Below are 72,089 nucleotides of genomic sequence, written 5' to 3'. Positions count from 1 at the left end.
CGCCAGGCCTACTTACCAACTCCCATCATGTAGTTCAATATTAGGCGAAAGCCGACATTATGCGCGGAAGTTATTCCGAGAAAACATGGATTCATCAAACATTCTCTCGAGCCGACTGCCCTTATCAAGCCTGTGGATATACGATATTAAAATTTAAAATGGTTTCGGTATGCACGGGGAAAGATTGAGTCTCAGTTACGGTGCAAGTGCCTCAATGACATGCGCAAACTAAATGTCCATACTTTATTATGGTTGGTATTTATGGAGCCATTCGAAAGCTCAGGACATTTTAATATGCCTCGGCGCAAAAAGATATAGGGATATATTTTCAGTAATAACGTTTAATTTTCAGAACTGGTTGAATACATGAATAAGTGTTATCATAAGTCATAAACGTTAAAAAACAATAAAAAAAAAAATAATAAACTGAAATTTTTGACTGAAAGAGGATATATATACATATATATATATATATATATATATATATATATATATATATATATATATATATATATATATATATATATATATATATACCCCTTCTGGCAAGCCAATCCTAACATTTATCAAGATAATAATAAAATAAATCGTAAAGTGTATTTTCTTCCCTTAATGCTAGTACACAATTTGCATATATCAACTGAATCTAGAACCTCTGAAGAAAATTATTGAAGTAATCAAAACATATTTCCATTTATTGGACGAACGAATTGGTTTTAATTCATAAATCATACAACAGAGCACACCATCTATTAAGTTAACATGAAAAGACAATGTAAAATTAGAAATTTAGAAATATATTACATATTTGATAATGGGAATTCAGCATAATCCTTGGTTGATTTTATTTCAGTGAACACCTTCTCAAGGCTTTCTCCATCAATAGGATTATCATTAAGTGTGATTCCGTATTATCGAGTCCATTCATAGAAATGTTTGAAGCGTGCATATTGATATTTCAGCATTTACAGGCTGAGGTTTGAAAAGAATATTAACAGTGACTACATTTCAGTAAAAAGAATATTTCCATTCGTGACACGATTAATGAAATGCGGATATTAATATGATCAGGATATTCAAAAGTTCTTTTGATATTATAGAGATCGCCATCATAAGAAGCATTAGAAGAGAATTTGTGGTTAGTTTATTTAACACAATTTTCAGAAAGTTCTGACATTCTCTATGGTTCTGTTTTCCACACTTCGGAAGTGAGCTCTGCGTGGACCTTTATTGCAACATAGTAATCAGAATGACAACCTGCTCATTTGGGGCGTTTATTGGCAATTTCTAAGTCATAATGAGATCGGGTTAATATGGACCCTTTCAGTTTCATCTAAGTTGAGTCTTTTGGGCATCAGGCTATCTTTAAATACCGCAGGAGGAAGACAAAAAGGATGTTATCCCTTTTACACTGTTGAATGAATTCTGCACGTCGAAGGCTTCGTTAATACTAAATATGTTCTACCCTCTCGTAGATGAGTCCTACCCTCCCATACAAAACCAGCCTATGGGAAATAAATCCACTTTTACTATTTTTCCTAAATACGTATGATAGGTGTGGGAAAATTTTATGCATATTTGTTTTACTATGTTCAATATTAATAATCCCTGCAGTCTCTGAGGATTATTTATTATCTAAATTAAGAAAAGCAAACTTTTCGTGGGACATAATATGTACTGCGGATTGGCAGAAAATATTTTAAAATTAATATTGAATACATTTTTTATTCAACAACGGCATTAACTATTTATGCCTTGTTTCTATCAACCAGTGTTCAAGAAAATCAGGAAGCGTACTCTTAGTTTCGAAAATCAATTTCAGTTACCCTTAGCTGCACGCAAGTCATACAAATAAATAGGCTATCACCACAGTATTAATGGCATTTCGAGTTGGACACATAATTCAACCAGCGCGAGATATTAATTGAATTTTAGTACATCAATTCACGTACAATATCTATGGTGCTCAGGATTTAAAAAAAAACAGCAAATTAATAACGAATCCTTTGATTATCGACAACCTTTCCGGGTCTTCTGTGGCGGCCATTCAATTAGATGAGTCCAAGGAGAAACCATTTCCTCACGTGAACGCCGTTCGGATCGCTGATTATACCTCCCCAAGTACCCACCTGCCCCATGCCCCCCTCTCTTCATTCCGACTACATATAGTGCAAACGGTGTTGGGGAGGGGGCACGTGCCGTCCCAAACGACTTACTCCATAAATTTCAATTTTACCGAACGCCAGCGAAGTAAAATTATTCCGCCCACTCGCCATGCGACCACCCGACCCAACTTCGCATCCCGACGGGCCGTTCCCTGCACCCGTCCCGTACCTTCCAAACTATCGCACCCCGACCACATCGTCTCCCCTTGTCTATCCATCCGAAAAACAGCCCCCCTCCCCGGCCTTGCCAACGCGCCATCACACCACGAGGGCGAACCGGCCCCCTTCAAATGAGCAGCTGAAGCCCGTACCCATGATGGAAGCGAGGGAAGCATGCCATCATGCCCAGAACTGCATTCTCCTTACACAGCACACACGCGAGCCTCGTGCTCCGAGCCCCACATCCAATCCCCCGTTCCATTCCTCCACCCCATGGACTGCCCCGGCACATGCCGGAGAGTCACCCTCCGTCCGCTTGGATCCCTTCTCCGATCTCCCTTTCAGCGCGCTCGGACTTCAACCTCTCCCTCACCCTACCTCCCCTACGCCCCCGCCTCCCCGGCGTGTCTTCTCCCGCTCTGCCATGCGCTCTTATTCCGCTATTCCCAGTTTAGTACCTCCCTCTCACTCTCTCTCTATACTGCGTGGACTCCCCTCTTTTTTACACTCATCCGGCCGAGCGTTGTCCATCCGGCATTTTCTTCACTCGCCGCTATTTATGAACTGGTTTACGACCGGTTGGCAAAAAAATTAAAGGAAAAAAATATAAAAAGGAATTGAAGAATATGGGCGTGGCGCAGACTTCGGGAGTATGCGACATAATGTGTGCGGAGCTTATTTTAGTCTGCCGTTTGCAGACGATAAAACCTTCATGTCTGAAGGGGCAGCAATACTTGGTGGATTCCAGGCGTTTGTTTCAAGCAACTCTAGTGTGGTGCGTCTGTAATCTTGATTAGATGCAATTTAAAATCAAATGGTCATAGTGCTGTTGAGCAGCGTTCGTACGTTTCTAAGTTGAAACAAGGAATACTCACTCATGGGGAAACAAATGTTAATGTTTGGTTTAGTTGTCTATCTTTTGAGTTTTTGTTGGCGCACTAAATTAGCAAATTCCGATATACCCTTCAATCAAATTCGATTGATTCGATCTGCGCAGAAGAAGAAATATCAAAAATAATCAGATATTCTTCACGGAAAGAAAACCCTAAGTTCAATTACACTACTCTTTTTTATAATGGAAAACTAACCAGGAGCAGAAGAGCATTTGCAGTAATGACTGAATGTAACTGGAGGTCTGAATAAATGTAAATATAATTCAAAGGACCTGAGGCCATAAAAGGAAATTAACTTCATACGAACGATTGACATATTATCGTACAATTTTGTAGATAGCCAAGTGATTACCGTATAAATTTTTCCAAACGACATATTTAATATAGCTATATTGTAGAAGTAGGGATCGCAAAATTTTACAAGCATGGTATCTAAAGCACTCTCCCAATGTCATCGTCATTTGAAGACACTCGGTCAACATGGTTAATTTAGTATTCATGGAAAACAATAACATATTGTGATTAATTTTTCCCCGTAATTATTAGGTATGCAATGAAAATGCCTACCCAAATAACACCGTGTTAGTCAAATTTTCAATAATACCGTGCTATTTAATCACTTAGGTAATTAAATCATACACCAGTCCAAATACTCTTTGACCACCGAGCCATTTTTTCAAGTTTGCGGACCAAAAATACTCCGAGGGGGCTAAATCTGGCGAAGAGGGTGCATGCGGTAGCAATTCAAACTTTAATTCATGAATTTTTGCCATTGCAATGACGGAGTTGTGAGCTTGCTCACTGCCTTGATGAAACCACACTTTCTTCTTTGCCAAATGCGGCCACTTTTGCTTGATTCCTTCGCTCAAACGTCGCAACAAGCTGGCATAATACTCGCCGTTGATAGTTTTTCCTTTTTCAATATGTTCAATGAAAATTATCCCCCGTGCATCCAAAAAACCGACGCCATGACCTGGCCTGCAGATGAAATGGTCTTCGCCTTCTTTGGAGGCGGTTCTCCCTTTTGATTTCATTGTTTTCATTATTCTTTTGTCTCGGGTGTGAAGTAATGGACCCATGTTTCATCCATGGTTATGAAGCGGTGCTAAATTTCTGCTTTGTTGTTGTGAAACTTTGCTAAACAGTCAATTAAAACATCTTTACGGCACTGGTTTTGCTCGAGTGTGAGAAAACGCGGCACCCATCTTGCAGACAGTTTCTCAGGTCCAAATTTTCAGCTGCTATACGATATACCGCACTTTTTGAAATACCTGCTGTCTGCTAGCTCGCGCACTTTCAGTTGACGATCGTCCAGTACCAATTTGTGGATTTTCTTCGCCGTTTCTGGAGTCGTCACCTCATTTGGGTCGAGCAATACGATGCTCGTCTTGACAGCTCGCACGGCCTCGTTTAAACTCTGCCCCCCAATATTTCACTGTTGTAAACGAAGGAGCAGACTTACGCAGAATAGAATCCAGTTCAGCTTTAATATTGGTTGGGCTGAGGCCTTTCAAATTAAAAAAAAGTATTGTATAACATAACGATGACCAATTTTTTCATTTTCACAAATTTTACTGAAAACGTTCACTTTTGAAGGCTGCCAAACAAATACTGAAGAACAACAAAGCGTCTTAAAACTTGAACAATACGCTTTGGAGATTGCGCAATTTCTTATACAGTGATATTTTTCAAATAGCTACCGCCATCTCTAGGTCCTGCTGGGTACTTATGGGACCACCCTCGTACACAGTGGAACAATGGTAAAACACCAGTTGATGAGGATTTGCCAAGTTGTTACTGAAACTTAAATGTATTACCTACATTGTTTCCAACTAATTGTGAGTACTGGTAAATAATATCAAATTTATCAAATGGAAAATCAGAAGGTATAGAGGAAATATAGTAGAGATACTTTAGCTTTGTCATGATATGGAAGAGCCTTTTCACTGACGGAACACACTTACTTGGAATGTATTTATTGTTATGCCGATATAAACATAATATGGGAATGTATCAGTCAAGACTTAGAAAATCATTCACAGCTGCTGGTATTTTATCATTATTTGATCATGCTATGTAATATACATCGACCAGAGAACTAAAACATTATTTATGTTTACTTATGGGTACTTATGGGACCACCCTCGTACTATCCAGGAATATTGTTTTTGAAACAATTTATTGCGCCATGATTAAGTTCATTCTGTTTTGCGGAGACGTTTTTACACTCTAATCAGATTGGTCCTAATGATATATTTATCCAATGTCTGTTAAATTCAATGATTTAAAACTCACAAAATCAAAGAAAACCTATTGGTGACATAGGATAAGAAACTAGCACCCCTATGCCTCTAAAAGCAAATACTTAAAAACTAAGGGTTTAATTCGGGGTGACTGCTGAATAACAATCTTAGGATTGACTAATGTGGATACAATAAATAAGTAATTGTAAAACAATTTTGAATTCAGGTTACAAACGTAATTACAATGTATATAAATCATTCATACCTGGCACAAGAGGATACAACCTCGCTGAGGTCACATGCGAATTTGACCGGAGCAAACAAGTAGGAAAACTTGGCGTAATTGACAGACTAACTCAACACAAACGAGGAAAATGCGGACCATGAATTAGCTTCAAAATGCCCTCTCTCACCTTTTTGACTCCAACTACGATCAGTAGTAGTAACGAACTCATACTCAGCTTTCGCATTCACTATTTTCGCCTTAATACGCCGTATATTAATTTTAAGCCTTTAAATGATCGGGTAACTGTAATAGACTTGAAATGGTTAATTTTAAAGGCGATGAACTTTAAATTACAACCAAAGATCCTTTGATTAAAGGACATAGTTCTACCTCTTTTAATCTTAAATTAATGGGGAATATTGCATATCAGATGCAACCATGGAAATCGTAAATACGAATGAACGGAAAATAACGTCCAGCTAAAGCAGAAGGGTATTAAAACCTTTCCTGTTTCTATCCCCACACTTTTAACTGACATCCAGTATTTATTTCATTCCTCTCTCTGTTTTGAATTTTCATGCTTTGACTGATAAAACATCACCTGGCTCTGTCAAATATTTTGGCGAAGGACGAAAATTCCACTAAGCACACCAACTGAAATGCTTCAGTCGACATTATTTCTCGCTCTATGATTTCAAACGGAGACAAACTTCCAACGAGCAATGGTTGAAGATCATGGACGCCAAAAATACGACGTGGATTCTTCCAAGTATTGTCCTCAAATGTAGAGAATTTTCCTCTCAGTTTCGCGCCGAGATTTATTATATCAGTTTTGGCAAAATAACCTTGGATTTTCCCGTCATTTCGTTGCAATGAAGTACCAAGAATTTGAGCCTGCTCATGTCCGTAAATTATAAAAAAAACGGTTTAAACGCGTTGAGAGAATGAATAGGAGCCGAGTCATCAAAGAGATTTATGAAAGAAGAGAAAATACATGGTTTCAGGGTAAGAAGTGGAAAGAGAAAATCATAATGAAGAGACTCCCAAGACGAGGAATATTAGAAGCCTCTGGGAGAGAAGAGCACGCAATGAAAGTTTTTGTGAATGCAGTAGTGATTGAAGTGTATACGATGACAAGGCAGTTTGAATGAAATTATTATAATGGAGTAAGTTTCATGCAATAATTCAATCCCATGCTTTCTGTCTCTGCCGACTCCAGAAGGGAGCGTCCTGAAAGGATCGCATGACTTTAAAAAAAATTCCTACAACGAGGAGCACAAAATGCCATGTGACACCGCGGATAAGAGGCAAGAAGGGTCTAATTCCCGCCTAAATAAAGCCTTTTTAATCAGTGTGTCCCTTCTCCAAGGTCCTCCCGCCCGGTCTCCAAAGTCCGTTCCTCTGGACCTTCCGCGGCCCCTCCTCCCCCTCGCACTCCTTCCCTATAAACCTTTCCATTGTCTCCTCCCCCCTCCTCTGATTACACTACCAGACGAGGATACCCGCCCATCCCCCTAGAGGACTTCCTCTCCTCCAGCTTCCCTTCCCTTTCTCTTCCCCCATACCCTTCCCCGAAACCTTTCTCCCTCCATCCCCATTCCCCTCTTCAACCTCCCGCTGCGCACACGTTCTAGCATTAGGCACTTCGCTGTCCTTCCCAATTTCACTCGGGAGAGGCCGCAAAAAGGGAAAGTGAAAGGACTGAAAGAGGATGGGTAGACGAAGAAGGTGGGGGAAAGGGGGTGGTGTTTAAGGAAAGGGTGGAGGTGGCGAGGCGGCAAAAGGGAGGAGAGTGAGGGATGAGACGGCAGCTAGTCCCACGATGGGTGGGAGTGGTGAATAAATGGATGGGGGAAGGAGGGAGGGAGGAATACATGGGAGAGAGAGAGAGAGGACGAGGGAAAGGGGATTGCGGGAGAATAAGGGGAGGAAGTGAAGGGGGAGGCGTGACTCATCCCAGGCGAAATTCAGAGCCCACCAGCCTCATTCAACTTAAAAGATTTGCCTGAACGTATGCAAATTTGGAGTGAGGATCGCTTCACATGAGGCAAAGCGCACAGCAAGCAACGAGAAAAGTGTTTAAGCAGGAGAGAAAAGCATGGGAATGGTATGGAGAAACTTACTGCGTTTCTGGAGGAAATTTTGAGGGGGAGTTCAATGGCCTTCAATGATAGTTTTCGCATTCGTGGAGCATGCCACGTATGTGCGAGGGTATTGAATTAAGTTTTGAGCAGTGAGCACTATCAATGACAAAACATTGAAAGCCAGTTCACTATTGATACACTTTTTATGATTATCGGGGTATTTATAGCAGTCATTTGAAAAGAATAATATCGGGGTTTGGTCATACAGGTGAATCCAAATACTGGTTAAATAGAATCTGATGTTTCCGCGGCGTTTATCCTCAATGGCTAATGTTTTCGGATTTCCCAACGCGTCAGGGGACACCCTAACGCGAAGGAAAGTCTAAAAGCCTTAACAATTATTAGAAACTGTTTTTATCAAAATAAAAGTGCAGCTTTTATTTATCACAAATGTTGACATTGAACGAATACATCGTGCATTAACACTAGACCCAAAAATGATGTAACATATCATTACTGTCACAAAATTTAATAATACTACAGTTTTTAAGAGTAGGAAGACTAATAAAAAAGTTACATTTTTTTCTATTGAGATTTTTTCTATCAGAGTTGTTGCAATATATACAATTCCATCAACAGAAGTTTCTCCATGCAATACATTTGGGTACGCGACTACATTCCCCGTATTATGAAAACAAAACAAGTTGTTTCAACGGGTAGGCATGTTCGCTTGCCGCAGCGAATATCTGCCGATTCCAGAATGTTAATTATAACCAATGAGTAGCTCAAATAGTCGGCATGATTTGGAACACCTGAAGAAAGCGCGCAAGCACAGATAGGTTTCGGGGCAGTGATCAGGAGGGACCGATGAGGGCAGGAGGAGGGAATGTGGTGAGAGACGCGTGGTTAGGGGAGATAGGTACGGGGGAAGACGATAGTTTGGTGCAATTCCTCGAAAACACGAGTAGTAATCATACGAGTCTTTGTAGGCCGACTCATTGAACTTCCAGTATCTCGCTGCCATTGTTCCTCTGTTTTCTTGATTTAAAAATTTTCAAATTTGCTCAATTAAAACATATTTACATTAATATTTATTTCACAAAGCACACCTGATAAATAATATTCACATTTATTTATTCAGGGTAAAATTATGGCAAGTTTGACGAATAATGGATGCCTGAAAAAAATGTACATCTATTGCACCCCTTACGCATTTGACATAAAATTAATGCCTACACTGCATAAAGTTTATCTGATACTATTATATATTACCTGTATTATCCAAAATACTACGGCACTATGCAAAACGAAGGAAAATATTTCATAGCTATGCACCTACTCTGTCAAGCGTTCTGTTCAAATTCAAAAGTGAGTTCTAAATAAAGATGACAAAGACCTAATACTGAGTCGTATGCCCATAATTTAAGCAGAAAAATGCCATAAAATGACGTGCACATTAAATATTTTATGGAGAAAATATTAAAGGTCCTCAGAAACCACGCTTGACAGCCTTGATCGGAAGAAAAAGTTAAAATCCCAACGGCTAACTAATGACGAAAGGTGAGATGTTTTACCACTTTTAACGATACAAATATATACAAATGATATAAAAATATGATATTAACATTCAACATCTTCACAAATCTTGAGAACTATGCCTAAAAATAAGAAATTGCTGCCGATGGATGGTGTCGCTTTTCCTACGAATGGGTTTTTAATTCTCTAATCCTTCTTCGTCTTGTTATATGGCAATACCACTGGTGAGGGCGGGAAGGGGATAGGTTGTTTTGCTGCGTAGGAAAATTTAGGCCTAGCTTACGAACCCTGGGAAGTGAAACGTAATGTAAGAATGCGGGACAGTTAACGTAAGAATCAAGCAATTTGCACGGGAACGCTTCCCAACATAATCAGACTTAATTAGATGCCTAAGTGACCGAGACAAGTCGCGGGCTCCCTTTTATGGCCTCAGGATGTAATCCTCGCTAATGGTCCTCCTCCCACTCTGCACCCTCCGCTCGCTCCCGAGGCAATGCAATTGGTGCTTTGCCGAAGGCACGTCAACGGTTAAATTAGCATGCTTTGGTCAAGAAGCAGTGGAAGGACGGAAAGGGGAAGTGGACTAGTAAAATATGTGTAAGAGGAGGGGGAACGTTTCCCCGAAAGCAGAAAGCTTCAGCAAAATGCGCCTGTTCTAGGGCTCGGTCGTTAAGGAAGACCTAGGGAGACGCTCCAAGCACCCACCAGGATGAGCGGAGGAAAAAATTTTCCAGCTCTTGTATGTGGCCTCCTCAACTTATAACAATATCCCATCATCAGTACAACACTTAAAACTTCCAACAATTAATTTTACTCGTAAAATAACTAAAGTCGGATGAATCTGACTACTTTAAGATAAATATAAGTTTATGGTATGGCTGTACAGTACTATCATCAGCACATGTTTTACATAACTAAAAATATTCTTATTTAAAACACTCAGGAATAAAGTTGAACTAAATATTTTCGATTTGGAACTATCGAATGCCAACAAACATGTAAACTAGGGCTAATATTTATGTGGAAGTCAATGATTCTAATTTCATTATCCAAATTAAGCGTACGTTGCGATGAATTGAACTTTCGGATTGAAACTTCCTCTCCGATTAACTGCATGCTGAGCGTGAATAAGGAAGAATATTAATACCATGCTAATACTAACTTTGCAGATTCAACTAGAATTTGCATTCTTTTTGCGTTGCCTTGCAACCACATCATGGTCGCGCAAAATAAAAATTCAAGTGAACAATGCAAATTTAGTTTTCATTCATCTTCGCCTAACATGAAAAACTTTCATCTGGTAATGTCTGAGACAATATCTAAGATTAATTGCATGCCACTAATTGATCCAAGGGGAGCTAAAAGTGATTTTAGTGAATGCTTAGAGATTCTTGTCAATTACGATGCTTGTTATAAAATTAAAATTAATACCATACTAATTAAAATGAGCAAAATTTTGAAGTCATTTTAGCTGCAAATGAATACTGAATATTGACAATGACGAACAAACGTTGAAGCAGAACAGTATATGTTTATGATTATTTTTTCCTGAAGTACCATGTATTACATTTAAATTTATTCTTGGGTTTTACCACATATTTAATAAATTTTTTACGAAAATCAGCATTATGAAAAATTATCCGAAAATAGGCTTGTGGTCGAGTCGATACTAGGTTTAAGTAGTTCGGTACTCATAATTCCGTGGTCTACGAATTGTCTATTTCTCGGTGATCACACGAGTAATGTAAACAACTACAGATATTGAGCCATAAGATAAATTTCAAGAAAATACAATTGCATCTAAGTGGAACCGTAAAGAAAAAAACCCCAAAGGAAAACTATTATACTGAGTGTGCACTTAAAATTCCAAAGCGTCCATTTGAAACAACTAAACTAATTCATTTCATAAGGAAACTGCTTCATTCAACAGATTAAGACGACATATAGTGGAAGTTCGTCATTATGAGAAAACAAGTTGGCACTTTTTCACAAGTTTATTAGTAACGTGCTACGCGTTTCGTTTCACAGAAACATCATCGGGTCTTACACCTGATGATGGTTCTGTGAACCGAAACGCGTAGTACGTTAGTAATAAACTAGTGGAACAGTGCACAGCTGTGTTCTCATGAAACTCTGCTAATTACTCCAACGTTTATCATTGGAGCTGAAGCTATTGAGCTATTATGTTCTCACTAAGTAGGCGTTTCTCTCAGAAAGAAATTTTGGTAAACTATCTTGAGTACAAATGTAAGTCCTAAGACAACTTGCTTCTGCGTTGCATCGAATGAAACTGTAGACAATTTGTAACAGGCAAGATATTATTATCAACATTATGAAAATTTTTCAAAATATGTGAATTTTTTAATCAACGGCCACGACAGCAATGAGCTTCAGCAAAACCAAACCTACAACGACATTAAGCAAATCAGAATTGGACAAGTAAAATATGTGTACCTTAAATCAGCAAAATTAAATTAGCGAGTAATGTATGCTTAGCTGCTTTAATTTCAGAGTCGATCTCCGACTAAAATCAACTCCAGTTAAAATAGGTCAGATTTAACTTTTCCAGTTAATCATCTAAATATTCAAACAAAAATATTTTACGCCCGCTAAAACTAATCTAAAAATTTTATAAAATTCTCAAATGAAAAATCATAATAGAAAATTGATACAGTCACAATCCACTAAGTAAAACAAAAGTGCCCTGACGACATTGAATTCTCTTACTTTTCTCTCACCTTATTACTAACCTAAACTAATGTACACGAGAATCGCCTTTCGTTTGAAGAGTTACTTGGTCACGTATTAACCTTTATTTAACGTTTCTTTTTAGATAAAATGAATTCAGAAGGACTAAAATTTTAAGTCAAATGAAATAAGATCCCTGTGTTAAAAAATTAATATTTTTAACACAGGGATCAACATTTTGCGTGGTACTACCATTGTGAAACGGTATTCCTTGCTTCTGTCAGTTCATTCAGCTTCGTCCGACGGTGGTACGTATATCGCCAAGTTTTCTCCACTCTACTCGATTTTCACTTCAGATGACAAAGACATCATTTAGGCAGAGCCATAGAGCGACCCGATATTGCGTTTCCGCTGCGCCAAAAGTGGAGCCAGAGGGGGTGACAGGTCAAGGAGATGGGCGGAGTTGGGGGAGGGTGAGGTGCGTGGACGGTGCTTTTGATGCGCCGCCGGGCCGAGACGGGCGCCGGACGGAGAGACATCGCGCGCACGAAACAAGGTGGATGGGAGGGGTAAATTCAGAGAAAAGGAGGAAAAAAATCAAGATTGCTCCACTTGTTCCCACAAAGGACAAACGAACCTAAATGGCGCGTTTTGTGCCCCCGGATTTTTGGACACCTGGTTGTTCAGGGAGGGTGAGGAGGGAGGTAGGGGGGAGGGCGTGAGGGGGGTAGGTGGACGGGGATAAAGCAGGATAGACATTGACTTCTAGGAGGACTTTGGGTAGGGAAGCGAGAGCCTGAGGCCGGGAGGAAGAGGAAGGTTTAGGGTGGAGGGAACCGGGGACACAGAGAGAGAGACGACGGAGAGAGAGGACTGAGAGGGAGGTAGTTGGGGGAGGACGTAAAGAGAGGAGGATGAAGCAGACATTCAGAGTTTTCAGGAAGGGAGAGCGCGGAGGAATTGGCGAGGAGATCAAAAGAGTGGGTTGGGACGGGTAGAGGACGGGAGGGGGATAAAGGAAATTTAAGAGGGTCGTGGATTAGACAGCGGAAGATAAAAAGGTTTCGGGTTTTCGAGGAAGAGGACAGAGTAGGAGGGGGGTGGGAGCTAGATTGAGGTAAATTGCAAGACTCGGGTGAGTAAGGAGAGGGGTGGGGAGAGTGCGGGAAAGAGACAGGGGAAGGGGTGGTAGATGCCGTGAGGACGCTAAGGCCAAAGAAGAGAGACCTTTAGGAGAGGGCTGATGTGGGGAGGGGGTCGGGGTAGCGAATGCGTGCTCGAAACGAAGAGGGCGTAAAGGAAGGAAGTTTCCGGCTCGGGAGGCAATGAGAGAGAGAGAGAAGGGGAGGGGGGAGATGTTTTTCTTTCCTCCCCAATGCCTGGCTCGCCACACGTTTTCCCGCCATTTATTACATGGCAGTGCGCAAACTGCATGTGTATACAACGTACCCGGAAAGTGAGTACATTGCTACTTCGGGTTTACGTATACTTGAGGTGGTTGGTTTTTAAGTCAAAGACCACATTCTTTCCTTGGGATTCCTGATTCCTCCACTATTACAATTTGGGAAAGTAGGTCTTCACAGTTATATTACGACAAATACTAGTTTTTATATTAAATTCATTCGAGGCGTCTCTTGACCATAACTGACCTTGGTATTATTTATATTGAGACAAAATATTGAAACATATATGGGATATGAATCGGGTCATATCCTGTTGGAATCGTAGCACAAATTTGCTGCAATTAGATCGTGATAAGTATATCATTGTTTTATTATATTCTTAAGCTTTTCAAAGTTTGATAAGGCTCTAACTAAATATTGCTTCACTGAATAACTAAAAATGGCATTTTTCACGAAAAACAATCAGGTGTGACGTGATAGCATTGTCCCATGATGATAGAAACAGAGAAAAAAACATTTGCAATCTGCCACTTTTTGGTTTCTCCAAGTCGGACTAGTTTCGGTGTACTACAACATTTTTTAGTAGAGCTTTCGTTTTACATTTCCATATATATATATATATATATATATATATATATATATATATATATATATATATATACACACACACACACACACACATATGTTTCTGGAAAAATAAGAAGGGGCAAGAAGACAGACGGACCAATCAGAATGAATGGGATAGGGGTGCTGGAAAACCCCTGTAATTCCTAACAGGAGTGTTAGAAAAAATTTGCAAGTGTTAAACTCTGTTTTTATTTTTTGGTATTTTATTACAAAACTTATCACACTACTACCAATTTTGACGCAGATATGACATCATCAGGTTCATAATTAATTCGCCTTTACCTCAAAACCGGTAGTGTGCAATAAATTTATGAGAAAAATTACAAAGTTTAATCAATAAGTGATCATGAATTTTCCCAAAATTGAGCCTGAAACCATGGAATTAAACAAGTATTACTTATTTATTTATCTATGATGAATTCAGAGTTTTCCACGGACTAAATACATTGACATAACAATCACAAGGATTTAACAAGTGATATGGGAACCATTATTCATGTCCGAATAGATATACAGGTATACTAAAGAACTATAAATAGCAAACTAATGAAGATGACAATATGATAGTAAATTTCTTTGATAAAAGTTATTTACTTGTTTTAGCCAACGTCAAAAATGAAAACAAAAGGCAATCTTCCTATTTTCGTGATCACCCCTATTATACATTTTGCTCTGTGAACATTGGCAGCTGTCGTTCCTATATTCGGTAATGAGAACTATGTGCTCCGCTTAGTTGAAGCGATTCAAATTTTTTTCCAAAAAGAACGTCTATTAAATAACAAATTTGAGGCTTTTGATAATATTCAGCCTTTCCTATAATCCTGGAAAAATGGGGTTATTTACCAGGTTATTTGGAGCGGCTATAGAGTGCATACATCGAGGCTTAGAATAAAGTTCGCCCAAATCCGTTGTTTATCCCCAAGTTCTGAGATGCACAATAATATTCCAGCTTGATGACATATATTATCCTACGGACTCCATCGATATCCTTCTTTTATAACCACAGTGAAGAAAGCATATCTCCCATCCTTGGGACCAAGTTGGACGTCCACATGAACAGGCATATTCTACTTCGTTAATCGGATGACCGAAAATAAAACTATTTTCGTCAAGTCGCGCAGTTTGTTTAAGTAGAGGAATAATGTGCGGAATGCAAAGAGGAGATGACACTGACTTCACCGCCTATTCAATATTCTCCTTTAGTGGAGCACTTTGTCTTACTTAGAAAATTATATTTACATATGACAGCCCAAAGGGGTGGGTCAATTGCTACGTTTATTTCCAAGGGTTAGAAGGGGAGGGCGGAGGAGGAGAAGGGGTGATGACGGAAGCGAAGCACAGTTGGTCTTTGGGCTCCAAGCGAAAAAACTAGAGCTTACTTTATATGAAAATGGATATTTATTCCAATGACATGAAGTACTACATTTAAATGAAATAGCCCAACGGATAAAGTATATTACTTTTACGCTAAATTAAAAAAAGGAAATTTACTGGGGCACGACTAACGGCAATTGGGTGCTCATTTATCAGGATCATGCAATTTAATTAGTTGTTAGGGTATTACGTATTTTAGAGCATTATTTTTTTGATACGACTCAAAAAAGTTAGTTTAAAAAATGGTATTAAAATAGAAAACCAAATCACATTTATGAGTAATAATTGAACATTTAAAAGAATGTTGACTGAAAAAAATTATATAGAGTATATTTAGAGTATTTTATGCACAAAATAGAGCAGAAGTTTAGCAGAAGATCTTGTAAACCTAATTCCTAGCGGTGGGTGAATTTGAACTATAAGCATATTGCTGAAAGAAATCGTTTAATATATATATATATATATATATATATATATATATATATATACTCACAAAAACACATACGTATATGGTAATTGTGTGGGTCGCGGTAGTCTAGGGATAGAGCGATGGACTGCTAACCGGAGGGCCCGGACACCGACAGCTCCACCTATGTGAGTTTTCGGGTACTAGATCTTCCTGGGAAACCATAACCAGCACCAGGAAAGTAACTGCCGTTCCTACCCTGATGTGTGAATTTCACACGCCGTCGGGCTAAGTACTGAGTAAACTGTACCATCACCTACCAAATCGACCTTGAGGTTGATTACTTTGTTTGTGGTTTTTAAAAAATAATAATATAATAATACCATTAATTTATGAATGAAAAAAGTATTAAAATAAACAAAATGACTCTAGTGAAAAAAATGAAAGAGCCGGCATTGTCAGGTTCTCCTGGAGTGCTTTGGTGAATTCTGTTAACTTCTTCTGCCAAAGGAGTTTTGTCGGGGTTAGCACGTGGTAACTTGGAGAGTGAGAGGGCGGGCAGGCGGGCAAAAATTGGGAAGGAATGCTGAGACTGCAGGGAAAAGAAAAGGAAGGAAATATTGTGCGGCGTTGGGGGCTGGGAGTACGGGGAAAATTAAGAGGCTAAATGAAGAAAGGGCCTGAATAAGTGGCGGCCTGAGCGTTAAATCACACATATTTTTCTTCCCTAACACCCCTCACGATTTCATGTACCACTTGTCATACTTTTTCAAACCCACTGACATTACGCTAAATATAAATCCTTGCGCCCCCTGTAATTTGAAAAAGAATTGAATGAGTACTCTAAACTGTACTGATGGTTATCACACACGCGATGGATTACGAAAACAACTTTTCTTATCGTCAACTGTCACGTTTATCGAGCAAATTTGGGAGGTTTCCTCCAGAACCTGTACTTCCTTGAACCCCTCTCTCTCTCTTTATTTCACAGTCATACCCAACTTTCTTATTGGAGCATGACGTTACATTACTGTCCTTTAAGTGCACGGAATATGACTGTGCAATAAACAGTGCATCGTATCGAGTTGATTATATTCAGCTCAATTTCACCTTGACCAAAAGAATATTATGATGAACTAATAATTTAACTATTTTAAGAGGTAGACTTTTCTTGGATTAGGCTCATTAATTAGCTTAGTTTAGCGATACATCCATTACATTTATTATTAATTTAATTAATTGATTAATAAGGAACGTTATTAGGATGGGAAACCGATGAAAATTCGAAAGGATTTGGAAACATTAAATCAAAAATAACAATAAAACTCCACCAATTCATAAATATTCATAACGATATACGATAATGTTAATTTCTGGAATCTATTCAATAATAGTTTCACTCGATATGTAAGGTATAAATCACAGCAATTAATTAATAGCGAAAGGTTGCCAATATTTTTGACAAATGTTGTCTTACTACTGTATATGATTTTCTATACCTGAGGTCCCTCTTGTGAATGAACTGTCAACAAAATTTTAAATTAAATGCTAAATAACGGATATTGATAACGACTTTCTCAGGGGGAATGTTACCTTCAAAGAGGGTCAAAGGCCGTGGTATTGTGAAATATCCCTGACAGGACTAATGTCGCGTGATTTTGTTTCGCGTGATTAATGGGGTGCAATATCTTTTACGACAGGTGAACGCAAGATGCCAATATAACGACTTCCGTTTAAAATAATTTCCCTAGATTACGATGTTATCCTCAAATCCATTATGCATTTTGAAAAAAAAATATTTTTAAGTTCGACGCGCAATCAGCATGGAGCGTGAAATCTCGATTTTATCATGAGAAATATTCCACCTGTGAATCATTTGCTCGCGTCCATAAATTTCCCGTATTCGAATGGTTCTTACTGGTGATAGCTCGAGCATCCATGGTTTAATCGGAGTGATTATCAGAAAATATTAACTTAAGAGGCACCAACTGAATTTGAAATTGATAATTACAAATGAAAAGGCTTGTAATACGCGGAAAATTATGCTGGTTGGAATCACGAAAGAGAAGTTAACCACACTTGAACAAAGTAGACAAAAATATTTGCATTTCAACGTTAAAAATGCATAGGAATTTAATGAAAAATGAAATAGTCTCGTTCTGTCGATTTTGATTGGAAAACTAGCAAATTTAAAAGGGATAACGTACATTGCTTTCGTCATGAAATTTGACAAGTGTGCTTACACTGTACGCAAAATGGTAGCAATAAATACATTACCTGTCATGCGAGACAACAAATTGCATACTTACGAAGTTTTCATGCTAAAAAGTAAATCGTCCCTTTAAGAGCTTATTAAAAGAGTCTAGTTTTCTCTTCCGTGATAATACCCCTTATCATGCATTTATCAAGCTATGCTGAGTTATAAACGAATTTCCCTTTACTCGTAGAAAAATGTGATTTCCAGTGTCTTTAGAAAAAAGCATTTCCTTCTCTCAAGAAAAAGACAATACCAAAACTCTTCTTCAGACCGAGATGATTATGTTCGACATAAATGACTAACTTCATAATTCAAATGGATTTGAAATGAATAGAGGAGAGTCCGATTATTTTTGCTTTCTTAAAATCTAGTTTCTAACGTTAATTTGGTTTTCAACTTGCACAAATAGAATCGAAATCATATAGCAACTCATTTCTTTCCTGTCACATTATTCTGCATCAATATGAGCCACTAGGGCCACATTTATTTGAACTGTTTCTTCACTAAATTTTTTCTTACATGCCTATCACACTATCACTTTTACTACTTCTTACATTTACATGTTGGAATGGTAATAATAATAATTCGCATTTTCATTGATCCTGCAAAATAACACAATAGTAAGTACCTTCACAGAATCATTTTCCTTTAAATAAAAAAAAATTGCTGAAGATCAGATCAAACCATCAAGTAGAGTGCCTCTTGCCTTGTACAAGTCAAGAATTCCTTAGAATTTCAATAAATAAATTTAGAACTTGCCGGAGCTGAAGGAAGACAAGGCAAATAAAGAAAAACGAAAATTAGGAGATTTCTCTTAAGAGATCAAAATAGCCAAGGGCATCACGTTGACCACAAATTTCTCTCTTTTCCTGCGGCGTGTATTTCGAGTCTGCCTAGAACGCGTGGGAAGTCGGGCCAAATAAAAAAAAAAGAAAACTGTGCGGTGATCACTCAGCGCCTCCGCATAAAGCGTGGTGAAGCAAGAAAGGAGGAAACTTGAAGGGAGAAGGAGTGACGCTCAAGGGCTGAACAAATTGCCGGGTTATAAACGCGCACCGGACCTCGTGCACCAGAGGACGATGACGCCGTCGATGGAGGGAGGAGAACGAAGAACGGAAAAGCGATAAGAAGAGAAAGGGAGAGAGTGGGAGGGAGAGAGAGGGAAGTAAAGGTAGAAAAAATTGGCGGTCGTGGACGAGGGAAGGGGTGGCGTTTCTCGGGAGTTCTGGAGGGAAGGGAATGACGAGGGGGCGGGGGAGGGAGGAGGGTTTGGTGTGGCTCGGATTCGCGCTGAATCATCGGTGCAGTGGAGAGATGAGCTTCCACTGCAAAAGGAGGTTTGGGTTCTCCACATCCCACCCCCATTTCCACCCTACCCTTCAACCTCCCCCCACAACCATCCTCCCACCACCCTGCGACCCCCCACCCCTCTCCATCCGGCAGATAGAGGCGCACCCATGAGGGTGTGAGGGTGGGACATGGAGGCGAGAAGGGGCCTGCCGGTGGGGGTGTGTGGGTCTGCGAGGGGTTGGGAATGAATGGGGGTTGGGAGGAGGAAAGAATAAAAGAAGAGGGAACGGGAGGAGGGGTTTGCAGAGAGACGGCGGGGGTAGGATAAGGAAACGCTTGGTGGAGGGGGGGGGTTGGGGTAAGATGAGGAGATGGAAGATTGGAGAGGATTTCGGTTTGGGAGAGGTCGGAGTGAGGAAGGAAAAAAAATGGGTGGACCTGGTTCTGCGTTCGACCAAGAGAGCGGAGGAAGGGGGATTGGGAGAAAGGGAGAGGAAGGGGCAGGGGAGTGGTGTTGGAATTTAAGCCCAAGGGTAGCGTTGAGGGGCAGGAGGAGACGGGTAAGGAAGTGGCGGAGTTACACGAGAGAGAGGGAGATGAATCGGGGACCTTGATGGGGCGGGAGGGGAAGGTTAAGGACATGAGAAGAGGGAGAAAGAGGGGTAAATGAAGGGTACGGAATCCTAGGGGGGGTGGGGAAAGGAGGATAAGGATGGCTGGCGTCGTCGGAGGGGACGGAAGGAAGCGGAGTGCGGTGGAGGAATGGGGTAAGAGGGAGAGTGAAAAAGTGGAAAGCGATGAGGCGGATGAGTATTCTGAGGAACGACGTCGTCTTAATTCGGTGCTGGCTAACGTCCATTTTTCTTCCATCCAACACTCCCCGGCTGGGATTATTTGTACGGAGGCCCCTGACTGGCAAATGGAGCGGCTCAACGTTAACTTCTCGAGAACGAAACTCACGATTCCCCTTTCTTACTTCACCTTCAAAACTGTGTTAATACCGGCCCAATGAGGTTAAATCGGATATGCTATTTCACATTTGGCTTATAGCACATCAAACGACGAGAAGTAACACAAGTAACTACCCTTGTGAAATAAAAAATAGCTATTCTTGTGCGAACCTAACTCTTTGTCATGGGATGAATCTGTCGTGGTTTCTTGATACTTCAACAGCTTACTACTTCATCCTTCTAATTACGAGCGCAGTCCAATAAATCCTTGGATTTTCATTCCGAAATTTATCATGATTAAATAACCAGAAAGGTGATATTCCATTTGTCAAGTGAAATCAGATAGTAGGAGCCACATCTCATTAATTTTTCTGGAAATTTCAATACAGAAGGGAATGGAAAAGGACATTTCGTATAGTTATAATCAAATCAAAACTGTGAACAAATAACGTTCATATCAAGTTCGCGTCAGACCAAATGAGACAAAGTATTAAAATTGTGCAGAATGATACACGGTAGTATATTCGTATTATGTTTTTTGGCTCCATGACTCGATAATAATAAATATTATTATCAATTAAAGTGTTACTTGACGGCGTGTACTACGATAGTTTACACTCAACCGTCATATTAAAAAGAAACAAAAAACAAAGTAACCAACTTTGGTTACATAAGGGACGGTGGAGTCCACCTAGTACGAGTACTAAGCGCGACGGCGTTTTATATTTACTCATAAGCTGGGTAACATAGGATGGAGCAGTTCCTTTCCCTGCACCACCCTTGGTTTTCCAAGTGGATCTACCACTTGAAAGAACGAACAACTTGGATGAAGCCGAGGGTACCCATAGGCGTCACTGGGATTGAACCCGGGCCCTACTTTCAGTTGCTTATCTCGCTACCCACAGGCCTACCAAGCTCTATTTCCACCTTGTCATATAAAATACGAAGGACTCAAGGACTACTTAGTCCTAAAAGAAAAGTCGTAAAAACATTTCTGACTTAAATAAAGAAAAGTCAAAATTGAGGTTGGAAGTAAGGCGAATAATATTAGCTTTGCGTAGGAGGATTTATGAATGAAATGACTTAGATTTTATCATTCTTATTTTATTATGAGCCAGACTACATTTAAAATATATTTTGAAAATATTATGACCGAATTTCTGAAGAAAAAACCTGAATTAATATACATTTACCCATTTTGTTGCATTATTTATTATTTAACATAACTTCATATTGCATAGAAAAAAGGTGACACAGATTAGCGGACAATTTTAATACGGTAATTTATTCGTTAATTCAGCGTAGTAGGGTAAAATAAATGCACGTTAAGATCATATTTTATTATTAAACTAAAGACATTCAACTAGTTTTCATAGTGGTCTCGGTTCGATGTTCCTGAGGAAAAAATAGACCAAGGACTCTATTTTTGTAAACCTAAAGTACTGCCCTGTAGCCGGTGAAGTAAGGGACCTATGGAACCGTTTTCGTTGATTAAATAATGAAATGTATTGATTGATAAAAATTTGGAGATTACATTTTGGTAAGTGCTGATCGAGTGATGACTTTATTCAGCATAAAATTCTCCTGTTAGCATCATGGCTAATTTACAATGGAGGGAGCGATATGTTTCTTTTAAATATCAAGCTCAAGCATATTTCATGTATTTGAAGGCAAGTTACGTAATGGCGACTGAGAACCCCTGACAAATAAAACCATGAAATTTAAAAAAATAATTCGAATATTTGCTCCATATCATCGTATCTGTATCGGAGTTGATTCGATCAATAATAATCAGAGTTACATTTAAATTATTCTCGTTTTGTCTCCGTCTCGCAAATAATTTCGGTAAGTTAATTTTTTTAAAAAGAAAGTACATACCTTACAAAGTTCCCACTTGAATTTAAACAAGGACCTGCCTAATTGCACGATATACCATCTACTATTTACCCAGCATAAAATTGTGACTTTCATAAAACGTTCGAAGCCTCGAATACTGAATTTAAAATAAAGTCATGATTCTCTCGGGATCAGCAAAATGACCATAATATTTGCATATCGTTGAAATCAAATTAAATGAGTATACAAAGAAATTTATTTGTTTAACCTGAAACTCAGAAAAGTTTTTACGTACAATCATTTGGTCCGACGATGACTGAAAAATTGTCGTTAAAGTTTTTTTCTTTCAGAAATTCTTTTATCGAGTCGAGATTCCTGCTAGGGAGATCCGTTCCACTTCTCGTAAAACTACCCGGTGCTCACATTCTTAAAACCGTTCTCAGGGCCTAACCTGAAGCGACCAATCAGTATCATGGGTGCATTTTTTTTTGTGTCTCATGAAAACGTCTCCGGGTCCCCCATCTTACGCGGCCGGAGGCGAAAGAGCGCACCGAGATGGAGGAAATTAAACTTGCGTGGCAATAATACTCGATGAGAATTCCATATCATCGCCCTCTTCTCGGTTGAGGAAGACCATTTGCGGAAGAAGGCGGATGTGGAGGAAAAAGAGGGGTGGCCTAGCCCCAATGGGGGCGTCGGGGCATCTGGGAGGCGTTCCAATTGCACGTACACGATGTACACAGAGGGAGGCGGGTCGGTTAGGGGGAGGATTCCTCCCCCCCCCCTTTGGGGGAAGAGGGCGGGAAAGGGGGTCGCAGGAGCGAAGAGCGTGCCACGGGGCAGTTAGCCATGCCCCCCATCCATTCACCCTTGCGGGCACTCGCACACACCCCCTGCATACGTTCCAGGGCGAATCATTTCCGTGGTATTTCGCCCCCATCATTGCCAATTGTGATTCCCCTTTAATATGCCCGACTCTCATCCAGCTGGCTCCCTCACTTCCCTTACCCGATTGTCCCCGCGAGGGATCGGCCTCCTTGCGGGGGAAGACCCAAGGAGGGCAACGTCCCCGCCTCGTCCCTCTCCGCCGATAACCTTTTCTGGCCAATCACCGTGCTGCTCTCGAGTATTTAGGTTTTTGAGAGTAAGGAGTCGGAGGGGTTTGGGTGGGAGGGCAGAGGGGTAGGGAAGATGGAAGGATTTGAAGAAGGCATTTGTGCGGGATGGATGGCAAGCTAACATGGAACCGTCCCTAAATAAAGAGTAACCTCAAGCATGTGTTTTACCCCCATTTGACTCGAATGCGGATGTCCTCCCTTGCGGCAATTCATTGAATAGCGTGGCTTAAAATAGCAATTCATTTATGTCAATGTTTAAGAAAATGAGCCCCTCTGATGAAAGTAGGATCCCCGACGGGAACGCAAAAACAAGCGCTGATTTCGACAATGCACAGCAATTTCGACCGCGCAGCAATTTCGAATTTAGTTTTGAATATAGAAATTCGCTTCTTTCCGTCCCGCTATAATTCTTGATGATTTCGTGACGGCACTCAACCGAGTAGCGTAGTGAACGTTTTCTGTGGATTTGAATGAAATTATTATCGAATAGATTGGCTCACTTTTAGAAAACGTCACGCATGTGGGTACGACGAATATCTTGTGCTGATCTTTGATCAAAATTTCCCGCAAAGTTACTAGATGGCTACAAAGACTTTATCTACATGAGGTTAGTACATGACGCGTGAAACATTTCGTGATGTATTTCCAATGTATCGAAGGCTGATCAATCAGCAAATGGCCTAATTTAATAAAACGTTTGGCAGAGAGGGAAATTTATCATATATTTACATTTCCTTACGTGGGGTTAATAAGGGGACATCTTTCGTTTATTACGGAATATTTAAGCCCCTGTGTACGACGAAATACTTTTAATTATCTTTGATGATAAAAGAGGCCCAATGCACATGGCATATGGTGAGTAGCAAGTGCACATGACAGAAGGTGAGCCGATACACTTCCTATACCATATGCTTATTCGCTGTATTCGAAATAGGTTAGTCTCCAGGCCGGGTGGGTCCCCAATTAGTATGCTGCTGCAGAATTATTTAAATATTTATTAATTATTTACATGAGTAACTAAGCGTTTGTTTCATTTTAATATATGAGTTCTATCATGGCCATATTAAAAAAATAATTATCTTTAAATTTTGTGACTTTTAAAGTAAAATACGTGATTTAGCTCTCGCGTTATCGCAGTGTACTACGCTGTCGTCAAAACTAAGAGAGTGTTTTTAGGAGAGGGTTCCCATTTAACATAAATAGTAATATCGATATTTATGTAAGAGTTGGGGAGAGAGGAAATAATTTAAATGAAATGTGAATTTTCACGAAAGGGATGGAGGGGTGACAAAGTCCGAGAATGGGATTACGTTAACTTAAGAATATTCCCAAGCAACGGACTAAGTGAAGAGCAAATCTCCTTTGCGCCGAGTTTAGACTATCACCGAAGGCGATCCCTATACTCCTTTCTTCTATTAATCCATCATTGTAGTATATCGGTCCATAAACTCGTCAGCCACGAGTATCCCACAATACATAATGCCCCTGATTTATAGCGAGGGCTAACTAACTGACTATTAGGTTGGGTAAATAACTGAAAATTCAAAATTTAAACACGGCCGAAACTCGTAGAATATAATCACCAAATCAATTATTAAATATTCAAATCATCCAAAGTTGACAGCAAATATTTGTTATTGACGGGATTTGAAAATCAAACGAAGAATAATTTGTGCTAATACTAGCAGCATTTAGTAAGGGAGTATATGCTAATAAATGACACTGGAGTATATTATCTTGAGAAAAAACAACTTAAATACACATCATTGGAGTAGATTCCATAGGGACACCCTTATTTCTTTTAAGATTATTTGGGGTAATATAAATTAAACAATAATGGACCAAGACGTGTCTCAAACAATTTCACTATCTCACTCTGTCAGTGTGGTTAAATCTGACTACTAGTTCGATAGAGGGGTCTCACTGACTCACTCGGCATCAGGCGTCAACTAAATCATTACGTAAAAAATCAAAATACCTCTAATGCAAAGTTAATTTGCCTAATAAGGATAAGCAGGAGAGAGTATCCCCTTTTACGTAAGGTAAACTTTCCAAATTTCATTAAAACTCCTGTACAGACTTAGTATTCCGTGGTGAAAAAACCACAAATTGAAAAAAATACGCTTACAATTTACTGAAGCTGCAGTGAAAATTAATGGGAGGGATTCGTTTCCCAAGATGACATCAACGAGGGAATGGGAAGAAAGACATCTAGGGGCGGTGCCCCACCCCTCGGGAGGGCGAGCAACCAAAGGAGACCACAATCCAAGCGGGGCCGATGCACCCCGGCAACAAATCCCTACTCGTCACTCGGGCGGTTTGACCACATGACCACCGTAGCCGCGCAACCATCCCGCCCCCTGCGTTCCCCCTAGACTGACACAAACAAGAAAAAATATTTCGGGGTCGCGGTTCAAAGCCGAGGTAATCGCGCTGGGGTGAGTGGAACCGACTTCATGCTTCTAGGACTATTTACACCCCGGCGGAACACTACCAACCACCCCACCCACGACCCATTTTCTTTCATCGAACGGACATTCTACAGCCATTGCATAAGGGGGCCTCGCGTCGACGGGATAACGAAGCCCAGACCGCGTCGCTGGCCACCCCCTGACGAGGATGAGCGTGGAGCAAAGTGATGGGAAGCACGATCGGTCCATTTCCCTACGCGTACGACAGCGAAGGAGGGATGTGGAGAGAGGGAGAGAGAGAGAGAGACAGAGAGAATAGGCCGACGTGAGAGTTTCTGCAATGAGGTCCCCTCCCTTAGCATGGAGAGCTGTGGGAGAGAGAGTGGGAGGGGAGGATGAGAAGGGAGAGAGAGATGGAGAGCTGGTGCAAGTTGTTTTGTGAGGGCGCTGGAGAGTTGGCCGTCTTATCGCATACACAGACACAACCGCCTACCACCTCACCGCTTCGCCGCCTCGCTTCCTCCGCACCAGTCCCTGCGGAGTCCCCAAATCACCTTGGTCGTCAACGCTCTCCTGGAAACGCATTGGTGAACCAATCTAACAACAACTTCACCGTCTCAAAGGGAAGGAGCACTTTCTCGCATTCCGTGGATCTTATCATTCCACCCCACAACTCTAAGGAATGCCTTTCTCCACCTTTCCCACGTGTTCCGGACTGCCGACGCCCTAACTGTTAGGTGGCGGGATTTGAGTGTTGATGTTGAAAGTTCAAGTGGTGCCATCAAAAATGAGTGAATTAAGGTGCTCGACCTTTCTGACTAACTTACTGAATTGTAACGGCATTCATTTTTCCAAAAATAATCAATACAAATTGGTAAAGCATTGATTCTGAAGAAATAAAATATTGGGACCAGCGGATAACTCGAAGGTTGGAGGAACCAGATGAAATAAGCCATGGCACAAATATGTGAGTGACCATCGTTCACTCCACCGAAAGAAAATCACAAATAATCATATCGACTTCGTGACATGAGAAATTTGTCATCAAAATCCAGATCTTACACAAATATATGATGGCAAAAAATTAGGCATTATGGAATCTTGGAATTCACATAATGCATATAATAAAATTTGCATTCATATTTCCAAACAGAAGCAATTCCTCAAATGAAATAAGTTCATTTGATGTATCAGTATAAAACAAATGCCATGTCAGTAAAAATGCAGAGAAAGACTCAATGGGTCTTATAAGGAAAAACGTGAAAATTGCACCTTTGAAGAGATTTTATAAATGGAAGAAGGAATTTAAAAAAAAATAAGAGACACAGTAGAGAAAGCCTTGTAAAAGAACTTATTGCGGAACCTTGTCTTTGAATATTAATGAAGATCATTGAATTGCAATAGAGCAATGAGGACAAACACTAAAACGTCATAATAAACATCCAGTACGTACGAGTTCTATATATGGCTTAGACGGAATCAAAAACAAAGATCAAATAGAGTTGCAAATGGGAGGCTGCCGTCCACGGCCAAATAAGAAGATAAACCAAAAGAAACTGCTACGATGAGAGATGCTACGAATACTTAAAGAGTCAAAATCTTCATAAGATGCTTTATTAAATGACGAGAGTACAAAGCACAAAGACGACAGGCACCAAAATGCCTTTACAAGCCAGAAGAGAAATGAAGAAACCAAAGGAATCAGAAACAAAAAAAATAAGGTGAGTATTTATGACGTATTTTTAATGTAAGAAGAGATGAATATCCGGTCTGGAATCTTGAAAGTGAGTTCAGAAAGAGAGATTGACGAAGGACAAAAAGAGTGAAGTTGAGGCTCTGCCGAATAAAATTGAGGATTAGAAATACTTCAAAATGTTGAATCTGATTTCACATGCGTCGAAAATACTAACACCAATAATTTGCCAATTACTTGAAGAAAATTTCGGGGAGAAGGCTAAAATTCCTATTCGGAAAATGCATAGAAACGAATACCAGAATTTTAATTCTGGGGCTAATGGAAATTTAATTCGATTTATTGTTAGTGGCAAACACGGAAATGGAGAATTTATGCGAGAAGAGCTCTTCCAATTTCTGGATAACTTAAAATTATAATGGAAAAGGGAAGTAAAAGCGACCTAAAAAGAAGAAATAGGTCAATTTACAGAAATCGTTTGCCATGCTAAAAATGAATGATGGAGAGAAAGTAAATGATAAATGGAAAAAGTAATGTAACATATGACCAATACTGATTGATCAATATAAAAAAGGCCAAACGAGTAGGACATGGCATGATAGTCAAGGCATTGAAGCAAAATCGGAAATAATTGGCATTCTCCATTTCACTAGTGTCTTGGCGAGTTGGAAATTAATACGTACTGCAGATATTGCCATATGATAATGCACCATGCAAGTTTTTTCAATATATAACGTGAAAAATAACGGAAATAATACTTATATACTGTTACGAAGCAAAGATTAAAGATGGAGTTGTGAACAAAATACAAAAGTTAAAACGAGAAACTTTGAATAACCTTGGGATAAAAAAAGTTTGAGGGTAAGGAGTTTAACGGATATCAAGTGCCAAAGATCTAACCATAAGGTGTTCTTAATGAGTATTTATTTACTATGTTCATGGAAGGCTGCTTCAAATGGGAAAACCCTGCCGTGAAAATTTTGTTTAAGACAAGGAAACCTTTCAGCTACTAGAGAATCCGATAAGAGTAGAGAAGGGGGCTTTCTCGAGGTGGATAATGAAGATTAAAATGAACAGATGAAGTAAGAAACGGAGAGTGCGATATGAGTTAAACCCCATAAGAAGAAGTACCAGATGGATTGGGCAAATTAGGGGGAAATTGCAGATTTGTTGAGTTCATAAAGAAGAGAACAGAGAAAGGACGAGGGCCTGATAGGGGAGGGGGATACGTCCGTCAAATAAAGAAGGATTACGGAACGAAGAGCTATCAGAGCGTGAAAGAATTATCGTAGCATCGGATAGGGGAAGAACGGAGGGCTTCAGTGAGCTAATCTCGCACTAAAATACTAATGAAAAAATAGGGTCTTTTGGTAATTTACAATTGATATACTTTCAACACTTACATTGATTTACAGTTGCTGATATCGTGAACTATGTACTCTGCATTTATTACACATAAAATATGATGGACGCTTAGGAAACGTCGTGAAAACGCGAATTTTCGCGGATCACGTGATAAATTGTCAATAATGCAATTGTGAAGATTTTTAAATAAATATATCTCTGAAAAAATGAAAACGAATACGTCATAGGTTCCACTTAACCTTGCATTTACCGCATTCTAATCATTAGTAATAAATTCAAGGTTGTAATACAAATTCCTCTTTGATTTTTCACACGTAAATAATGAATTAATGAAAACCAATGCCCCGTATACACGATAACCAATGAAATTAACGGCAAAGCATGTTTTTAATGACAATATTTTTACATATTTTCTGCATGCCATTTTTTTAAGCCTTTCATCAAAGCGCTGCCTGGAAATTTTCCACGGCGTTTTTTAGCTTTCTATATTTTTACCTTTACGTTCCCAGACTACCTCCCTCATTTTTACGAAGACTTGTCCCTCAATACACGGCATCTTCTCCAACTATTTTTCAAACTCCCCAAAGAAATTTTCCAGACTTGAAAAGACCGTTTGCACTGCGTTTTCTTTACTACCTCCAAGGAAAAGGGAGACCCCGGATAACTGAATAAGGATTTGGCCAGGAAGCTCGGCGATGCTCACGGATATGGATAATAAACATTCACCGTCGAAATGCAATACTTTTTTCGTGGCTTACATGCGGAAATGTAACGTTCACATTAGTAGAGAATCGTAATGCTGATAGTTTGGAACGAGGATGATTGGAACGACAAATCGGCGCACCGCGTGCCTAGATAGATTTCTCCTTGCATGTATATTTTCGCATATTTCTTATTTCGATTCAATTGGGGTAGTATGTTTGTCATTTGTAACTCATTTCTTAAAGGAAAGAATAAGTCTATTGAAAATTATTATCGGATCCTATGGAAAAAATATTTGTTGGTAAAGATGTTGCTCGTTGAATTTTATCATGATGCCCTTGTGAAGCCCGATTTTTATTTGTTCTTGTTGTGTATAAAATCGCAGGTTTACATGCTTGTGAAGCCTTTACCAGCATTTATGAAACAAAATATCATGAAAATGGGTTATTTATTTTTAAAAAATAAATCCTCTTACAAATAATATCAATACTGTGCCCCCGGAACGAAATTTATAAGGCCAAGGTTCGTAAATCTTAAGAGGCGATTAAACTGGAAGTTTTCCACGTAATACTCGTATTCTTCAAAATGAAACTATTTTCTGTAAAAATTAAACACTCTAAGGTTTATCTTAAAGAATATGTGCTAAAATCTGTTCAATAATATGTGCTTAGGAACCATAAAGCCTTAATTCACGGTTGATTATGATTTAAACCGTCATTTTTTAACCCTCCACATAAAATATTTTGAGTCCAAAACTTATTAACGTACATGTTATTTCTGTGGAATCAAAACTATAAGTCCTCTAAGTAGCGTCAAATTTTCTCTTTCAATTATTTCTGAAAATGAGCGAAAATACTTTTCAGCTTAAATTTGCACTAAGGAAAACATATCACAGATCTGAGGTGCAACTGAGGCACACGTATAAAATGCAGTTCAATCAGATTTCGATTTTTGGAGGTTCATACTATGCGTACTGTGTACTAAATGAAATGATTTCAAATTCATTCAACAGTAGAGAAATCCCAAATAAAATGGAAAATCATGCATCCAAAAACTTAAAGACCTAAATAATTAGTATATTTTCAAAATTAAGGCAATATAGTTAATTGAAAATCGAAGAGGAAAATTCTGTATAATTTGTAATAAATTTGTATAATTTTTAGAATATTTATCCGCATTATTATTTGACGCCTAATTCGGCGAAAAAATTAGTTAAAAATTGCATTTCATTAGAACCTTAAATGATCTAAATTATGATTTTATACGAATGAATTGCCCTTCCTGCCAATGAAAAGGGAAAACTACCCTATCTATGACTTGGCTACAAGAGGAAAACTAAGCTTTTAAGTGTAAAGGCAATATAACATGTGTGTCATTTCTATTTACTTTGCAATAGTGTACTATGAATTTTGATACATGCATTTTCGTTTCAATCAACTAATGTGAATGCAAAATAAATGTAATTTTAGTGAAAGTTCTCCATCGCCTGGGGTAATTAAGGTTCAAGAGTTGAATATTTTGATAATAATTTGAAAAAAATTAAATTATTTCATCTACACAGACGACAATATTGATACATTCAAGCTTAACTATGTAGAGTGCATCTGAGAAAATAAAGAAAATATTTATATGGAGTTATCCAACAATGGGTAACATCACTACAAGTTTACGGTCTACCCTAGTTCACATTCGGAAAAATTAAAAAAAAATTGTCCCAGTGAAATTGGGGTGAAATGATAAAACGCCATTTTGAGTTTTGATTAAGCAAACACTCAGGCAAATGGATATTTAACTCATGCGCTAACAGGAAATAACAAAGATAAATAAGCCATTCGTCACAGTGAAATTTTGGCGGGTAAGATCTGATAGGAAAAATTATTAGAATCCTGAAGCAAAAACACCAATGTATCTTTCCACTGAATTTTTATTCAGTACAACTAGTTTCGACGCATCGATGTCATCCTCGGGTGATGCTGATGCGTCGAAACCACCTATACCGAACAAAAATTTAGTGAAAAGATACATTGGTATTTTTTCATTTGGATCTCTATGTCAGGTAAAAGCCCAAAATTCTCTAATTTCATTTGTCAGTCGATGTAATTTCAAACCGAGGGCATTGATTTTGTGTTTCATAGAATATACATGCATATCCAAAACGATATTTGAAGTATTACTCTGCCAAAGACATAGCTTCAAAAATATAGTGCCAGTGGAAAGGTAATGTATTTCATATCAAAGTGGGCATTAAGAATGACTATCGACATGTGAAATTTGTTTTACCTATAACTATTAACCTTTCACCTCTGACTCCCTCGGACGATAATATTCTCAGAAGTAACTGGAGTTCGGTGACCTGATTTGAACTTCACAGTCACCAGAGGGACTAAACGTGCAGCGGCGTTGGTCGCGGCCCAACCAGTGCCCCCGACAACGATCGCGCCCTCGGGAGCGCTTCGAGTAAACTACGACTCCCTCCGACCGACGGCGCCCCCATCGTTCACCATTAGCCAAGACAACACCGGGGGCGGCGGCTGCGGGGGGGGGGGAGGCGGCGCGCCACGACACGGTACCATCCCTCGCACTCTGCGCACGCGCGGTCTTCGTCTCGACGGCGAAGACCTATGCGACCAATTAGCCGAGGGCCGTCGTAGAGGTCAGGGTAGACCTCTTCAAGTGGCTCGGGGCTCCAACGCACGACGTATATAAATACTCTTTTCCGTGGAATTTGTGCGTAGAGAATTATTACTTTTTTACCATCACTAAAGCCCTCGGGGAAATACTTTGTAATTCCATGGGTTATTAATGTTACAAACACCTACTAATTAAAGTTAATTTATTAATTAGGTTAAAAAGGATGTCGTTATGAAACTTGACTCACCCATACATGAATTCAATACTTCTTACCACACAATTATCGTTACAAAATGTATTGAAAACAGTCAATGTAATCTGGGAATACAAAATATCGAACAAAAGTCATGACAAGAAGAAATGATCAGAGGTTTAGGAATATTGAAAGCACCATTTTCCCCTACAAACTGAAAATTCAAAAATATAGGGAATTTTAAATAATTTTATCTATCGATATCACCTAAACGAGGGAATTACAATGATCTGATAAATATATTAATTGCTTCAATTTAAAATTTTGTTTCTATACTAAATACCTGAATCTTACATAAAAACCCCGGAAAAGTTATGACAAATTAGGACAAATTATGAGAAACCAAAATTAGAGAGCGCTCTAAATAATTCTTCTGAAGAGGAAAGATTTACAGCATTTAGAAATGCTTTGGAGAAATTTTCAGCACATATGGCATATCTTGACTTGAGAGGGTCGCCGAACCGCCAAAAACCCGTCGCGTTGCTATACTTCCGTAAATAAAGTAATGTGTAATTATATCTCTCATCCACCCACTCCCCAATGAAAACCGAAAAACTCGGCATGCCCTCCCACCCTCATTTCTCATGTTCGTTTCAGGCCGGTGGCGAAGACATGCAGTACACGTAAGCTTGTGGACGTGGGATTAAGAGGGGGGAAAGGAAAGGATGAAATACACAGTCTCACAGCGTTGGTGTAAATGGCTAAACCGTGGCATAGCTCTAACGAAGGAGTGTGGAAAAGCTACTTCAATGGCTCAATTTTAATTACTTAATTAATTCAGGTAGGAAAATACATTTTACGGACGAGATACAAACACGATATGGAGCATATTTGCATACGTCGCGTGTAAAAATTTATGCCTCAGCTGTCCTCATAATGTTCCATTACGACGACGTGAATTCCTCATTTACGCCCTAACCTAAACAAGATGGAAAAACATTGCCCCAGGCCTATAACACCTTTTGACCTTTCAAACAATGGATAATTCTGACAGATACTCGAGAAACATTCGCATGAATGGAAATTCTCCTATCCGTGAACCAGAATATTTAATTTCCCTAATATCCAATTGATGATGAATCAATTAATAGGATATAAATATTTGATATTACTGCCACCCTTCCTTTTTTCTCCTCTGCTCGCATCAACACCCCTTGGAACGAACGAGACGATGCGTAATTATTTCGAAAAAGAAAAAGTTAATAAATCAATACAAATGTCGTGCCCTACATTCACCTTCAAGAGGGTCGCACCTCGTTGACAAAAAAATGACCATTTTGAATTAATCTATCTTAATATCCAAACCTGCTTCCGCGCCCATTCCGCCAGATGTTTATGAGCATGCTGCACGCATTATAACAGACATAAGTCATTAAACATATTTTTCATAATGCTTTTTACAGTACATAACAGGACTCTTAACAATGAGCGTAATATAATGACATATTCTACCCCGGTTAAGTAGGTATTTGACTTAGGCTGGTATCTAACCTCACCTAAAAATGGCATTCCAAACCGCTACGAAAGATTTCCCCGCTCTTTTATTCATAATCGAAAGGCTTTGTGGTTCAGGGTCTTAATTAAGGGGCTCTACTTAGGTACTTTAAATTGAAGTAAGATATTATATCTGCAGTTTGACCTTCACCCTATCAGTGATTCCCACATTGATTCCTAAATTGTCTATTTGCACAACTTTGTTAATTAAAGCTCATTGGCACAAATCTACCCGCTACTCGTGGCACATGATCTGATCCAGAAATCAAAAACGACTTCGTCATCCCTGCTACTAGCAACTGTCACATATCCCGGTGCAAATTGTCGCAACCAAACGGGCGACTTGGCTAGTTTTTTGGCTGAGTTACACCAGCTAAGCTCTTCATACGATCATATTTCTCCGCTAACTACGTTTTGCTACTGTTTATTTCATTAAGTCCATCGGGCGTCTTTTTTATTTCAACATTCCCGTTAAATAATCCAAATTTTACTATAAAAATCCAGCATATCTCGGAAGAAAGTCTTCATTCAAACTTTCTTTTTCTCTTTCTATATTTTGCTTGATTATATCCTTTAGCCGCTTGTCTTAAAACTTATTTCCTAACTTGCTTCATAGAAGTCCCGTAAAAAGCAAATTTGCCGACTTGGCCGGCCTTACCTACCAATTTCGAAAAAAATCCTTATTGACGAACAGAAAACGTCACATTTTTATTGGATTCATGATTCGTGTGATACTGGAGGGACTATGATTTCATAACCGACTTAAACTGTTAGATGAAGGCACATACGATTCAATTTTAAATCTCTCACAACAAGGAAACGCTAATTTGAGCACCACCTAACCTGGCATGGGTGACCTCCGCGATTAAATGGTGGGAACCTGCACACCTTGAGCAATGACAAAAATACATATTCCCTCGCACAATTCATAATCTCAACAGCAAGTAACGTAACATACGAATACCAATAATCACCAATTATTCTAAAAGTCAACGACCTAACTACTCCCAAACACCACATGGAGGCTTACGATATGTAGATTTACTTCCAGACAACACAGTTGTGCCAAAGAACTATATCTAAAGCCTCTTTTTCGTAATATTTCCTTCTATTAATAGAAGTACAGCGGAGAATTGGAAATCTATTTGTTTGTGATTAATATGTTTACAGTAATGAGTGCAATCGCCCTTTCATGCGCAACGCAACCACCGATATACTATATACGTAACAATGCATTTTATTTCGTAAACCCCTGTCTAGATATTATCATGTTTTCTCCACATAATCCTTCCTCCTTCACAAGAGAGGGAGTACGGTGAGAATAGGTGGGGAACCCTCGTTCTAGAAGGGATGATAAGAAACAAGGGACAGAGAGAAAATAATAACTTCTGCTGGTCGTGAACGTCGAGTAGAGGAAGGACGAAAAACGGGAGGGCGGGAAGGTTTTGGGGGGGTTCTATTTTCCGTCGGGTTAGGCGCCTGAGACATTCCTCCGCGGAAATACTGTAGTGGTCTCTCGAGAGGTCGATCAGTTACGCCCCGCGGAAAGTGGGGAAGAAGAAGAAGAGGGAGGGAGACAACGCCGGTTCGTTTGGTGGTGGCAGTCACTCGTCCTCATCTCTCTCCACGCTGGAGATAAATAACCCCTCAGAAGTGGCGTGGCGGGAATGCCGGGCCAATTGGAGGATGCTACGTCACGCCACTCGGGAATGCGTCACCGCAACGGGCGGGAAGACGAGTGTTCGCGGCGTCCCACTCTTCGGGTAGGAATACATGGGACGCTGCTGAAGGGATAGGAGAATAAAAGCTGACGCGGGGAGGGTGAAAAAGTGAGGGGGATGGTCTGTTCCGAGCCGCAAAACAAATGAAAGGGGACGGGTGAAATGCGCGGAAAGTTGCAAAACACTCGAGACTAATGAACGGTCGCCCTCCCCTTTGCAATTGAAACGTCAAGACGAGTTAAGACGGTTCCACGACCTCACGGCAAAATAAATCTCTCTTGATCTCTCCCTTTTTATATAACAAATCTTACTTTTCTCCTTGTTGTCTCTTTAATTTGGGTGGTCACCCTACGATAAAGATAATAACAACTTCCAACAAATGTGGAGTATCTACTCTCCAGGAAGATTCATAATAAATAATTTTGCAGGGAAAATAAAAGGAATAAGAATGAATGTTAAATGTTCAACCGAATTCAAGCTTTCAGAAAATTTAAACGTGATATTTACATTATAAAATCTCTCTATTCCCAAAATATGCGTCCAGGAAGCACCTAAATAGTTACTTTACAAAGTCATAGAATGATTGGTATCTTTATTAATCCTTAAGATCGTGCTTGGAGAATAGCGTGAACAAATTTGAGATAATATGAAAAGATCTTAGTACTTTTGATGATAGTACCTACAAGTAATCTAACCATGCCCTACACATAAATTCGCAAATGATACGCGCCCCACGTCAAAGGATAGTCTTTTAATTTTTTTACAACAAACTGCTCACAACAGGAAGTTGAAACATCTGCTATTTCACCGAGCAATATCCCTGTAGACGTATATATTTCTCATAATGTCAACGCCATAGTTCCATTGCCGTCGAGAGCGCTTCTCTAGGGGTCCATTTTGCCCACTGGAAAAATGCTGATTCAAGTACAGACCAGACTGGAAAATCTTCGACCATAGAGAGTGTATCTCATCGTTGGAAAAAGTAAGATATCGCCGAGAGCTTGGTAAAGAGAGGTGGGGGGAATATGAAAATATTCTAAACTGTTGTAGCATATAAACCTCTTAAGATATCTCGAAAAGTAATAATGCTGTCTTGATGAAAATCCACACGTTCCACCGTTTCCGGTAATTTTTCAAACAATGCTCTAAGGATTTATGCCCTCAAGGTATGTTCTCAGAATTCCGCCGTTAGCGTGGCGCTCTTTGCGGCAATGTTAGTAAAAGTGCGCTTTAGCTGTTGTAAAACACGTACACGATATTTTCTTAGCATTAGCGGCCGAGGTTTCTTGCAATTGTAATCACACGGCGTTCGACTTTCTTTGAATGGACGCCCCCAAAAACAACAATACCGCATGCTTAAATAAACTAACTATGACGTCAGATGTTTTTTAAACACTGAAAATTGTAAATTGGATGTTTTCATGCTGTTCTTCGACATCAAACGAGGTCATTTATGTATTGCAAAGAATTTTCCTCGAGGGATAACTTTAAGAAACCTGTGCAACGTGCGGTGGAACTTTTACACAACACATATTACACTATTGTGAAAGTCTCACGAACGTGAATAATAATGTATATGAAGTTAGCACTAGTGAACAAGGACAAAAAACAGAAACACACAAAAAAAGAAAAGGAACTCACAAGGCTTCGAATTACTAGTGGTCCAAGCCACCTTTCTCAAGGAAGATAAGGAGAGAAGTTAGAGTTCTGTCCTATTTCTGTCATTATCAGATTAATCACTGTATTTATATAAATGTACGTCACCAAAGAGCATTCTATTTCGAAGATATATGCATACAAACACAATATTATACTGCTCGTGTGGGTGTTTCTATACCATCGATATATATATATATATATATATATATATATATATATATATATATATATATATATATATATATATATATGATATACACCAAGATAGCACTAGCGAACAAAATACAGAGAAATACAAGTAAATAAACCTCAAGTTTGCCTTTCATTTGTGTGTGATTCTCGGCGTTTTTGTTCGCTAATGCTATCTTGATGTGCATTTTTATTCACATCCGTGAGACAAGATTCGTACAAGATATATGCATACGAGCATTGTGCACATACTTCTACTTCAACGGATAATGTGACGTACTCTAACGGAAAAAGACTAATGTTTTACTCCATGGGAAGTAGTCAAGTGCATTTCTAGTTTAATAACAGTATGATGGCATAATTTTTACTGTGGGCCAAATTTCTTTGCAAATAGGATATGTAAATAATAATCGCTGTACAAGAATACTCATGAGTATCCTAGAGAGGATGATACAACCGCCGTAATAACAAACGGGAAGTTGTGAAGTTTCCTGTGAACGCGGCATCCTCCTCCTGGTATTACGTATCAAAAGTAACATCAAGGTTAATTTTAAAATTGAATTTACATCCACATTTTTCTAATTTGGAGGCCACCAAGTTGCATATCCGGAAGAAAAGTTGAATTAAATTTTATCTTCATATTTATCGTTACAATCTGCAAATAATTAAGTACACTTTTGGGCATTCATTTTATTTGGCATTACTTTAGCTACGAGTGAAATATTTGTTATAGTTGCCAAAGGAAAGTAAAAGTACCTATAACTATTTCAATTTCTTTAAAAAAATATTGTCAGTCAAGTAGATACCTCATAACAGTTTTTAATTACGAAAATAGCAAACAATCCTTTCAGAATAAACTTCCTATTTTTACGCTTCTGAATTTAAATAAAGTGAGAAATATATTATTCGCAGTCCTCATAAGGGAAGGATAATTATAAGCCTTATTTGTTCAACAGTGGATTTAATAGTCATGCATTATGCTAATGAAAATTTTCCAAAACTACCAATTTTTACCTGGAATTCTCGGTTTATGTGATAATAGTAGTTACATAAACGAAGAAATTAAATTAATGCCTTACTTAGATTATAAATTCTGAAAACACGGTGCTGCTTTTACTAGCAGATGACATCAAAGGATAATTAATGGCGGAATATGGTTCTATAAAATATTCGAACATAATTAGAAGAATATAAGTTGCACAAAATTCCTTGAAAATGCAATTTAATCACGTTAGCTCTACAAGAAGGGAAAATTCACTTAAACATTGCCCTATTGCCATTATCCAAAATTTTAATTTGCAACACTATGTTTTCACTTACCAATGACGGACAATCATTCGTTCACCAGGAGAACTGTGGAGGTCTTACCTGTAAATAAAGAAAAAAATACATTAATTTCATTTCATCGGAGATACATGCGAAACTCTATTTTCTGTCGAATACCTATCCATCCCAAAATATGCCCCAGCAATATGTCTCCTCTTAATCTAAATATTCAAAATTTCAATGATTTGTTGAAGCTTTATAAAATTTCTTCCAACTCAAAATATTAACTCTCGAAACTGAATTTAAATCTCGTTGAAAGTTGCAATTTGTTTTACATTGGTAAGATAAACTATTGCGATGAAAGCAATAAAAAATCAGCATGAACGAATACTCTACATTTTTGGTGTCGTGGCATAAGACGAATCTACCACGCATGAACCCACTGAAAAATATTTTCTTCCAAAAAAAAGGTAATGTCTCTTTCATGAACTTCCTTGTGATCACGTAAGTATGAATTAAATGAGAAAAATTGAAAACGAATGAACTAATCTGCAACAGAATCAACGAAACTCACGAAGCCCGTCATTGTGGAAAGTAATTTCTATTTATAAAAAAATGCATTAAAAATGTATCTGAGCAAACGAAATGATGCCACACTTTAAGGAAATATAAACTTTATTCATCAAAATGCATATAATTTATTTCAAAATTTCGAACAGAAGAGTTTTCAGAAGGACTCAACACGGATGACACACGGAGTTTGATACCGCATTCCCTCGCTTCTGCTTGTCACTACTCGATCGTCACACAAATTCCAAGGCATGGTATCTCGTGTATTAAGGAAGTTCAACTGCAGTGAGAAGGAAGTTCAACTGCGTGACCTCAAAGGGGCACTTCCCGGATAGGAGGTCAACGCAATCGTCGGCGGTTCATCTGCATGCTACGCCACTGGGCGTAGTGTGTGTGCCCAAGGGCCGAGAATGCGGTTGCAGGGGTCTGTTGTGACAAGAAATCAAGCATCGGACCGACGGAGACTGAATGCCGAATGTTGACGAGGCAATTTTCGTCGATTAGACGTATCACATCCCCATGAGGTCGCGCCCGACAGGAAGCACTGCATCGGGCCCAAGACAATCAACGCACATATGAAACGGAATTGTTAAACCATAAAAGTTTTGAAAGGAGACACTACAATTAAACTGAGACTCCATCCGATAGAACACCGCAGTGTATTTTTCCTATTTCATTTCTGAAGTTAAATATAAGGAGTAGGTATATCTTGTCATTAATTGAAGGACTGGCGCAAACACGAAACGCGCTATGAAAGCATGCGAGACACCTGACGACATATTTTAATTATGCGTCGAAATTATCAATTTTACCCGGAAGCCCAAATAAACAAAAATTAACCATTAAAAACCCAAAAAAAACAGCCATTAGGTGAACTATCTACAACTGCCAGCTACATACTCATTATTTACACTGTGATTCACAGTTAATAATTTTCGGTCATGAATTCTGAACTGGGACTTTGGTGGTAGGTTTATGACCATTACTTGTTATTAATCAAAATCTTATATTTTTAAGTGAAATAAAAATTATTGCAGGTCCCGCAGAAGAGTCGGAAAAATTAAAGAAAGGTTGATTGCAAGATAAAGTCGCAGAAAGAAATACAAGTGCATTTTGTTCTTAGATGGGATCATCATCATTAGTATTTCAACCCTAGGTTTGGTTTACTGCAGCCCTCCATTCTACTCTATTTAATGTCAACGCCCTCAATCCCTGATGGATTCTCTCTTTACGTCCGTCTTATTTGTCCTATGCACATAGTTCTTGGTCTTCCTCGTAGAATCCTGCTTTCTATTTTTCCTTCCATTCTATTCCTAATCAATCAATATTCTATTTCCATCTTTTCCCAAAGTCGTCATCGTATATTTCCATTAGCGGCTCGGATGTTTTGTGACTTTGTTTTTCTTTTCCTGAATTGCCTCTTCACTAATTTATAAGCCATCTCGCAATTTTCCTTTTTAATGTTTCAATAATATCCTCGCAGTAGCTTTCCATCCATTCTTCCTTTGCGTTCTTGCACTCTCGTATGAGTTCCGCAACTGTTTATAGAGGCCTTCTTCACACTCATTTCTGGGGTTCTTGTATTTTCTTCTTTCGTCCAGGAGATCTCTCATTAGAGCTGTTATCAATGGCTTCTTAGATATTTCCACCTAATTCACAAAGAGCTCATCTGCAGCTCTGGTAATTATATTCTTCATTTCTTTCCATCGACCGTCAGGGCTGGTATTTTCATTATTTCCTTCTGTTTCCCTTTCGATGGCCGTGGTATACTTTTCTCTTGTGCTCTTTTCTTCCAATATTCCATCTGGGTTGCTGTGCTTTTTTCTTTATCTTCTTGACTCACAGTCTGCAGTCCATGATCACCAGGTTGTGATCGCTGTACACGGTATATCTGCTCTAAGGGGTAGATCTTGCACGTCTTAACAGGGTTCTTGTATTCCTGACAAGGATGTAATCAATTTGGTATCATGCTTTGCCTCCAGGCATCTCCCATGAATATCTTCTTCTCGGATGTTGATCGAAGATAGCATTTGCCACTACCATGTTCTTGTCGTTGCAGAATTATATCAGTCTCACTCCCGCGTACCTAAACTGTAGAAGAAAAATAGGTAGAAAAATAAGAGTTTTGAAGGGAAATTTATTTTCATAAAATGGCCTTCAACTTAGCTGCCTGGTGGGTAAACTCTATTACCCTCATGATTCGAGGATGTTTCCACAAAATTTGATTCAATAGCCAATTCTTCCCATCCCCCTGAGAAGTCTCTTCGCGGGCAATACAAAAGCAGATTTTCGATTTATATCCTTTGAGTCTCTCTCCGAGATATGTTACCTGCAGATTAATATATATTTTTATTTCATCGGCAGAAAACTTGCGCAATTAGGGCCTAAAATGCTCAGCATGGCATTATTTACGTTTATCACACAAAAATTGCTGTAGAAGAAATGCATAAAATAGTCACCAGTTTATGAGTGGAGCCGCAATTATATCTTTGATCAAATTTTTACAAGAGCAACAAATATTATCGATTGAAATTAACAAATAATTCCAAAAGAGAACATGATAGAAGTCAATCGGTATGAGTAATATAACTTTAATTTATTCGAATCCCAAGCTTGTTCTTAATTTTTCAATTAACATACACGTATCATTAAAAATTATTAAATCTTCATTGGAGTTTTTGTCCTTCAAAGGGCTCGAAGTACATAATATATGCACACGAAATGCGTTAAAGCGGACGTACATTAAGTAGGCTAAGAGTAGTGGATTCTTTTTTAATTTACTGAGGTGATTGGCGCTGGACAGGATCCAATGCGGTTTTTAAATGCAATCCACTACCAACCTATTCCATATGCGAGGGCCATCTCCATTGAGCGGGCAAACTTCCAGTCGGCCAATTCCTGTCGCAACCGTAAGGGCGGCCGACGTATGGAGTTCCCATTGAAGTAACAAATGGGTTCGCTCGAAGAGAAGGAAGAAGAGACAAGGGCGCGGCGGGGATGGGTCTTAGCCTTTGGAATTCTAGCCACTTGTAGCTCGCGAGAGAAGGAAACTCCAGGGCTCTCGGCTATTGCATAAGCATGGGAAAAAGGCGACCAAAGAAATCCAAAATTCGAAAGAAAACGACTCTTCTTTCAATGGATCATCCCTACATTACATCACAGAGGAATTGAAAAAAAATTCAAATCCTTCAGTGCTCGCGTTCATCACGTTTATGCGCAAAATCTGAGATAGTAAAAGTCATTAAGTTGCCATAGCATCAGTAGAAATGTTGTTATCTCAAAATTCATTAAGTTATAACTTCACGATTTAACATTAAAAAAATAAACTAGACATGAACGTCCTAAATTCGATATTAAATACCATATTACCAATATATTTATCAATGAGGAATAAGGATTTTTTTTATTTTACACTGCCATAAGCTTTATAATTTCCGCCAAGTATGTCAATAACTATAATTCGATACTAAGTATTTAAAACATTATATTTCATATGCTATTAAGAAGTAAATTTTACTAAGCTGTGAAACAATTGGCATTGTTATGCTCCGATATATTTAGTAATAATCTGTTAATTCTTTGACAGTATAGAACCGAATGCAACTGATAATTGGAGAGTGTCTAACTAATGGAACACGAAATTAGTTACATAAACTTGTCCTGAATGATAGTGTAAATAGTTTTTTCTGTGTGATATCAAGTTGATGTAGACTTTTTCAATTCTCTTAATTTTCTATTGCCGCCATTAATTAAATTAATTAAATTAACGCCATTGACCTATTTGATACATTTTATCAAAACTAACGACAACTTCAATGTGGATATACGTTTTGCTTTTAAATTTCGAATATGAATTAGATAAGCTAATTTTATATTAGGAAAATTTTTACCATTTATTATTTTTATTAATCGATGATTGACTGGCAGAAATTCCTAGCTGAATTCACACGTAACTACTTAAATCAGTGAAATCGCTGAGGATATAATTTCATTTAATTAATCAATCGCTTTTGATAGCATGATAAAATTTGTTTCCTGAACCTTTAAAAGATGCGTAAACATATCCAATGATATTATTACATTAATGCGACTCTCATTGAATCCAGTAGCAAAATACCAAATTCAGCAAAAATAAATATATTTTATAGATAAAAGACATTCTTAATAAACCCAACATTCTAAGCTGCATAACCATGCCCGTCGTTGGTTTTTCTTTCTCTCGTTGCAAAGCAATTTGACATAGAAATGTACACCTTGTATCTGCTTGCCTACATGACCTTATGCTTCTATTATTTATAATATTGGCACAGTTTTTAATGCCGTATATAATTAGGATTATTCTCTCAGAGAAAAATTTTGGTATAGAGGAAAGAAACGGTAACCTCACTCATTGAAAAAAATCCCTTATCTGCCTCCGAATATTTCTCACTTTTTGGAAGTCTCCAAGGGTCTTGGGGGCGCCTTATTGTACCCCGCGAAGGGGAGGTGTTAATAAGCTCGCCTTGGATGATAAGGCTTACTGCTCCTTCCTTATCCTCTCGTATTTCTCGCCTTACTCAGATAAGAGGGAAAAAGGGGGAGAGAAAGCTTAAGATCCCTTCCATACCCGTTCCCTACCCGTCCGTCCATGCCATTCCACGTCAGAATATACATATAGGGCAAGGATTCACAGCCAGGGTTCCACGGGATGCTGAGCTTTCGTAAGCTAGCAGCAGGGGTTTCTCTGTTATATGAAAAATTTCAGAAAAGGTAAAAGTTGCTACCTGCCTTGCGAAAAAATTAAAAACATCATGGGGGGCAAAAAAGACCTATAAACAAACTAATGAAGAATTTTTAAAGGGTATCTTGTCTTGGTATTAAGGCGATACTTAGTGACTAAGGAAGAAAGTTCTACTCGTCGGGAGAAACTTTTTCGACGCGATGGATTTTTGTAGCGTCGACGATTGCAAGCGGAAGTAACGATAATTCATAGCCACACCACCCAATTCTTACTTGTCTCTAATTAATCACGCTTCCTAATATTTTTTAAAAGCTAAAAGGCTACAAAATAGCAGTAAATGTTAACGTGAGACCTCAGTATTAACTTTTTTGTATTACAGGTGTATTTAAAAGTCAATCTATAAGTTTCGGGTAAGGCTAATATGTATAAAGAGCACTCATATACAAGCATAAGGTGAGAAAGAGAGAAGTGAGTTATTGCCATTGGGCACACGATTTATAGGCCTCGGCATCCTTCTATTCACCAGAGAATACACATAAGATACTCATATATGCTTATGAGTTCCTTCTCTTCCTTGAAGAAGGTGGTTTGCCCACCTAAATTTTGAAAAACGTGTGAGTTTCATTTGTGATTCTCTATAAAGCGATAGTTAGGTTAAAGTTGAGCTTTCAGCCCTCTCTCAGGCTGTGCTCAGGTAAGACTCAGACTTTGAGTCTTACCTGAAGGAAGCCTGAGAGAGGGCCGGCAGCTTAAACTTTCTTAAATGTGAGTGTCCTTTTACGTGTTTTCCATCTATACTTTTGTGCTCTATTGTGCCGCACAAGCTAAATACATATATCAGCTTTACAACTCAACCCACCCTTTCTGTTCCTCCAGTTTTCTTTCCTCTATTGACCCTTATGTTAGAAATACGAAAAAATCTATTTTATATTTTATCTGTTTAGATATTTATTACACTTTATTTCTATTTAATCTTTTGGTTCTTACTAATACTTCTGGTTCTTCATTAAGCGTGATGCTCCCTACTGCGTGTTTTTATACATATTCTTGACATTTTCTCGCAATGCTTACCCTATTGATTTTTAGCATCGTATTTCTGAAGAGTGTTTGAGAGGTCAATTCAATTCTTCCCGTGTCTTCTTTTTCTTTGGTCCATGCCTCCGATGCATAAAGTGGTAAACTCCACAAAAATTTACCACATTCTCTTGTTCCTTTGTTTAAAAAAATCTAACCTTCTTTGAGAAAATCCGATGTTTTTTCGTCGCAAACACCTTAGCATTACCTACTTCGTGTCCGTCGAGTCTCTTCCACCCTGTTTCCCGAGTGGTTGAGAGATTCCACTTGTTCGAATTTCTCTCTCTCCGTGGAGCAATATCTTCCTTCAGCTTTTCTCTTCTACATGTCCGGAGGTAAGGAGTGTTTCTTCTCGTTGCGCCATACACTTGAACTATTTGATCCCTTGCTTTTCATCTCCTGATGCCTGTAGAATGGATTGAAGTCCCTGCCCTTTCTCTGCTACGATGTCGTCTGCGAAGCGAAGCATGGTAATTTCTTCCCCTTTCTAATTAATTCCTTTTGATGTTTTATTATTCTGCCTTTTTTTGTTTCCACTTCCAACGATACGTTGAATAGTGCTGGTGAATATTCAAATAATTTTCCAACAACTTTTATTTACTTTTGCCTTCCTCTCTGCTGTCTTTAATATACACTTCAACGACTTATCATTGTCGAATCCTTAGATGAATTTTCTATGCCTCTCATTCTATCCTAAGGTTTTACTAATAATTTGAACACCCTGCTCCATATGATTCTGCAAAAAAGGTTTTTTTTTCAAGCTTACAAATTCCAGATTTCAACGACAGTTCAGTTGTCAACTGATGAGCGTTTTTTCGGTTGGTTGAATATTTATTTTGAGATTATGTATCGTAGCCTATTTCATTTGTCGGTTATTCCTGATTTCGAATAGGTTATTTCATACAAATTCTTAATTGTTTTCCTTTTTCAGAGCAGATTATTCGTGCTTGCATTTAGGACAATTGGACACCCAACGCTAGCTGTACCATCTACATGCTAATTGTATTCCTCGCGGCATATTAAAAGCAAGAACCAACGACCACTTAAGACTATGCTTATTTTAGTGAATAAATCAGTACACAATGCAGAATATTTAAAATTGTATAATTTAAAAAGGGGAAATTATATTCAATAAATGAGCTGAATTTGATTTTCATTACTGAGAAGAGAAATAAGTACGAAAACTTTTTTTAATCCAAGTCTTGAATTCAACTCCCAATGAAAGGCAGCATGGACATAGGAGACTACTGATTGTAGCGCTGGAATTTTATTTGTTTGTAGGCAGACAGTTTTCGTGATCTGCCGGTAAAAATATGCTCTTTGACAAAGAAACCGAACAAATATTGAAATATCTCACAGTTCACAATATGGGGACATTCGCAAGTAGCTTCTTTTGCAGCCAATGTCAAAATTATGCACATTACTTCGTAGCATCGCTTAAATATCAGTACCGCTCCTTAATGTTATCTTATGTATCCATTGAAGTCCCAGATTTCCCTTTCCTTTTTCGGTATTGTAAAAGTTTTAAAATTGACATCCACTCGAATACAAAAGCCGTTTCTTTGTTCGAACTGGGGATAGAATCTGTAGTGACAAATACTATGTGGTTATTAAAATAGAAGCGTAAATACTGATTTCGACCAAAAACAAGTGTTAGCATGCTAAGCAATCGTAAGTTGTTAGTAGAATTATATCGCACAAAGGTGAAAGGAAAGGAGCGATAAAAGCACTGAAATCCGAGACTTAGAATCAGGTTTATATTCAATATTGAAATCGAAATTTCAGTGTTTTTATCAATAACTGAAGTAAGTCGTTCAAAAGTTACTCATAGAAGATGATGTAGACAAACCTTTTCTTGACAAATGATATTGTTGGTGAAATTCGTTTTCGTATAGATGAAATCAATAGAGGGACTGAAAAATGTATTGGAAACATTTAACAAAGATCAAGGAAATCACCACTGCGTTTAAAGCGAGTAGAGAGTTTCAAGGGAAATCGAGGACTTTATATTAACCGAGGAACTTGAGCTAAAGCGGAACACTTAAATATCGTGATTCTAGCATTTTTATCTGCACCAAATACTTGCTGACCCTATTTTAAAAAATTGTTTTCAAATCAAAAAACTTGCATTTTTGGGTTTCATGCCAACCTGCTATGACGAGTCACGAGTTCCTATCTCGGAAAAACTCTTAAAATAATTACACGCATTTAATCCAGGCAAGTGCAATGCCTTTATTAATTCGTGTCGTAATCATTGCTGAAATCATCAGTTACTCAGATGATTCGTGTTCTCTTAAAATTTTTAAGCTTTTCTATTTGTTAAATTTATTTAAAAATAGTAATTCAATATCTTTATTTGTTTGGGAAGGGCTCGATGAAATGCATTCCGGTGATTCAGGCGGCACACAAAGCATTCCCAAGTTATCCGTGTACCCATTCCGGCACCCAAGTCTTGCTGTTTTAGCTGTCTCACCTCGAAAATCCTACCACATGTCTCCCATTTTTTTCTCTCCGTCCTTCCTTGACAATGTATTTACGGCGTTGCATTGTTTCCCGCCCTTCTCAGCCGTTCTCGCCTCGACGCTTTACTCCACGGCCCACTCGACGGGTCGCGGGTTATAATATTTCCCATTTAAGAAGATTTTTGCCGAAGCTCCCCAGACAATTTTAAGAAAACCCTGGAGAGAAACTTGCATCTTACTGACGACGGTTAGTGGGTGTGAATGAGCGCATGACCTATATATTCCGGATTCGATGCGGCAAGATGCATACCTCGACATCTCTCCTGAATCTGTAGCGCATACATACGTGTAAAATTACGTAAAGTTCAGTGGTATATGTAGTTCGTCTGGCGGAATCCGCGAAATGGATTTCCGGAGTAATCTCCACACGCTTAAACTCCCGTGGAAAAGTGTCTACTCAGTGAAAAAGAAATTTTCACAATACTCTGAGAGAGTTTCAAGTTTAGGATTCGATGCGAGCTGATACCGTATTCTTTTAAAAAGTGCACAAGCAATGCGATGGACATCGTTGAAGCCAAACTGAGCGCGTTTGCATGGGGTCAAAAGTAAAATTTTCTCCAAAGGCAAGCTATTTTGTGTTTCGATGTGAAGGTAATTCCAAGATATTTAAAAAATATATTTTATTTAAAAAATCCTCGCTAATATTAACTCATGAATAGATTTGTCAAATATTTAATCACGGGAAACAAATATATTAAAGCAAGGTTCGATAAAAAGTTGGTTTAAAATGGCATTATTCAAATACACTCCATTAATCAAGAGAAGATTTTTTACGAGTTTCATATGACGATTCAATAAATTAAATTCTAGAAACAAATGAAGGGGAAATGGCACACAATATATTAAAAGGTGAGCTATGTTATCAGATCATGGAATCCACAGGGACCAGTTTTAGTCGAGACTCGCAAAAAACATTGACTAATCCACAAATTGACACCTATTTTTAAGTAGTTACTAGCTGAAAATGCTATTAATTATTTTTTTTAGAGCTCCTCCCCTTCATTGTCATTTTGATTTTCAACATGGCCTTCGGTATGATAACTCCCTCTCTCAAGGCTGCACCCAATGGAGAAAAAATGCTTGCGGGTTAATAAGAAGAGTGGATTTCAGGATGAGAAATTGAATGTGAACAAACGTTATCATGAGTAAAATATTTTAAACTATTCCTTAACGAGTTGGGCATCGATTACTAACTGCATTGTTTTGTCAAAACGTAGTTAAAGACGATACTTGTAGTACACAACGACTTGTATTTCAGATGGAAGTGCACGACGGATACGGAAATGCAGAATGCTTATTCCCTATTCTAATGGCTCGTACAGACTCTACATACATAATCAGAATCTATATCAGAGTTCTGTAGAATATGCTTTAAATAGAGCAAATTCTGCTTTTTTGAAATTAGAAAACACCGGATTGGTCTGATATATGATGAAGTTTTAGTAATACCTGACCTCAAGTCACATTTCGAAAGGAAATGAAATAAATTTCAAGCATCACTATTTCACCTGGCGTACACCACTTGATGTATGCTAAAAGTTTTTACTGAAAAATATATCATTGGCCTAACATTTCCAGAAATTGATTTGTTTTTAGTTTTAGTCTCTGAATAGTTTGAAATAATCGTTAGGTTCTTAGTAGAAATCAAGCAGATAGGTTAATACAAATTGAAACGAGAGCTAACGTGCATTTAATGGCTAAAAATGTTTACCAATAAATGAGCCTAATCTCCTAATCTTATGAAAGAATAAAATTTTATTTTTTTTAATTATAATGCCTTTCAAGTTTAAAACAACAGTTATGAGACTAATACCATTTGCATCTGTGTGTTTCGGTGGTCGTGATGACTGCTCCACATCCCATCAGTAATCATGGAGAATTTTCAAGTTTTAATCTTTTATTCAGTCGTAAAATGATAATAAAGTTATACATTAGCCCCAAAAACTTAAAGTAAGTTATTGGTTGCACAATACTAGGGATTATGCTTGTCTGCGTTAACATCATTAAATATTGTAAAAGTCATGAGGAACATGATAATTAAGTGAGAAAACACTTCGGAAGATTGAAGTTTTTTACATTCGAACCGAATTTAAGTGTAAAAACTTGAATTATTTCATAAAGACAATATTCTTTTACAATATACATCTTAAAGTTATTTTACTGTTTGAAATAGGCTTTGGATTGACAAAGACTGAGTATTGCTACGTGTCTTAGCTCCGTCTAACAAGCCACGAACTGACGCCCAAAACTACATTATTTTTCAATTTCTACCTAACTTCATTCCGTTCAAAATGTTAATCCTTTTCCATCCACTAAGTCACCTACCTAATGTTCTTCCTTCCATCGCAGATTTCGGTAACCCATCAACCAAAACTCACCTACCTCACGTTCTCCCCTCTATCAAAGTTCTACCCCTCCTTTGTATTTCTCCATATAAGCCTGTCACCTCTTTCTGTCGCGCATGCACATATTTGTTTGTTTTCTTTTCCGTCCATTTTACTTTATCCATCTTCCTCCACAGCGACATTTCAAAAGCCATCATTATAAACCATTTTGCTTCAATGGCCATGTTTCCGAGTCGTGTAAAACTCCGCTCCGAGAAAAAGATTTCATTAGTGTTTTCTTAAAACCCCTATTTAAGTTCTCTTGTCATCAATCCCCTCCTCCTGGTCAACACTTAATTGCGTCTTGTAATTTCCTTTAATACGTCCCAACTACTCGGACCATCTTGGTCCAAAACACTGTGAGCATGAGCAAACTGGTCCAGAATAAAATAAACAGTTCCAAATAAATGCAGTAGATAGCAACCATAATAAGATAGGGATATAGTACTTTCCCGAAAAATAATTATTGAATGAAAAAGTAATACGTTCTTACCTTGTTAAACTGATCTCCCTGCTCTATTTTTGTCCTTCTGTGTTCACATTTGTTTTGGCTTCTGATTCCTTGAAACCTTTGCTTCATTTCCATTATTTTATCTCATACCAATCAATTGATTTTCTAATGGGTCAAGCAATAACTGAGTGCTTTCATTGACTGGCCGGCTAAAGCTTTATCATCTTCAAACCTTGCTGACTTTGTTAACTCCCACCTACTTTCACATCAGTCTTCAGCCCTTCTCATAACTCCCAAAATATTAAATCGACATATAAATGTATATATATATATATATATATATATATATATATATATATATATATATATATATTAAAAATAAGGGTGGTAATGGGTATATTTCTTACTTCCTTTCATAGCACCGACTACACCACAAGCTCATGAGCAGTCTAGGACACGCAAAGGGAACAGATTGGTCGCCCATTCCTTCAATGCACCTCTATCTTGGGCATTACATTAAATAATTCTAGCAAGTTCGATCTATCAAACGTCTTCTCGAATTTTGCAAAACAATTAACCATATCAATGAAGAGTAAAATTTAGTTTAATTATTAATAGCTTGAAATTTACTCAGAAATCGCATTTCACACAACTAAATATAATAATAATAATTATTATAACACTAAAGTACTTTTGATTTATCATTTCTTTGAAGCCATTTTGCATTCTTTAAATATTATCATTTCAGCATATGCGCATGATAATTATTAAATGTTTGCATGAAAATGCATAAAAATGGCATAAAAATACATAAGACATAAAAATAATTCATTCATTTAATGATATGTCGATAAAAATAAAAAGTGATTCATTTTGATCCCGGAGCAATAAGATTCCCCGGGAATGTATTGCCTACATGAATTCTAAAGCAGTAATCAATGAGTAATTACACAGGCGCTTTTGAAGATTTAAAGAAAATAGAACAGAAAGCACATGCATAACGTTGCATACAACCACATTAATTTTGCAAAATATATTTACATAAAATAAAAAAACACAAAAAACTTCTGTTAATATTTAAGAATACAAGCAATGAATTATTTCTTTTTCTAGTCGGCCAGACTTCAGGACCTCACAAGGAAAACACTAATACCAGCATGTTTACTGAAACTCAAAGAAATAAAGGCAATCCATCCATTTACAACTTTCCGTTGCCATCTTTTACGATCTCTTCTCGGTTTTCCGCCCTAAAAGCCTTGGGCAGCATTCCCAGCATTCATCACAGCGAGGTAAACATTTCCTACTTGTTCAAACGCACACCTCGTCCTCTTCCAAATATTATTCTGGTGATGATTGTTGATCGGTAGATCTGACATATTCTTTACACGATGAACGGATACGTAATATGAACCAATGGGCCACTATAAAAGGTGTAAATATATCCATTACTATTTTTATTGTCTCCCGTAGGATTGACATGCTAGGAAAACGTATTTTCACTCATAAAATTTAAGGTTAGGCATGGAAAAACAGGCTACGTGGGGTGCATTCCTGTTGAAAACTGCCCATCTATGCAGAAATTGGATATTCTGAAGGTGTGTCTTATTTATAGTGCTCAGTTATAGTTTACCAACTCGCTATTTTATAGAAGGATGCTAAAATCACTATGCATCATACGTGTAGAGGATGTTAATCATTCTATGCAAAGAAGGAATGATTAATATCCTATCTCCTAAGCATAAATGTCTGTCTTCACTTTGTAAATAACACCAATATTTTGTTTTAATTGTCAAGCACACGTAAAAAGTGAGAAAATCTATTATGTTTTGATTTTGAAAGTGAGCAATCGCCTGATTTTTATGTCCAATAATTATGATATTTTGTATATAGTTCATTATAATACGGATTTGAGAGATAAACGTTATCATAGGGGAATATTTGGAAAGGTAATATTATTAAAAAATTAGAGTATTATTGAAATACTACAAATGAGTTAGTATACAGAAGGCGAAGAGAAAAAGAAATAATGCATACATAATATACCAAATATATCAGAGGGAAACTGATTGGACTTATCCTTGTGTAAAATAATCTAGCGAATACCATAATTGAAGGAGAAGAGAGTAAAAATCGTAGAAGAATTCCAAGGTTGAATTTTCTGAAAGCGCATAAGGCGGAAGACGTCAGTGTAAGCAGTATGGAGGAAGGAGAGGCGTCCATGTAACAGAAAAGCTTACAGTGAGTTGACACTTCAAGCTAACCCACGGAGTTTAATTATTTCCCAACAAATAAAATTATCCCATTGCCACAATTACACACGTTAAAATGTGAACATTAGAGAAAAAAAACAGTTGACCCCGCGAAAATTTGGCGGAAATATGAATTTCAATAATTTATTGAAAAACCAATGTAATGTGTGAAGCATGTCCCTCGCTTAAAACTACAAGCGTACTATAAATCCCAATAGTCTAACCAAACTACATACATTACTTTTTTTGTGTGTCAAAATATTTTATAAAAGCTGTAAGCCCCGAGACATATGACCCGTGAATATCTTAAACATATCAATGAAAAACAGTGAATACGGAAAGAAAAGGAAAGAAAAACTCCACCGGGGAAATATATGGACCAACAACTTTGCCCAAAATACAGGCGTATAATCATTCAAGTAAGCAGTCAATGTTTCCCATGCATCCTCAGCATGAAATTGCGGATTCCAATCGGGAGCGTTTTAATTACAATTGTTTATGACGGTACAGTCATCAAGAGGACTTTCAGCAGCCCCGAATATGAATGCTGAATTTACAGCCCTTGGGAACCGAACGCCGTCAACAAATCATACCTTCGATGCGTAAAAATGCGTCTCGTTTCCATTACGGTAAATGGGAGACTAAGATATTTCACTAATACAAGTTGACCATGTTTTATATTCATCCCAAGGATTGGAATCACCGGAATAAAGAGTATAACTAGCTGAAAATGAAATTAGAGGGATAGATTTGGAGCTCGATACATGGAGGAACTGAAGGATTAGATTCTTTAATGTTATGAATACCCATATAAATATTTGGGGCAACCCTTTGAGGCAACGGTCGGTAGACAACGCATCAAAGGCTCAAGGGAAATTATGAACAACATATTACAATATGCAACGGAAGCATCATATCGATTTTTTCAATTGAAATAATATTATTCCACGCAAACTGTATACAAAATATTTTAATCTAGGATGCCAATAATCCATATCGCAATGGAAAAAACTCCCACCATGGAATGTTTCTGTCATTGCTTATATTCTACTCCAGAACATATTGTATGGCAAGGGGATGAAATTTCATTCTAATGAGCTCTAGGCAAAATCTTTTACTTCTATAATGCTTTCTGAAATTTGAAATTCAATGCGTCATAACGGCTGGTAGGTATCAGCTACAAATAAGAAAGTCCTTGGGTCGCGCAGGAAACTGAAGAAAATTATTAGAAAAATTACGCCATCATATAGAAAATCGATTTTTCGATATCCGAAAATGGTAGTCAATATACACCGTGGGAATTTTACCTCTCTTTTCATGCAATTAAACAGCAAAATCCAATATTTACTCTGTAGTATCTGTCGTCCTATGAGCTTTAGTATTCTTTAATTTAGCTTACTCCTCGGGATATGGATATTTTTATGCTAAAAATAATAGAAATAAAAAAAAGGGATTTTACATCGAACCTACTAAAGACTCTTTACTGCTACGCTTAGTAAATACGTTCACAAATTTTGATATATTTATAAAAACTATCTCCCAAAAAGCCACCCTCATAATCAAGAGTTTTGGGGTTGATTTTTTTCGCCCATGTCAAACAATTTACAAGAAAAATGATACCGATAAGAGAAGTAATTGTTTATTGTTTACAATATGATTCTATTGAACGTTGTTTAAATATTTTGAGACAATTCTATATGTTAGTGCCTCAAGTTTTTCAATGAAGAGGGAGTAGTAATAAACACTGGATAAAGTAAAAAAAACATATTATAGCTAATACTGAATTAATACGTAGAGTATACTCGTACATATTATGAGAAATTTACAGCTGCAGAGATCTACCTGGAAATCATTTTTTACATATTTTTACGACTACTATATCAGTAAGAAGTTTTAGAATTCAGATACATACCTGCAGTAATGAATGAGAAAAATACTTCGTAGGATGAAATTTTGTGAGTTAATCTTATTATGAATTCTTTACCTTTCGAATAAATCTATCAATGGCAATGATAGAATATAAAATGCTTAAGTCGGAAAAATTTACGCATTACTATGACAACTGCATTTAAATTTTGCACCATTCGGCCACCATTTTAAACACCAGTCGGAAATAATATAAAACATTAGATTAAGGATCGTATTACGCCGGTTGCGATTTTCGCATTCACAGGTCTGTCAATTATGGAATTATAAATACCATCTATTTAAATTTTTATTCCGGGCCCTACGAATAAATATAATAATGAGGAAAAATTCGCAAAGAGGAATAGGCATACCATCAATTTACTGGATTTAGCAAAGGATCAAATGCTGGTATCTCTTGAATGTAAGCAACACAAATACTTGATCCAGTAAGTTCTTGCCATTGCTATATATTTGCTTATCATCTTCGAAGACTATCAACCATAGTACAGGGTTTTAGCGCCCTGATAGTCTGTTACTCTCCTTATTCCAGGAAGTTCTTGCACCTTCTTCTCGCTTCATAAATTCTCAACCTACCTCAGTATCCTTTCTTATACGATCTCTTCAAATATTACCCCCGTTAAAACTACCTTTTCTCTAAAATTGTTCAATTAGTCTTTCTTTCCCTTATGTCTTCCTTTTAATTCTCTCTTCGCCCATTCCTCGAAGGACTCCATCAATGACTCAGTATTAAAAACCTCTTCTTTTTATACACATCTTACAACTCCATTTATATTCTTTCCTTCGGAACTACTATCATTTTCAACAGGATTAGAAAAATCAATTCTCAACATAGGCTTTTATGAACCTTTTCCTGAAGTTCAGGTCATTTCTAGTAGTAGTCATTTCTTCCTGTAGATAGCCTTGTACATATTCTGCTATCTTTCTATTGCTTCTTCCTTCACCGGAGATCCTGTTACCTATTATTCGCCTATCACCGTGGATTGCACACGACAGAATGGAGTTTAGAACATCAGCATCCGAACGCTTCCCTATATGACTACCATTGAGTTCATCATCTTAAGAACCGATGGTGCCCAGGGAATCGATTATACCCCGTCGACACGTATCGCTCAGATCCAAAACGACCACCCACCGTCTCCTTCCAGCCAACTTACGACGGCACACAACGGCACCCTCACCCTCTCTCCCGGCCACGTCCGCCCCACTCCCACTTCGTCACCATCCGCAAATAACCTCCACCTTCTCCCCCCACCCCTGCGGATCCCTCCGAACCCACCCCCGAGCCCAATCCCTTCTTTCCGCACGATATACTACCCTCCCGCCCCCATCACGGCCCTTCATTTTCCTTCCTCTCGATACCGGATAACTGCGTTCCTTCCTGCTCCCGCTACTCTATTCTCCACCCTCCCATCTCTTGCCGCCTCCCAACCTCCTCTCCTGCTCCTCCTCAACACCCCTTCACCCCCGACTCCTCCCTTTTCCCACATCCGTGTTATCTGAACCCTTGTCCTGTCTCCGCCCTCTCACCCGTTCTCCCGAGGACCGCCTTCGCAACCCTCATCCTCCCCCACCCCACCGGACCCCCTTTCCCCCTCCATCATCCCGTCCTTTCCCCATTGTTTCCCACAGCAGCAGCTGTTCCTCTCTTCTCACGGTTGCACTTTCGGCCTGCCACCCATGGGGATGCTGAATTAGCTGTGTAGGCGTTACTCACACTTGATATCCTCTTTCCAACGGGAGACCCGGGATAGAACGGCACGGGCGAGTTCGTTTTCACCGCTTCTAATTTGGCGAAGCACTCGGTGTGCTTCTATTTCCTTGAATTTATTGTTCCCCATCCTGCGGAAGAATTGCTGTGTTGGATGCCGTAACTCTTTATCTCGATAAGGATACGAATGCCAGGATACATCTTAGTAGTTTTATTGAAAAATGTTGTTTTAAATTTCACTTGGCCTTTGAGCATTAAAAAATAAAAAAAATAATGGATTTCTTGGAATATAAACCTAGTGGCCGAAGTATCGAAAATTCATCTAGGGATTCATTACATCGTTCGTCTAAAATATTAAAGTATATACGTTCTTCAAGAAAGCAACATTCCATACAAAATTAAATTTCTTCTTTTAAGGAAAATAGAACCAATAACCGTTTTCCTACGCCTACACAAATGAAACAAAAATTAGATATTTCTTTTCCCTCATTGCAATGAGAATAATTGAGATCCGGCGTTGTGATGCTTATTTCATTTTCCTGCGCGATTTTTTGAGCTAAGAAGCCAGCAGGCTAAAGCGCCTTTTGAAGTACATGCAGAGGAAACAATTTTTGAAGCGGCTTTTGGAATTTTTTTAATGGGGAAACACTAGCATTTAATGACGGTGGAACAGCGGTCTAGAGTGAGCATCACTCATGAATTTCCAGCTACCGCCGGCCGTAAAACATAACTTTTTGTGAAGCCCTGTGGGCTACTTTGATGCGCGGAATGGTTCTCGTTTTAGGAAAACGGGAACGTCCCGGAGGCAAACTCTGCTCTGGGGATTCAAATAACATGGGGCGGGGATGGAGGGAACCGTTGCGCAGGGTCTGGAAGGAAGAAAGAGGAGGGCTCCGGGGGAGAGACATAAAAACATACAAGCGCAAAATATGAGCGAAATACACTGATCCTCCCTCTCTTTCTTTCCACCCTCTCTCAAACACACTCACACAAACCCATATAATAAATAAAAATATAGCAGTATGCATATATTACATATACATACTCTTATATATATATATATATATATATATATATATATATATATATATATATATATATATATATATGTGTGTGTGTGTGTGTGTATACCTATGTATGTACGTATACATATATAAATATATACATACACACATAAATATATATATATGTATATATATATATATATATATATACACATATATATATACATATACATATATATATATATATATACATATATATATATATATATATATGTATATATATATATTTCGACAAATATTCATTTTTTATCATATATTTTCAAATATTAGTAAAATATACATATATATATATATTTATGTGTGTGTGTTAGTGCCTATGAAGTTGTTAATCATTATGACGAGAAATAATGAAGCAACTACATAAATATACATATTTATAAATGGTCCAGAGTCCACAGGGGCCGTTTATGCTGCGTTTGCTTGTTCATAAGGTCTGTTTGTGTGCGTTTCGTATACGTCGATGGGGAGACTGCTGCCAACGTTTTCGTAAATAAAGAAAAATTACTTCTCCTCGATCCTGAAAAAATGGCCAAAATCACCACAGAGAGAAGAGATGAAAAAAATGATGTGAATTAACCTCAGTTTAAGGGGGGCCATGGAAGTACCTATATGAAAAAAGGCGGAGCGGAAATGATGACGGGAAAGTTGCAGAGGTCGTGTTGGGTTAGAGGGTGGGAGGTTGGGGATAGCCTGAGATGAAGAGAGTGGAGGCAGGGGAGGAGGGAGACGAGACGGAAGAGTGAGTACGGAAGCGCGGAGGGCCAAGGGAACAGAAGCGGTGAGCTCCGCGTGGAAAGTTGGAAAGAAACGTCCGCCCATCGGATATTCATGGGCAAATTACAAAGTTTGCCGCTCGTGTTTGCGCTCTTGATTTGGTCATATGTGTACATGTCGAGTCATTAGATCAGCAAAGAATTCGTTTCTCTTTGGACATGCCGTTTAATGTACGACGTCGGGCATCTAATATGACATTCCAGGAGGCCATTTTATTTCCATTCTGCACGATTTTCTATACCAAGCTAATATTTTTCCAAATAACTTGTATGTAACTATAGTTATTGATCATTTGAGCATTTCTATCTTCGTCTTTGCATTGATTATGTCTAAAAGACTATTGTTCATACCATTTCTAATAAATCTACCAAGCAGTGAGTAACATATAATACAGTCAAGCAGACTTAGAAAATTCGAAAATTTTTAATCGATGGACTGTAAAATGCTTGCATTAAACATACAGTGTTAATTTTTTAGAACACTCATGTTTGTGGATGTAACTATGATAAAAAAATTAACACCGTAAAATAGCTTACATTATGATAGAGAGTACCTTTTAATGATTTTAATGACCAATTATTTTAAATTAAAAGGGAACATACATATCCTTCGAATTTGTTCCAACTGAAGAAGTTGTCTTGTCTTCCTCAATAACAGAGACGAAGTCGTCTTAGGTTTTTTAATGAAGAAATAAAATTTGAGTAGTTACCTTATTCGCATGTTAGTAAAATTAAACTTCCTCAAGGTATATATTACCTATAATATATGAGATTTTTTCCTGGTCAAAAGTTTGAGTTTAGGTAGGTACAAAGATCACTTATCCAGATGAATGTTACATAGCTTTATCTATTAAATGTCTTTAACTAGGCCTGCAGATTCTGGATAGAGTTTTAATACGTAGGTACTTTCCTGTTCACTGTTAAATGATAGAATGAAATCTCTTGCCACTTCATGCCCATGCTCCATCACAGGCTTGAAGATACGTATCACGTCATACGTCATAATTGATAAACGGAATAAAAATGCAATTCAATTCACTAATTTGTTAACAATTGTTTCAAAATTTTATGATGATCCATTCTTAGCATTTCGCACCGCTTTAAAAATGCATTAAGTATTATCATCACCCACTTTCCGTTTGCCATTGAATGGTGTAAATATTAAGAAAGTCACAAATGTCCCAATTTTTTAAGCTCATTAATGATGCAAAAATTACGTTTCATTAATACTTTTTGAGCGACACATATTTTCCTCGGACATTGATTCAAAAAATGAAGGAATGACACAAGCTACGTGAGCGAAAACAGGAATCGTGCGACAGGAAACCCATCTACTCAACGAAGACGAGCCATGATTGGAAACATAACCCCAATTAGGTCAATCTAATTCGCGGCCTTCTTTGCGTGAATAAAAGAATGTGATTCGTTTCTCCGTCATGCAGGCAGGCATCACATAGAATGCTGGCAAAACATACCTCTCTTATTTCCAAAAACCGCGTTCAGAGGGCAGGGAGTTCCCAGAAAGCCAGGCAGGAGGGAAATTGAGGGGTGGAGAAGGGCATGGGCAGGAGTATAAGAGGAAGTAAAGAAGAGAGAAATTGAGAAAGGAGGTGGAGATGGAGAGTGAGAGAGACGTGAAAGAACGGGCAGACTCCGACGAGATGGGATGCACACACGACGAATTCCTGGAGACAGGGTGGGAGGAAGTGTTTCCGGGAGTGCGGGAAATAGGAATGGGAGGGCAGGAGAAGATGCGGGATGTGGACGTTGAATTGATGTGGAAGCGAAAAGGGGAGAGCCGAGGAGGGAGTGGAAAGGAGGTGGAAGAGAAGGAGGGCGAGAAAAGACGAAAAGGATCGACGGGAGGGGGGACAGGAGGGGAGGGGGGTGGAAAGAGAGGGGGAGAGAGAGGAAAAAAAAGAAACGGTGGGGTGAGCGAGAGGGGGTGGGGGATGAAGGAATTGGTGGGATGAGGAGGAATGGGGAAAAATAAGGACAGGGGGGGGGTGGAAGGGGGGACAGAGAGACGGCGGGTGTGGTGGTGAGGGAAAGGAGGAGGACAGCTCGAGACGCAGTAGGACAAGAGAATGCGAAGGGCAGCCGGAGAACGAGGAGGGGCAAGGGGGCTGGGAAAACCCTACCCCCTTCCACCAGCGGATCTTTAGGGGATCTACTATCCCCCTAGACCGATCCACCTACCCCCAATCCCACGCATTCCCACCACCCCTCTCTCTTTCTCCCGACATTTTTTTCTATTTAAGAAACACCCGGCAATATTTTTACTTCCATTCCTCTCTCCTCCTTTCACCCGGATATTCTTTTTTTTTAAATACGGGTGAGTGAAAGAAAGGGAGGATGATGTGAGGAGTTGTTGAGGGAAATAGGAGAGGGATAGAAGGATGAGCGAAAGTAAGAGGACGTATTTAGATGTAAAGAGAGGCAGGGGTGTTGCGAAGGGTTTAGATGTGGGTGGAGAGGGAGGGAGTGGAACGGTAAAGGACGAATCAAGAGATAAAAAGGCAATTGGGTCGGAAGGGAAGAGATAAAGAGAAATTTGCATTCGCAAGAGAAGTGGAACGGAGGGGAGCGAGAGGAGTGGAGGAGGGGGGGGGGAAAGGCATGAATGAAAAGACGAAGAGTGCGATGGATAAACGACTATAATTCGGGATAAAATTGAGAGCATTAGGTGCTCCCTAAAAAGGAGTATTAGAAGGATATTTAAGGGATATTTGAGGCGTGGATGAATGTGGTGTGCGCGCGCGTATGTTTGTGTGAGTGTGAAAGAGAGAGAGAGAGAGACAGGCAGAGAGAGAGGGAGAGAATGAAATGAAACTTTTGCAAAAATAGTGTATGATAGGACAGGCCGCGAGGAAAGTGGGGTGGGGGGAAGGGAAATGGGTGATTCTCTTCAATTCCAAAGACCTGGCAAGATAAGGTTCCCTCTTCCCCTCATCCCTCGCCTCCACTTTTCTGACTTTCTCTCATCGCCCCTGACACGTGTGCCCGCCTCAAGAACAACCCAAAAGGATTCCTGCGAAATGATAATAAAAAGGCTCTTTTTGGTTAACTCCGCGCCGCCGATAAGGATTTTTTTTTACGACAAGGCGGTGACGGGGTTCTGATTGCTACTGTTGAGTCACAAGCAGGCGCCATGCTAATTCCTCGTTTAGATACAATCTCAATCACGATTCCGGAGAGAGCTGGTCTTGTGCACAAACTCCGCTTTTGTTTTCGCTATCTTTAACCGAGGATAAGGATATATTTCGAGTCCAATTTGTGTCATTGCAGAGATTACGGGTTGCTCTTTTGATAAATAGCGTCACCGAACGCAACCCTTCATTTACGAAATAGATCCTTTCCGCAAAATCTTGAGATTTACCTATATTATAATTATGTTCAAGCTTCTATTAATGTATTTATGGATGCCATGATTTTGAAAGGTGACGTGGCGATGTGTGATGATGCCATAACTTTTAATACCTAGGGAAAATATTTAAAATTTTAATACGATACGTTATCTACCATTAACGTCTATAAAATCAGCAGAATTAAAAAGGCGCAATTATTATTTTCTTTGACCAAATAATTTTAATTTTTCTAGCGATAGTAAATCATATGCCTAAAAATCACTAAGGTGTAAATTGCATGTTTAACGTAACCATTTTATTTTCTTACACATACTTTCCATGAGTAAATTTTGGCGCAGGCAGAAAATTACCTATTAATAAATATTTATAGTCATAAACACGAATATTTTGAAGTCATTGATGATTTTAAATAAATTGATATCTTGATTATAGGATTACTGCCATTGCGATAGCTCGTTATGCGATGAAAGAAAAGTTAATAAAAATTGTAAATGTCCGTAGTAATAAGTTTATAATTTTCCTGCCTAATATTTTTAGAAGAATGACATAAGCTCGCACAAAATTATGTTCAAATTCAATTTTCCAAGCATTTGGCTTTTTGCGAGAAGGATGAACGTACGTGTATATGGTAAGGAAGACATGCCTTCAAATGTAATTCTCAGAAGATCGAAGATAACTGTCCTCGTGTATCACAATTGTTGCACATAAAATTCCCTCCCACGAGATAGCCCACCGGAATCCGCTATCCCCCACCTGCCAGGATAAAACGGCAAAAAATGCACCAAGCTACTTCAGGGTAAACCACTGTTTGGTTCTGGAAACGGAAGCGGAAAGAAAGGAAGGTTGCATAATGTATGGGCGGGCCACCCGTTTGACACCTGTGCTCTAAGCCGTAAGAGATATAAATAAGGAAATTTACAAAGTGAGATAGAGGGACGGCTCCCTGTCTCCCGCAAGCGAGAAATACACACGTGGCTTGCTTGCTCCGGCTTGCCAAGGGAGAGACCGGGGGAAGGGTGTTGGTGGAGAGGGGCGAGCAGAGGGGAGGACGGGTGGAAGAAGTTACGTGGGAGGCAGATAAAGATGCACGATCCGGAGGGAGAAACGGGGTGCGGGCCCCATGTGGGTGAGAGGATTCGACAGCGTGGGGGGGGGAAGGGGGCGTGGCGGGAAGAGGAAAAGAATGGTGGAAGTGGAAGGGAGGGGCGGTAGGGGAGCGGAGCGTCGAGGGAGGACGGCCCCCGTCGGACCAAAGGCCAGAGACTCCCGGGGAAAAAACTCCAGGGGGTCCAAGTGAGGGAGGTAGGGGGTAAAAAGAAGGCGGGAGGGGGTAAACGGATAAAGCAAGTTTGGGATTCCCAAGAAAACGGTCGCGGGTGGGGAAAGAGACGAGTAGGCGGGGGGGAAGGGGGCGCAAAGTGAAACGGATGCCAGTGTGGTGCGGAGGGTGCGGCAGGAAGCGGAAGAAGAAGTCGAAAGAAGGACCAGTGGGACAGAAGGAGAGAGAGAGAGGGATGATGTAATTCGGCGTAGGAAAGCGATAGGATGGCGACGTGGACGGAAAAATTAGGGGGAAGAAGAGAGAGACAGATTGTTAAATAATTTCATTCACATTACGGCAATAAGACTCCAAAGTCTACTAGGCCCATTTTAAGGTCAGGATCTAGAGATCGCTTGATGTACGATAATTCACGTGTTGCAAATTTACAAAAGTGAAATATACCCGGGACCATAATTACTAAATCAACTATATTATTTTACAAGCGTTTGCCATTAATTTTGCTAAAACATAAGGTACATACAGGGTTCGTCCGGAAAATAAGTGTACTGACTACTGATTTTTTCCCGCCGCTCCAGGCGCGCCCAGCACCGCCCTGACGGACTGCAATTGGAGGGGGGTATGTTGGCAAGCGACGCTGAAAAAGGCAGTCGGCTCTGAGCTGTGGTGTAGTGAGGAGCTCTGTTAACGCGAACCTCCACGCTCGACCCACGTCACGGAACGCGATGCCGAAGTTTTTGGAGCAGCGTTATTCCATCAAATTTGCGGTAAAGCTTGGGAGATCGTCTACCGAAACTGTCGGTATGATTAACCAGGCTTACGGGGAGTCAGCCATGTCCAGGAACATGATCTTTCGGTGGCACAAGATGTTCGTGGAGGGCAGAGAAGAGGTCGACGACGAGTCTTCGAGAGGTTCCCGATGATGCCTTCGCGGGAGCGTTCCAGGAATGGGAACGCCGCTGGAACAAGTGTATCGACTCACAAGGGTCCTATTTTGAGGAATATTAGCTTAAGATATGTAAAAGTGTAATAAATTTTTTTTCTGAGCTCCATACACTTATTTTCCGGACGAGCCCTGTATACACCCGCAATACGATCTCAATGGTCTCTACTTACATGGCGTGATCAAATAAAAAAACTAATTGAAATTCAAAGTGTACCTCAATTGCATTTAATTATTGATAAAACCTTATCAAAATGTTGCACAAAATCAACCCTTAAGAACAGTTTGTGTAAAATTTGATCATATATTTTGAGATAAATGCTGATGTTTGTAATGCAAAAGGAACAAACCATACTTATTCACACTTAACCGTAGAAATCCAATGTTTCAGGCGGAATCATCTCGAATTAATTCTCACTGATATGATAAATAAATTTTGGGTAATTCCACACGCATAATTAGTAGTATATAATGATCGGTTTTATGGCTCTCAAATATGAACCTTGTAAATTTGAAGGTGACGCGTTACACTGGTAGGAAGAATATCCCCTACTCACACGCGCCGGATACACGCTTTAGTATGACACGCTTTAGACTGACTAGGAAATATAACCTTTTCTTCAATTTTTCCTCTAAAATATGTCTATGCAGTTTTTAAAATTCGTTTTAATATATATATATATGTATATATATATATATATATATATATATATATATATACATATACATACTGCACAACATTTTCCTGGTGATATAAATTTAACCATTTTGTTTAGAAAAAGAATTAATGAGGACAGATTGGCCTGAGTAGGGAAAGAGAAAGCGGGGCGTAATTGACTGTGTATTGCGGGTCTTGGCGGAGTAACTCCATGATTGAAGGAACAGCAACTACGTTAAATTACACACAAAAATTTTCATTAGAGCAGAACGGCATAGGCGATACCGTCAAGCTGAAGAGGTGATAGCAAGAATCATGGGAGAACGAGGTGGGAGGAGGAAAGACAAGGAAAGGGATGGGGATGCTTTAGGGAGACAGAAGGCAGACTATCGAATGAAGACGCAAGGAAAAGGATAGGCCGGCTGCCGATGGGGAAGGAACGCCAAGGGGAGGGAAAGAAGCGGAAAAGGGGGGAATTGGACGCAAGGAACGCTGGGAAACAAGTGAATTAGGATTAATGAAGGCTGACTCAAACCGAAACGCAGGGGGGGCGATCTAGTAGGAGAGGGAGTAAATAGGGAAACGGAGAAAGAGAGGGGGATAGGGAGAGGTGGGGAAGACGATCGTTGCAAACTGACGCCCTCTCCGAAGAAAGGTACGACAAACAGCCATTGCCGAGCGACTGATTGTGAAGACGGGCAGATTGCAGAGCCTTGTTTTACACTGCCTAATTAATGCGGGGAGCGGAACTATTATCGAGGAGGCCGAGGCAGAAAAGTTGGGGCTAGGCACTTCTCCCCCTCGCGAAGCCGCTCGGGCGCAGTCCATATGGCTAATATCCTCATTTTCTCCCTTCAATGATGCCCTGCGCAACGGAATATGCGCCAAAAGATAACCGATTCTCCCCTTCAGCCCACCCGCCTTCCTACTGCCCCGCTTCCACGACTCCGTCGACTAAACGGCGGTCTTCTACGTCTAGATAAAGCAAAATGCGACGTTCGTTCCTAAGTGTGGGACGAAGTGGCGAGGGAAGGGGCGCGGTGTGGGAAACTCGCCGCCTTTCACCGGAGAGCCCATGAAGAAAGCGAATTTGCAGAGGAGATAACGCAAAATTTTTGCGTCCTTGAACATTTTCGCGATGCGAAAGGGCGCCTGAGTGGTATTCCTACCTGGGATACGACCAGGGCCCGCGAACGTACGCTGCGACGACTACTTGGGTAACTCGGACAACTGGAGTGACAGTTAATGCTTCTCTTATGGTTAAACTTGGAAGAACGACTACATATTATGGGGAGTCCTCCCACGCCCCACGACTCCAAGGAGAGTGTGGAGAACAAATTTGCAAAGTTCACCGCGCTTCACTGATAGAGGCAATCATGAAGGGCAGGAAGCAAAGAAAGTGTTGCGGTACTTAGGTGCTAACATAATTTCCGAGCGACTATTATTTGGCACATCTTTGCGCGATTCTAAGGGTAAAATTTACATTATAACACGAAGAGGAAAGAAGAAGTTCTCCTCTCCATTTGACCTCTTCCGTGTTGTGATACAGTATATGATCTGAGCGTTCGAAATATCCTTCCTTCTACGTATGTTCACGTCACCTGCGGTATCGTATAAATGGGTACACTTTAACTATTTACTGGTATTTGGGCTTGACCTAACTCATTTACAAAGAAAATCTTCTGCCGATCCATGTGTTCTGCATGTGCCTACGTAGAGGTCCGTTATGGTCGACCTAAAAGGAGTAATACTTGAAAGATATGTAACTGCAGAAATTTCAATTTACAAATTAATTTGCCTATGTGCGCCTTGTGAACAAAATATAAAATTCCAATGAAAAATATAAATTATTATTTTGTTATAACTCATTGACCCTCACAGCAATCAACCAGAATGATACTCGTAGCTCACTATGCGCGGTTAGAATTAATTTATGTCTCAACTCTATGCGGCATTTAAATTCTCAGCACGGAAGGGAACACTTTTTAGTCCGGTGGTCTAACATTTAGCCGGAAAATCTTGAACTTCCCGTTTAGCTATGGGGAGGGGGGTCACAATAGCAACAGTTAGGTTTTCAAACCATTTATTTGCCTTCACGATCAATTTTTCTAAGCCATAATTTCTAATATTGTATTATTCTAAAAGGAATTCTTCTTTAACTTTTTTCCAAATGCATTCTTTCCAATATTATTTTTCTAATAAATAACATTTTCTAACACCTAAAATCATGGACAACATTTTTTCTTTGGAAATTAAATTTGTTGTATTTGTGTATTATACGAGTATATTATATATATATATATATATATATATATATATATATATATATATATATATTAAATGCACATGCATATAATAAGTGTACAATACACATGGATTCGAATCCCAAAGTTGTTGGAAAACAATTATTTTTAGATGGGTTTGTTTACTACAAGGTAAACGTTTTAAAAGATCGATGTTACTGGCAATATTCTAAAGTTGGAGATTGTAACGGCAGATACCACTTAACCGGAGGGAGATTAAATTGTTGTTTTAAAAAGATCACAACAGTCAGCTCACCAACATTCCCCAAATCGAGTAGCCGCGGAAGCTAAAATTGTTAACGTTAATATAACCATTATCCTGCGCGTACTTCCCATGACAAGCTACGAGTTATATATTTGCATTTGTTATTTAACATAAGTATAATTTGAAAAGAAAAGCTGAAGACGCCGATTCACATCCATCACACATACTTCGGACTGAGCTTGCCGGTTTGTGACCGGGTGTTTTGAGTCAGTTGCCAGAGCGTGTAAACCTAAAGCAGTCTATGAGAAGAGCACGCCGGAGAGTTCTTCCTCCTAACATAGGATGATCTTACAGTTATACCCGATCGGTATGAAGTCACACGATCAAGAGATAGATTTCCTCTAGCTGATTCTCGCGACGAAGGCATAGATCAAGGCATAGTTATTGTTTTTGGGACAAGCTGAAAATTATAATTACTTGCTACAAGTGCAGTTTGGTTTCTTGATGGTACTTGGTAAGGTCTCCCCAAGTATGTTCACACAGATTTTCACTGTCTTAGGGACAGTGCAGAAAGGTGAACAACTAATAGGTGATGTAGTGTAAGTGCTTCCTATACCTCTCGTGTTCGCCTTGCTCTCTACCAAATGTTCAGAGCATTACGAATACGTACTTCGAAAAATTTGAAATTCTGTTCATGACTTAAGAGTTCAATACTACAGACTACAGAGAATCATGACAGATTTTGAAGTCGCTATTTTAAATGCGTGTAATTCTACGTTTAATAGTGTTAATTTTTCGGCTTGCTTTTTCCATTTTGGACAATTCTGCTACCGTCATGTTCAAAGTGAACGACTGCGGGTTGCATATAAAAACCCCGAGAGCCGAGACATAAAGCTGGCAGCTCACATGACTTTGTCTCCAGCATTTGTACCTCCCAATGAAACCCTAAAGCCTAACCCCCTCATCCCTTACCCTTTCCTCCTGGTGCTGCCCCCCCTGCCACACACCTATTTGGTGGCTCGAAGGGTATTGATGTAGATGTAGATCTAGATGAAGTGCGCGAGGTATTTGAACTTGTGAGAGATAAAGTTGAAGAAGAATTACTGCCCATAATTGACTACTTTGAAAAGAATAATGTTGTTGGGATACCCACGTGTGGACGTCGAAAGGCTGTACCACCTCGATACCCGATTTCATTGTGGAATCAATATCATGCCACTCTCAGTGGTTTGAAGCGTACAAATAATTGTAGTGTGGGATGGCACAGGCGATTTGATTTGGTGGTTGGTAAAAATCATCCAGACATGTAAACATTCCTCAACGAACTTCAAAAAGAACAGGCCGACTATGAAACTGTGATTAAGGAGTTGGCTTTGGGTGGTAAGGTTAATGTAGCACGAAATAAAAAGTGGAAAACTCCTAATGCAAGAATTATGTCAATTGTTTCTGAATATTTTTATAAGGATGGAAATCGAACTGTAGAATATTTAATCCTACTCGCTAATACCATTACTTTCGATTAATTGTATACTATAAATTAATAATTTTTTAAAGAATTTTTGGCGATTTAATAGTCTTAGATATATTTAATTTAGAAATTTCAGTTTATAAATAAATTTTATAGGAAAAATATTTAAGGAAAATGACATTATTAGAAAAACTGCATTCGAAATTTTGATAGGGAACCTATACTATTACTCAGAAGCACTAGCAAACTAAGCTATCACTCCATTTCCAATTGGCAAAAAGCGCAATACCGAAGAAATGAGAGAAAATTGGCGGCAGTATCTCCTCCCATATAGAAGGGTGCATCCATTTTAATGATGCATGAATTATTATAAAAGACCCGACTCTTTTTATGGTGGCTCTGGCCAAAGGTAAACACTCGTAGGCTAAGGTACTTGATCCTTAGAACTCACCTAAATTTCCATCAAGCCAAGTCACCACCCGTAAAAGAGAATGAAACCACATGCAAAAACAACAAATTAATGCAAATCTACACCCTCATGGGCGTAAGCTTTTCAATTCACGCTAAAAGATTTTTAACTTGCACGCATGCAAATATATATACTAAAAACTAACATAAACATGCCATGGGCCCCTACGAATCTAGTAAAAATCAATCTAATAACGTGCAAATTATTATACATGCTGGAGGTAAACTTAATTCAAAACAAATGCTAATTCACCGAATAAATTAGTTATTTGTTACACAAAAAGGGGAATAAAAATGAACCACAACCATTTATATGACAGGCTCCCATAATAACAAGACAGGCTAACTAGAATTGAAAAATAATAAGGGGATATTCTACTATCATAATGTTTTTAGCACGGAAAGAAAAATTGCAACTTTGTTGATTCCACTAGGTAATCAGAGTTGAATTTTTTTCCGTAATGGATGTTCCACTAAGTCAAGCATGAAATTACCGCTATTCTTTGTGTTAGCACATATCACATAAAATCCCCATGAATGTTTAATTAAAACAGATTACATAGGCAGGGTACATGAAACATAATACGTACACGTAAAGTTTTGTCATGGAATTCTCAGCTGCAAGTAAACTTTTCTCAAATTCAGTTACCGGGTTGTTTTTATAAAAATTTTGTGCTTGTAAGGTTTAACCCTCCAAAACGTACAACATTTACAGCAGATTCTAATTATAAAAATATTTAAAAAACAGTGTGTTCTACTTTAAATTTTATCAATTTCAACACATTTGGTCCAGCAAATGATAAATCCACCTAATTTACATTTTCAATCAAGAAATAACGTATTAGGAGCAATTCTTCCATCCTTTCATTGAGGATGCAATTTTCCGTAAATCATCAGTTTCCATACAAACCTGCCCGAGGGATGTATTGATTAATTGAAAAAGAAAAAAATAAATTAATATCGATGCTATAGGGACGAAAAATTCACGTTTGAGAGCTACATCTATGCAGCCTGACCAATTTCATCTGGAAAGGAGTGCCACGTAAATGATATCAATCATAATACCGCAAGGGTTACACGGAAGTACACCTCTCCCATAATGAGAAAGAAAGTAGACCGAGGGCCAACAACGAAAACTCAAATTGAAATCGGAAAACCCAATCTCCGGATAACCCATGGAAGCAAAAAATCAGCTGAAAGTTCCGACATGGCTAAAGTGACTGAAATAACCCGCCCACATATGCACTCACTCCTTTTACCCTTTCATCCCTGAACCCCTTCGCCGATTCTTCTCACCGATCCCCAAAATTAGCATTCGCCTTCCCTTCGGCGACCTTCCTCTTCCCTCGCCAAACCTCACATACCTTAAAATGATTCCCCACTCATTCCCTTCTCTACCAGTCTCCTACATAGTCCCACTGATATCCTCCCATTCACTTCGTCCCATTTTAGAAGTTGCTCCTTCGAATAGCGAAATAACATTTTTGAAAAAGACAAATCTATCATCATGCGCGTCTAAAATATATCAATGCAAAATTTGAGGCATTTCTAAAGAAATGAAATAAATCATATGTATTCACATGTAATTAATATAAATATATATATATATTTATATATATATATATGTATATATACATATATTTTATATATATATTCTTCATAAAATTGGGTTAAATTTCCTTATGAAAAGTGATACAGCAGAAATAACGTGGCAAATGAATCAGAGGATAAGATTGAATCACCACGATGCTCCTTGGTCAGCTCCCTAAGTGATCTTGATTTTACCCTAAATATACCAATACGAGTTTTAAATACCACATATTAATAAAATCCAAGAGAAACTTATATTTTTTCCCTTTTTTGTGATAGCGTTATACAAAACTTGGAACACGTTATGCATAAATTAAATTCCTCTAATTATAGCCTCCATACTATTTTCGAGACTTCAAGACAGCAAATTTTACTCATAGTAAAAAATATCGGCCCATTTTCCATATGTATACTATTAGAAAGATACACATTATTTGATTACCTAAGTTGCTACTTGGCAAAAACTCTATAGTGGGAGTTACTGTTTTTGTAAATCCTATGCTGAAAAAAATGATAGTTGCAAAAATTAAAACTATATTAAAATTATATTATAATTTTTACAATTAAATGAATAATCAGTAGGAGAACTTCACTTTTTCAACAAACCGAAATACTACATTCCTGAAAAATCAAAAATGCAGAATATGATCTATTTTCTCATTCTTTCTCACCAATATGTTTGATTTAATTAAATCACCATTATTACCAGTAATTATAAGTGAAATTTTACACAAATATATAATAAAAATTTTAAAGTAACAAGTGAATCATCTGAAAGAAAAAAAGTCATTATTAAACATCAAAGGTGATTCTTGTGAGGGCACAGTGTATAAATGACATGAAGCATGAACATTTTCAGCCACAATTACACTTCTTTCCTCTGGCTAATTGCCCTTGTATTTCCTTTCAAAATATTTTATTTTCCTAATGACGACCTGGAAAATAAAAGAACACTGATAATCTCATTCCCTCCGATAATTGGGCATATAAAATGTTCTCTTTTCTTAAAGTCTTGAATGATCCACTCCCTTCTGACAAATGAAATGATTACTTTTCATTCACATGTTGACTTTATCTCAATGTATTGTTAACTCTTTAAGTATTTAGAAATTCGGCTTTAAAGTATACATTCGAATTACATGATAAAGATGAATTATATAGCTCTTGTTATTTTGTGCTGATTTATTTTTCTGGTGATTCTTCATTAGAATAATGAAAATGTGTAATTGTGTAAGTTGTCGTTAATAGATATTTTGAAGGAATAGTTTAAAATTGATATGCACAATGCTGATATATTGCTCAAATTACAAGAGTAATTCTTGAAAAAGTTTCATGAATACCAATTTTTCGAAGTAGCTACCATTTGGGGTACATTTACAAAGACTTATTGGTGAGGAATTCAAATTTCACTTGAGTAAAAGATTTTCAAAATTATTTTGTGATTTAAGATTGTGATTCCTAAGAGGCATTTCTTTCCACAAAACCGCTTCCTGAATGTGTATCACTTAATTGGAGACTATAAATAGCTATTCCTTGCGTAAATAATTATGTATCCCAAAGGATGAAATTTAGCTATATGTGGGAGAGTACCGAAAGTACCTACATTTCTATTACGGAGGCGTATCATTCATCTGAATATGCTTGATAAATACTGATAATAATTTAAACACGTGGCCTCGTTTTCGCTGTCCTCATATAACGTACCCGTAGATATTTTTTAAGTG

This window comes from Hetaerina americana, unplaced genomic scaffold (assembly GCF_022747635.1).
Source record: "Hetaerina americana unplaced genomic scaffold, ioHetAmer1.1.p SCAF_10, whole genome shotgun sequence".
In the NCBI taxonomy this organism is placed as follows: domain Eukaryota; kingdom Metazoa; phylum Arthropoda; class Insecta; order Odonata; family Calopterygidae; genus Hetaerina; species Hetaerina americana.
The sequence above is the reverse complement of the archived record's forward strand: the minus strand, read 5'-3'. Positions refer to the sequence as shown.